Source organism: Sapajus apella, unplaced genomic scaffold (assembly GCF_009761245.1).
Source record: "Sapajus apella isolate SASKATOON/1434 unplaced genomic scaffold, GSC_monkey_1.0 scaffold173, whole genome shotgun sequence".
NCBI classification, from domain to species: domain Eukaryota; kingdom Metazoa; phylum Chordata; class Mammalia; order Primates; family Cebidae; genus Sapajus; species Sapajus apella.
This window is the reverse complement of record NW_022437113.1, coordinates 985,028-1,040,377: the sequence shown is the minus strand read 5'-3', so window position 1 is coordinate 1,040,377 and position 55,350 is coordinate 985,028. Positions and strand designations below refer to the sequence as shown.

The window sequence follows — 55,350 nt, the reverse complement described above, 5'->3', positions numbered from 1 at the left end:
GGAAGGGCAGGGCAGGGAAGGGCCGGGCAGGGAAGGGCAGGGCAGGGCAAGGTAGAAAGAAAGAGAAAGAAGGAAAGAAAGGTTGGAAGGAAGGAAGGGGTGAAAATGTTGATGAGGATGTGGAGAAATTTGAACCCTCATGCCTCGCTGGAGGGAGTGCGAAATGGTACAGCCGCCGTACGGAAAAGTTTGGCAGTTTCTCCGGAAGTTAAACATAGAATCACCATATGACCCTGTGATTCCACTCCTAGATATCAACGGAGAGAACTGAAAACAGGTGTTTACACCTAAACTTGTCACAAACGCTTAGCGCTGCCCTGTCCACAGAGACCAGAAAATGGAATGCACCCAAGTGTCCATCGATGGCCGAGTAGATAAATAAATAGTGACACAGCAACACAATGGACCGCTATTCAGCCTTCAAAAAGAATGGAGCCCTGATACGCGCAGTAACGAGGACGGATTTCAGAACCATCTGAGTTTCTCTCACCAAAGAACAGACAAAAAGGCCACATATTGTATGATTCCATTGATATGAAATGCCCAGAACAGGCGAATTCACAGAGCCAGGGAGCAGAGGACTCACTGCCAGGGGCTGGGGGAGGGAGGTGGGGAGTGACTGCTGATGGAATGAGGTTTGCTTTTTGTGGAGAGGAAACTGTTCTAGAATTAGGTATGAGTGATGGCTTCGCAACCTTGTGATTGCACAAAAACCACTGCATTGTACTTTTTTTTTTTTTTGACGGGGTCCCTCTCTGTCACCCAGGCTGGAGTGCAGTGGTGCAACCACGGTTCACTGCAGCCTCAATCTCCTGGGCTCAAGTGATCCTCCTGCCTTGGGCTCTGGAAACGGTGGGATTTCAAGCGTGAGTCACCACACCCAGTCTCAACTGTACACTTTTTTTTTTAATTACTTTTTTGTTGTTGTTGTTAAAGATGGGGTTTCACCTTGTTGGTCAGGCTGGTCTTGAACTCCCGACCTCAGGTGATCCACCCGTCTTGGCCTCCAAAGTGCTTGGATTACAGGCGTGAGCCACCACGCCCGGCCTACTTTTATCTTATTTATTTATTTATTTATTTTAAGACGGGGTTTGACCATGTTGGTCAGGCTGGTCTTGAACTCCCGACCTCAGGTGATCCGCCCACCTCGGCCTTCCAGAGTGCTGGGATTACAGGCGTGAGCCACCACGCCTGGCCTAACTGTACACCTTAAGAGGGTGACTTGTATGGTGTGTGAATGTATCTTTAAAAAGGAGGAATGGCCGGGCACAGTGGCTCACGCCTGTCATCCCGGCACTTTGGGAGGCTGAGGTGGGCGGATCGCCTGAGGTCAGGAGTTCGAGACCAGCCTGGTCAACCTGGTGAAACCTCATCCTTAGCAAAAATACAAAAATCAGCCATGCGTGGTGGCAGGTGCCTGCAGTCCTAGTTACTTGGGAGGCTGAGGTAGAAGAATCACTTGAACGCAGGAGGCGGAGGTTGCAGTGAGCCGAAATCACCACACTGCATTCTGCCTCCTGGGAGACACAGTGAGATCACATCAAAAAAAAAAGGCAGGAATAAAACTAAGCTCGGTGGCTTTTGCTGACAATCTCAGCACTTTGAGAGGCTGAGACAGGAGAATCACCTGAGCTCAGGAGTTCAAGACCAGCCTGCACAATATAGCAAGACTCCGCCTCTACTTTAAATTTTTTTTTAATTTTTTTTTTTTTTTTTGAGACAAAGTCTGGCCCTGTTACCCAGGCTGGAGTGCAGTGGCAAGATCTTGGCTCACAGTAACCTCTACCTTCTGGGTTCCAGCGATTCTCCTGCCTCAGCCTCCTGAGCAACTGAGATTATAGGCGTGTGCCACTGTGCCTGGATAAATTTGTATTTTTAGTAGAGACGGGGTTTCATCTTGTTGGTCAGGGTGGTCTCCATCTCCTGACCTTGTGATCTCCCTGCCTCAGCCTCCCAGAGTGTTGGGATTACAGGTGTGAGCCACCACGCCTGGCTTTTAATTCTTTTAAAAAAGAAAGAAATGAGTTAAAAAAGAGAAATAGAGGGCTGGGCGTGGTGGCTCAAGCCTGTAATCCCAGCACTTAGGGAGGCCGAGGCGGGTGGATCACGAGGTCAAGAGATCGAGACCATCCTGGTCAACATGGTGAAACCCTGTCTCTACTAAAAATACAAAACATTAGCTGGGCATGGTGGCGCGTGCCTGTAATCCCAGCTACTCAGGAGGCTGAGGCAGGAGAATTGCTTGAACCCAGGAGGCGGAGGTTGCGGTGAGCAGAGATCGCGCCATTGCACTCCAGCCTGGGTAACAAGAGCTAAACTCCATCTCAAAAAAAAAAAAAAGAGAAATAGAGAGAGAGAAATGGGCAAAGGACAGAGTTGGGAGAAGGGCCTTCCTGGGCAGAGGACCTGGGATCTGGAGCACAGATAATTAAGTATCAGGGGCCAGGCCAGGGGTACCCTGAGCCCAGGGGTCATCTCCTGCTACCCATGGTCCCCAGAAACCTCTGACCCCTCAGTCCCATGCTGGCTGAAGGGCAAAGGCAGAGACAACATCTCTTTCTGACCAAACCCAGAGGCTGCTGGAGAGACGGAGAAGGAAGGTGCTGGGAAGGTAAACTGAGGCAGCCTATCTCCCTGATGGAGACATGCTTCCCACCTATTGGTGGGAGCCATGGAGAACGGAAAAGATGGATCTGGAAAGACAGAGACAGAGGAGGGGAGGTGGGAAGAGGGGCAGGGGCTCTGAAGAGGCTGCCTGACCACACCCATTTTATGGACCAGAAAACTGAGGCCCCCAAGATGAATCACTTACTCCCAGCTGAACCGCAGCTGAACCGCAGCTGAAAGAAACTCTGCACATCTCACAAGTCAGGCCCTGACTCTCTGGCCCCAGGACCCCACAACCTAAGAATAAAACCCTAGCCCAGCCCACGGGTACAGTGGTTCATGCCTGTAATCCCAGCACCTTGAGAGGCCAGGACAGGAGGATCGCTTGAGTCTAGGAGTTTGAGACCAGCCTGGGCAATATGGTGAGACTGTCTCTGCAAATCATCGAATAAACTAAGCCGAGCGTGGTGGCACGTGCTGTGGTTCTGGCTACATAGGAGGCTAAGGAGGGAGAAACACTTGAGCCCGAGAGGTCCAGGCTGCAGCACACTGTGGTCACGCCACTGTACTCCAGCCTGGGCAACAGAGCCAGATCCCATTTCAAAGGAAGAAAAACAACTCTGGTCCATATGCCCCAAGTCCCAGGTGGGCTACAGCCTTGTTCCGCAACCCCCATCCATTCCCCACCAGCCACTTCAGGGCCTTTGCACTCCCTCTTCTGGCCCCTCTTCACCACCTTTGTCCTAGCATTGCCTCTTCCAGGAAGCCCTCCCAGACTCCCTACTTCTCACATCCCCATTCATCACTCTTATGGTTTCTCATAACTCTTTCCCCCTCTCAGCTAAGTGTCCCTCATGACCAGGCAGATCCTGACTTGTGCAAGAAAGGGACTGGCATACAGTAGGCACTAAATGCTGACTTTTTTTTTTCTTTTTGAGACAGGGTCTCACCTTGTCACCCAGACTGGAGTGCAGTGGCGCGATCTCAGCTCACTGCAGCCTTGACCTCCCCAGGCTCAGGTGATTCTTCCACCTCAGCCTCCCAAGTAGCTGGGACTACAGGCGTGTGCCACCAAACATGACTAATTTTTGTATTTTTAGTAGAGACGGGGTTTCACCATGTTGGCCAGGCTGGTCTCGAACTCCTGAGCTCAAGAAATCGGCCTGCCTCGGACTCCCAAAGTGCTGGGATTACAGGTGTGAGCCACTGCATCCGACCCTGACTTCTTAAATGAAACTGAGTTGTGAAATGGGGGCTAACATAGTTCTGATCCCAGGAGCTGCTGTGAGAAGCTGAGTCATGGCTGCTCTGCGGAGCCCTGGAGTAATGGTCGCATAGTAGTTGCTCAATAAATATCAGGCCAGGGCTCTGCTAAGCAAACTTGCTGAGCCCATTGAGATAAGGACTCCAAACCCCTTCCAGTTTTATAGAGGGGCAAGCAGAGGACCAAAGATAACCTCCTGTTGGTCATTTTCTAGGGGCAGAAGGACTCCAAGTGGCTTCATCAAAACAGGGAACTGAAGCCGGGAGCAGTGGCTCATACCTGTAATCCCAGCACTTTGGGAGTCCGAGGCGGGTGGATCACAAGGTCAAGAGATGGAGACCATCCCGATCAACATGGTGAAACCCCGTCTCTACTAAAAATACAAAAATTAGCCAGGCTTGGTGGCGCATGCCTGTCATCCCAGCTACTCAGGAGGCTGAGGCTGGAGAATCCATTGAACCTCGGGGGGCAGAGGTTGCAGTGAGCCGAGACTGCGTGCCACTGCACTCCAGCCTGGACTACAGAATGAGACTTAGTCTCAAAAAAAAAAAAAAAAAAAAGTAAAAAGGTACCAGATGTAAAATGTTGGGTTTCAGGCATGGCTGCATCCAGGAACTAATACTTTATCTCTGCTGCTGTCTTCCCTGCAGACTCCTCTAGCAGGCAGGCACCGCCGCACTGGGAAGGAAAGAGGCTCCCAGCTCCAGGCTTCCCTCTGTCCAGCTTCCCTCTGGCAAAAGTCCCAGCTAGTGCATGATAAACATTGCCTGTCTCCTACTTCTCGCACCCAAGGGACTCCTCATAGGCAGCCAGCTCTAGGGGCCACCAAACAAGGTCCTAGAACACTGGGTGGGCTCAGGACTGGATGGCCAGCAAGTGAGCACTTAGCTGCCTGGAATCCCTGGAGGCCAGGTCACTCTCATGAGGCCCCTTATCTGGCATCCCTTTCTCCCTGTCCACGTGGCCTCCTCCAAAGCCTGGGGCCCCGCCCTAAAAAATAGGGAGGAGAGGCCGGGTACTGGGACTCATGCCTGTAAACCCAGCACTTTGGGAGGTCGAGGCTGGTGGATCACTTGAGGTCAGGAGTTCGAGGCCAGCCTGGCCAACATGGTGACAGGCCATCTCTACTAAAAATACAAAAAAAAATTTAGCCGGGTATGGTGGTGAGCACCTGTAATCCCAGCTATTTGGGAGGCTGAGGCAGGAGAATCGCTTAAACCCGGGAGGCAGAGGTTGCAGTGAGCCGAGATCGCGCCACCGCACTCCAGCCTGGGCAACAAGAGCGAGACTCCATCTCAGTAAATAAATAAATTAATTAAATAAAATAGGGAGGATAAAGTCTCCAGAGAGGGGCATGCCTGCTGGAGGGAACCGCTTAAGCAGAGGCTGGAGGTGGCAGATCCGGAGCGGGGCGGTGGCTTTTGCAGAACTCTGAGCTGCCACCGTGTGGCCGGGGCGCCGGGGCCCAGGCCTCTGTTTCCCCATCTAGATGCATCGACGGGAAAACCAAGGCTCCCCACCCCCAGAGGGGCGGGGCCTGGGCCTCTTGCCTCCTGGCCCTATTGGCTGCCTGGGGTTTCTCCCCAAGAGGCCTCATCCTTTTTCGCCATAAAATTCAGTCGTTCTGGGCCTTAAGGCCCCTCCTCTGTCTGAAACCGGACAAGTCTGTTTAGCAAACGCGGTAGGAGGCGGGGCGGGCCGGGGAGACGCGAGCCGCTGCTGCCACCTGGTGGCCGTGGGGGGAATCTGCGACCACCTGCTAATCGCGGGGGCTGGGGTGGGGTTTCAGGAGCCCCCCGACACTCCGGCTCAGACCACAGTGGAGATCAGGGGGCGGCGGCTGCAGGATGCGGGGGAGGTGGGGTGGTGTGAGCAGCACGGGGGAGGACGCGGGGTGTGTAAGTGGGGCAAAGGTCCTGCTGTGAGTTGCTGGGTGGGAGGAGGAGGGAGCTCCCGTTTGGGAGGGCCAGGCTGCTCCTCTCCCCACGCCCTCCCTTCCTCTGCTCAGTCCTAACTTAGCAGGGTTCCGAGCTCTCATCTGGCTTCGTCTCCCCAGGATTAGGTGCTCCTGGGGGAGGCCCAGAGGAAGAGATTAATAAATACACGTGGAATGAATGAATGAATGAATTCCCAGGCTCCTATTTGGAGATTTTGAGCAGGACATTCAAGCCTCAACTGGAAAAAAGCACCTAAGAGGAGACTCATTTAGGATGATTTTGAACAGCTCTGTAAGCTCATTATCATCACCCCCATTTTATAGGGGGGTGGGGTTGGGATGGGAGGACCATCCTCTTCCCCACAATGTTTACAGCCCCTTCTCCCACATGCCTGGATCCTCCAAGCTTCAAGACCCTCAGTGCTGCAGGGAGCCCTTGAGTCCAGACTCCCCATCCAGTGCCCCCAGGATCCATCTCAGCCTGCTTTGCCCCCATTCCCAGTCTGTTCTACTCCAGAACAGGTCAATGGCATGGTCTGCTCCTGCCCCACGGATGCCAGGTCCAGCAGGGTGCAGCCGCTTCCATTTCACGGCAGCTTCTAGGGTTGCCCCCTCCCGGTGTGTGACGACAGGAGCAGGGAAGACAGGAGGCAGGCGCACTGGAGCCTGGAGGAGCTCTGGGTTATCTGGGTCCAAATTGGACTCCTGTGGGTGCTGCGCAGCCTCAGGCGAGTCACTCACCCTCTTGGAGCCTCAGGGATCACATCTGCGAAATAGAACCGCCATGGTTCCTTGCAAGAGGTGACTGTGGGGATTTGGTGGGAATCATGAGTGGATGGCATGGGCTGGGTATGCCATGAGCGCTTAATAACCAGTCGTCGTGATTGAGATAGTCGCTCTTCCTGTCTGTAAGACCAAGGGGACGTTCCCATTTCTCCCTCAGGCCTCCAGGCCCGGATCTCCCAGGAGCAATGGGTGTCTAGCTCCCACCTGGGCAGGGTTACACCTCTGACCATCCGGCTCACTGAGCCCCAGGAACTTGGCCTTACACCTGTCACCATCCTCCAAGGACAGCTCTGCATCCAGGGCCAGCTCAGGGGTACCCTCAGGTTGCTCTGTCTTCTCGAGAGCTTCAGTGCCCTCGCGTTTGTCCCAGGTCAGCTCCACCACCAAGGCCTCCTGCAAGGATGCCTCTTCCTGGAAGTCCATCGGGTTGATACACTGCCAAGTCTGCAGAGGGCCAGGGAGGGCCGAGGATGTGAGCAGACCTCTACTTCCCATTCACAGCAGGACGGAACGGACCAGGTCCCTGCTGGTCCATTCTCTAAAATCCTGGGACCTGGCCGGGGGCAGAGGCTCACATCTGTCATCCCAGCACTTTGGGAGGCTGAGGCATGTGTGGGATCACTTGAGGTCAGCAGTTTGAGACCAGCCTGGGGAACATGGCCAAACCACATCTCTGCTAAAAATACAAAATTAGCTGAGCTTGGTGGCGCACCTGTAGTCCCAGCTACTCGGGAGGCTGAGGCAGGAGAATCGCTTAAACCTGGGAGGCAGAGGTTGGCAGCGAGGGGAGATGGCACCACTGCACTCCAGCCTGGGCGACAAGCAAGACTCCATCTCAAAAAAAAAATATATATATATGTATCCTGAGACTGATTTGAGGCTTGACTCTTCCTCGGTGACCCCCACTCAGCACCTCTTCAGGGCACTCCCAGCTCTCTTTGGGAAATTTCCCTCCCTCTTTTCTTTTTTTTTTTTTTAGACAGAGTCTCACTCTGTCGCCAGGGTGGAGTGCAATGGCGCGATCTCGGCTCCCTGCAACCTCCGCCTCCCAGGCTCAAGCGATTCTCCTGCTTCAGCCTCCCGAGTACCTGGGATCACAGGCGTGGGCCACCATGCCCGGCTAGTTTTTGTATTTTTAGTAGAGACGGGGTTTCACCATCTTGGCCAGGATGGTCTCGATCTCTTGACCTCGCGATCCACCCGCCTCAGCCTCCCAAAGTGCTGGGATTGCAGGCGTGAGCCACCGCGCCCAGCTCCCCCGTCTTTTCCCAGATGGTGGGGCTGGCAGTGCAGGGACTCCACCTCAGCAACAGCAATGGTCATGTGACCCTGACCCCGCCGCCCATCAGACCCGTCCCTTCCTCTCTGGTTCCAGCCCTAGGCTCAGGGAAGGGCATGTGACCCACACAGGGCCAATCAGTGATGGCCCTGAGACTTTTGCTCCAGTTTATGGGAAGAAGGGACACCCTGCTTCCAATCAGAAAAGGCTCAGCCTGGCTGGGTGAGAACCCTAAAGGGGCAGCTCCGAGACAGACCCCAGTCGCTGGACTCAGCCGTATCTGAAGCCCACTCCCTTGGGATTTTTCCATCAGGTGTGCTTTATAATGAAGACACTGAGTTTTGTTTCTAGTGCCAGGAAATGGACCCCTGCTTGCCTGTCTTCAAAATGGGACGGGGTTTAGAGCACTGGTTTTGGAGTCCTTACCTCGATGGATTGGGGGAAATAAAATGAGCTAATTCGTGACCCTTGCGTAGAGTGTGCACCCAATAAAAAGACTAAGAACTAGAAAAGGAGTCCTTACCTCCTTCCCTCCAGTAAACTCAATGGCGGAGCTGGCACAGGGTGTGGGCAGGGGTGGGCACAGGTGCCGTGCGGCTCTGGGGAAGAAAGGGGGCCGGTCAGAGGAACTGTGCTTCTTTTTTTTTTTTAGAGGTGGAATCTTGCTCTGTTGCCCAGCCTGGAGTGCAGCGGTGAGATCTCAGGTCACTGCAACCTCTGCCTCCTAGGTTCAAGCAATTCCCCTGCCTCAGCCTCCCAAGTAGCTGGGATGACAAATGCCTGCCACCACCCCCGGCTAATTTTTGTACTTTTAGTAGAGACGGGTTTTGCCATGTTGGCCAGGCTGGTCTCCAACTCCCGGCCACCTCAGCCTCGCAAAGTGCCGGGATTACAGGTGTGAGCCACCACGCCTGGCTTGAAAGTAGCTTTCAATCAGACATGCCCAGTAGTGTCACAACCCCTTTCCATGGCAATGACCCAAAGACCCAAAAGTGACTACCTCTTCCCTAGAAATTCCTGAGGTCAGGAGTTCAAGGCCAGCCTGGCCAACATGGTGAAACCCTATCCCTAATAAAATACAAAAAAAAAAAAAAAAAAAAAAAGCCGGGTGTGTTGGCACACACCTGTAGTTCCAGCTACTGCAGGAGAATTGCTCGAACCCAGCAGGGGGAGGTTGCAGTGAGCCGAGATCCTGCCACTGCACTCTAGCCTGGGAGACAGAGTGAGACTCTCCCTCAAAAAAGAAAAAAAAAAAGAAATTTTGCATAAACTGTCCCCTTAATCTGCATCCAATGAAAAGTGAGTAAAAATCTGCCTACAAAACTGCTCTCAGGGGCTGCTCTCCGCCTCCAGGGAAGCCCTGCTCTGCAGAGGCAGTCACGGAGCTGTAACTGCTGCATCAATAAAGCTGTTTTCTTCTCCCTGTGGCTTGCCCTTGAATTCTTTCCTGGGCAAAGCCAAGAACCCAGTCAGCGGGTGAAGCCCCCCTTTGGGGCTCCCCTGCCCGGCATCATTACCATCGCTACGGTAACGGTGGGAGAAGCTGTCAGTTACCTGTTCAGGCCAAGGTAGCCGAGGACGCCCAGGAGAAGGATGCTCAGGAAGCTCCCCAGGGAGGCGAAGAAGATGAACCAATCAGAACCCTGCACTTCTGGGATGGGAGAGGGTAGGTTGGCAGAGGGGCACTTCCTGCCTCTTGCTCAGGGAGGGAGCTGGAGAGCCCGGTGTCTCCATGAACTGGCTGCTGACCCTGGCACAGTGTGCCATGGGCTTCTCAGTGGGTACCTCGGAACCCACCTGCCCGGTAGCTGTCAAGGAATAAAGTCCTGGCATGCAGGAAGTGTTCAAGACTCTAATTCCAGGCCGGTCACGGTGACTTGTGCCTGGAATCCCAGCACTTTGGGAGGCTGAGGCGGGCAGATCACCTGAGGTCAGGAGTTCCAGACCAGCCTGAACCAATATGGTGAAATCCAGGCTAATGCCCTTTTTGGCCTTAGCCCATCTGATCCCGGGTGAAAAAAAAAAAAAAAATTAAAAAAGAAAAAGTAACCTGTCCCTACTAAAAACACAAAAATCAGCCAGGCATGATGGATCATGCCTGTAATCCCAGCTACTCAGGAGGCTCAGACAAGAGAATTGCTTGAACCCGGGAGGCGGAGGCTGCAGTGAGCCGAGATCATGCCATTGCACTCCAGCCTGGGCAACAAGAGCAAGAATCTGTCTAAAAAAAAAAAAGGCTCTGTAATTCCAGGAGCCTGCCCACGGGGCACATGCGGCTGTCCCTGGACCCAGGCCTGCTGCCACACGCCAGCCCTGACCCTTTCGTTCTCTGGGATCTAGTTGGTTCTCTTGGAACTGAAAGGACACCGTGGCGTGAACAGGGATCATTTGATCTCTGAATCTCTTATGACCATGGACCCCAGACAACAGCACCTGTGTTGTCCTCCTCCTCCCCCTCCTCCCCCCCCTCCTCCCCCCCCTCCTCCGCCCCCTCCCCCCCCCCTCCCCCTCCTCCTCCCCCTCCTCCCCCTTCTCCCCCTCCCTCTCCTCTTCCTCTTCCTCCTTCTTCTCTCCCCTCTCCCTCCCCCCTCCTCCTCCTCCCCTCCTTCTCTTCTTCTTCTCTTCCTCTTCCTCTTCTTCTTCTTTCTTCTCTTTTTCTTCTATTTGTTTTTTGAGACAGAGTCTTGCTCTGTCGCCCAGGCCAGAGTGCAGTGGTTCGGTCACAGCTCACTGCATCCTTGAACTTCTGGGCTCAAGCCATCTTCCCACCTCAGCCTCCTGAGTAGCTGAGACTACAGGTGTGCGCCACCACACCCCGCTATTTTTTAAAATATTTTTTGTAGAGATGGAGTCTCACCATGTTGCCCAGGCTGGTCTTGAACTCCTGGGCTCAAGCAATCCTCCAGCCTCAGCCTCCCAAAGTGCTGGGACGACAGGCATGAGCCCCCTCGCTGGGCTTTGCCTGTGTCCTCCTTATTTTTGCATCGAGAGAGACATTCATTTACTTGTCGCTCAGTGAACAGATCCCTGTACCATTCTCCTCCTCAAGAGCCCCCAGATCCCTTGACACATCTACCCCCAACCCTGGGGCATCAGGCCAGGGAGGAGGAGCAGTTGTAGATGAGGGCGTGGCCAGAAGGAGGCAGAGAAGGCTGGCTGGAGGAGGGAGCTTTTGAGCTGAGTTTTGAAGGATGAATAGGAGTTTGACAGTGGGGAAAACAAGCATTCCAGGCAGGAGGGAGGGAAAGGCCTGCATGGGCAAGGCCCCGGGAGTGTAAGAGGAAGCTGTGAGAAGAGACAGTGGAGCAGGTGGAGCTGCTACTTTCTCCAGAGGGCAGTAGGGAGTCATGGGGGGAATGAGGGTGAGGGCAGGGCTGCTAAGATCATTAGGGGAAGCGCAGCGCAGTGCGTGCTGTGTGATAACTGGGCCCTGCCCCCTGCACTCACCGATGCTGAAGCGCTGGGGCTGGCTCCAGGCCCCCCTCAGCCACGCGGTGTCCGCTCGCACCTGCACCGTGTAGGCCACGCCAGCCCGCAGGCCGCGGAGGGTAACCTGGGTCTCTGTGGGCTGCACGGGCTGCTCTGCAGTGGAGGAGGCAGCCCTGAGTCCTGGGACCTGCATAGTCCTCAGAGGCCAGGCTGGGCTGCCACAGCCTGTGGGGGCGGGGCGCGGGTCCATGGGCATTTTGCTAAAATCTCTTCTCTCTTTTTTTTTTTTTGAGATGGAGCCTTGCTCTTGTTGCTCAGGCTGGAGTGCGGTGGCGCAATCTCGGCTCACTGCAACCTCCGCCTCCCGAGTTTAAGCTGTTCTCCTGCCTCGGCCTCCCTAGTAGCTGGGATTACAGGTGCAGGCCGCCACACCCAGCTAATTTTGTATCTTTCGTGCAGATGGGGTTTCACCTTGTTGGTCAGGCTGGTCTCGAACTCCCGACTTCAGGTGATCCGCCCACCTCAGCCTCCCAAAGCGCTGGGATCACAGGCGTGAGTCACCGCGACGACCAAAGTCTCTTCTCTTAATGCGCTCATTCATCTCAAGATTTTATTTTCTTTGAGACCCAGTCTCACCCTGTTGCCCAGGCTGGAGTGCAATGGCTCAACCTCGGCTCATTCCCAACTCCGCCTCCCAGGTTCAAGCAATTCTTGTGCCTCAGCCTCCACAGTAGCTGGGATTACAGGCACCCACCACCATGTCCGGCTAATGTTCGTATTTTTAATAGACATGGGGTTTCACCACGTTGGCCAGGCTGGTCTTGAACTCCTGGCCTCAAGTGATCCTCCCGCCTCGGCCTCCCAAAGTGCTGGGATTACAGGCGTGAGCCACCGTGCCTGACCGACTTCTTTGCTCTTTGGGCAGGTGGATCTGAGGTTGGAGGCGGGATTGGACTCTGGAGGTGGGTCTGGGATACAGGACGGAATTGAGGACTAGCTAAAACAGGTCCCGGGCTCTCCGTGAGACACAGCCACCAGTGTGCCACGTTGGTTTATCACTGCCATGGCAACACCCGGAAATTACCACCCCCGTCCATGGCAATGAACCCACAGCTCGGAAGGTACCACCCTCATCCTAGCTATTTCTGCATAAACCGCCCCTTCATTTGCATATAATTAAAAGCGGGTATAAATAGGACAAGGGGCAGGACTGCTGCTGCTGCTGCACATGGCCACTTCAGTGAGTTTCTGTCTAACACCACTGACTTGCCCGTGAACTCTTTCCCGGGCAAAGCCGAGAACCCTCCCAGCTAAAGCCCCTATCAGATATCAGATCCCCTCTCCACGCCTCGGTTTCCTCATCTGTGGAATGGACACAGTCATCCCTGCTTGATGGGAGTTGAGCTGCTGCTACATGTGAGAGACCGCCTCCCAAGGACAGACCCAACACATCACAAGCACTTGGCTGGTGCCCACCCAGCCGTCTCCAGGCTCTGCAAGGGGTGATCAAGACCCTCGAGTTCAGCTGGGCGTGGTGGCTCACGCCCGTAATCCCAGCACTTTGGGAAGCCAAAGTGGGTCACCTGAGGTCAAGAGTTCAAGACCAGCCTGGTCAACATGGTGAAACGCCATCTCTACTAAAAATACAACAATTAGCTGGGCATGGTGGTGGGTCCTGTAATCCCAGCTACTTGGGAGGCTGAGACAGGAGAATTGCTTGAACCCGGGAGGCAGAGGTTGCAGTAGCTGAGGTCGTGCCACTGTACTCCAGCCTGGGTGCCAGAGCCGGACTCTCTCTCAAAAAAAAGCACACACAAAACAAAACAAAAACAACCCAGCCCGGGCAATACAGCAAGCCCTCATTTCTACAGAAAACAGAACACTAACTGTGCATGGTGGTGTGCACCTGTGCTTCCAGCTATTAGGGAAGCTGAGGTGGAAGGATCGCTTGAGCCCAGGAGGTTGAGGCTGCAGTGAGCTATGATGGCATCACTGCAGTCCAGCCTGGCACAGAGCGAGTCCCTGTCTATAAATTTGGAATTAAAAAAAAGAAGACTCTCAAGTCCAATTCTCTTGTTTTAAGGGGAAGATAATCAAGGCCCAGAGAGGGTCGGTAAGGTGCCCAGGGTCACACAGCAAGGGGGATCTGAGGCCAGGATCCTCCCTTCCTCGCCCAGCCAGGCCTGCACTGCCTCACGTACCTGACACCTGGTTGCTGTCTTCATCTCGGCAGCGGATGACATACTGCTTCAGGACGCCGGGACAGGTGCTCAGCACGGATGGCTCCCAGTCCACAGACACCGAGTCCGAGCTGTGATTCTTCACCGAGACGTGGGGCGGCATCCCAGCCACTGAGGCTGCAACCAGTACCATTGTCACAGTCAGCGCCAAGGTGCCGGTGGAGGCTGGGCGCGGGGGCTCACGCCTGTCATCCCAGCACTTTGGGAGGCCGAGGCGGGCAGATCACTTAAGATCAGGAGTTTGAGGCCAGCATGGGCAACATGGTGAAACGCCATCTCTACTGAAAATACAAAAATTAGCTGGGCGTGGTGGTGGGCGCCTGTAATCCCAGCTACTTGGGAGGCAGAGGCAGGAGAATCACTTGAACCCAGGAGGCGGAGGTTGCAGTGAGCCGAGATCGCGCCATTGTACGCCAGCCTGGGTGACAGAGCTAGAGTCTGTCTCAAAAAAAAAAAAAAAAAAAAAAAAAGAGTACTGGTTGAGTACTTCCTGAATGCCCAGCCTCCCACTTGTCTAGAGAAGGGGGTAACACTGGCCACAGAGGCAGGTGGGCTGGGTTTGAATTCTGGTTCCACCATCCAGTCACTGTCACTTTCCTTCCCTGGGCTCAGTTTTCTTATCTATAAAATGGACCCTGCTGGCCGGGCGTGGTTGCTCACGCCTGTCATCCCAGCACTTTGGGAGGCTAAGTTGGGTAGATCACGAGGTCAAGAGTTCAAGACCAGCCTGCCGATGTGGTGAAAACCCGTCTCTACTAAAGATACAAAAAATTAGCCAGGCATGGTAGCGGGCTCCCGTAATCCCAGCTACTCGGGAGGCTGAGGCAGGAGAATCGTTTGAACCCGGCAGGCGGAGGTTGCAGTGAGCCGAGATCGCGCCATTGCATCCAGGCTCGGCGGGCGGGGCCCCCTCTCAAAAAAAAAAAAAAAAAAAAAAAAGTGGATAATGCTGTTTAGCCAGACAGTTGCCCATCCCTGTAATCCCAGCGCTGTGGGAGGTCGAGGCTGGTGGATCGCCAGGAGTTTAGGACCAGCCTGGGCAACATAGCGAGACCCTGTCTCTACAGAAAGAAAAACATTTGCCAACCATGGTGGCATGTGCCTGTAGCCCTAACTACTCAGGAGGCCAAGGTGGGAAGGCCACTTGTTACCAGGAGTTCGAGGCTGCAGTGAGCCACAATTGCACCACTGCATGCCAGCCTGGGCAACAGAGCAAGACTCTGTCTCCAAAAAAAGAAAACTATGAACAATCCCACTCAGAATGTCTTTGCCGCCCTGACTTCCACGTGTCCCGCCTGACGTGCAGTGGGTACCAGACGGCCAGGCGTGGTGCTCACGCCTGTCATCCCAGCACTTCGGGAGGCCGAGGTGGGAAGATTGCATTAGTCCACGAGTTTGAGACCGACTTGGGCAACACAGCGAGACCCTGTCTCTATTTCATTTTATTTATTTATTTTGAGATGAAGTCTCGCTCTGTCACCGAGGCTGGAGTGCAGTGGCGCGATCTCGGCTCACTGCAACCTCCGCCTCCTGGGTTCAAGCGATTCTTCTGCCTCAGCCTCCCTAGTAGCTGGGATTACAGGCTCCCGCCACTACACCCGGCTAATTTTTGTATTTTTAGTAGAGACGGGGTTTCGCCATGTTGGCCAGGTTGGTCTCAAACCCTTGACCTCAGGTGATTCACCCGCCTCGGCCTCCCAAAGTGCGGGGATGACAGGCGTAAGCCACCGTGCCCGGCCTTTATTTTTAAAAATTATTTAAAAAGAAAAAAAAGCGTAAACCTGTAGGTCTGGGCTACTTACCATTGCCTCCAAAGTGGTAGGCGGACAGAACTGTAGACCACAAGGTGAGCTTCTCTGGGCGCACAGAGGCCAAGACGGTAATGTAGTAACACTTTTCCTGCTCCATTGCCCCAAACTCTCGACTCCAGCTGTAGGTTGCTGGAAGAATAAAAAAAGGTCAAGCCATTCAGTAGATTGTGTTCCCATCTCTGCACCTTTGCATTGGCTGTGCCAGGAACCGCCCAGAAAACTCCTACTCATGCTTCAAAGCCCTTGCACCAATGTCCCCTCCTCCAGGATCTCTCCACTGTGCAACGCCCCTAACCCATCTCCATCCCCCTCTAACCCAGCCCTTAGTCCATGGAACCAGGGTTTGTTTTTTTTTTGGTTTTCTTTCGTTTTTTTTTTGAGACGGAGTCTTGCTCTGTCACCCAGGTTGGAGTGCACTGGGGCAATCTCAGCTCACTGCAACCTCCGCCTCCCGAGTAGCTGGGATTACAGGCACACGCCACCACGCCTGGCTAATTTTTATATTTTTAGTAGAGACAGGGTTTCTCCATGTTGGCCAGGCTGGTCTTGAACTCCTGACATCAGGTGATCTGCCCGCCTCAGCCTCCCAAAGTGCTGGGTTTACAGGTGTGAGCCACCGCGCCCAGTCAAAGGGCCAGGGGTTCTGTGTCCAGCTCTGTCTCCTCAGGCTGTGAATTTCTCAAGAAACAGCCTGACACTGAGGCTTCCAGGGACTCCGCCAGGCCCAGGGCAGGACGCAGGAGACTGAGAGGCCACTGGAGCCCCAGTCCCCCTTTCCCTAAAGACTCCTCATTAATTTGCCACCAGTATCTGTCGAACTGCCACCTTCCCTGGTGCGACTGAATGTTTAACCAACACCCTAGGATGTGAGATTCATTTTTTTTCTTTTATTTCCCCCCTTAATGACTTTCTTTTAACAGCAAGGACGTGAGATTCATTACCTGCAGGCATGAGACCTGCCCGGACCTGAGCCCAGATGCCAGCGGGAGTTACCAGACCCACATGGGTGAAAGGCTCCAAACCTCACCCTGTCCCTACCTCTGTGTGACCTCAAGTAAGCGGCAACACCTCTCTGGGCCTTAGACACCCGCTAGGTGCTTTCCTTGCAGGTCTGAACCCACCAGGAGCTAAAAGGGGGGGGCGCAGAGGCAGAGGTGGGCCCTGTACCCATTCCAGCCAGATCCGGGTCCTGCGGCGCAGTCAGGTTGCAGTTGGCAAGGCTCCCATGCTGGCCCACAGGCTGCCACTCGATGCAGTAGGTCGTGCTGTGAGCCCGGGCGGGCCAGTACAGGGTGGTCCCACTGGTTCCGACGCTGATGTTCAGAGCCCCTGGTTCTGGAAGGAGATGGGAGGGACCAATGGAGACAGTGGCCGCCCCTCTGCCTCCACAGCCTCTCTCTCACGGACTCGTCTATACTCTGACCCTGCAGGGCCAGGGGTGACTGTGTTTGGCTGTTTCCCTGCCCTGGAGGTTCCCTGGGGACCAGGCACAGAGTGGATGGCAGATGGTGTTTTTGTTTTTTCTTTCTTTTTTTTTTTTTTTTTTTCAGATGGAGTCTCGCTCTGTGGCCCAGGCTGGAGTGCAATGGCACGATCTCGGCTCACCGCAACCTCTGCCACCCAGGTTCAAGTGATTCTCCTGCCTCAGCCTCCTGAGTAACTGGGACTCCAGGCGCCTGCCACCACACCCAGCTAATTTTTTGTAGTTTTAGTAGAGACAGGGTTTCACTATCTCGGCCAGGCTGGTCTTGAACTCCTGACCTCATGATCCACCCTCCTCGGCCTCCCAAAGTGCTGGGATTACAGGCGTGAGCCACCACACCCAGCCTGTTTTTTTCCTTTTTCTTTGGAGATGGAGTCTTGCTCTGTCGCCCAGGCTAGAGCACAGTGGCACGATCTCAGCTCACTGCAACCCCCACCTCCCTGATTCCGACAATTCTCCTGCCTCAGCCTCCTGAGTAGCTGGGACTACAGGTTAATTATGTTTTTCTATTTTGGTGGAGACCGGGTTTCACTGTGTTGCCCAGGCTGGTCTTGAACTCCTGAACTCCAGTGATCCACCTGCCTTGGCTTCCTAAAGTTCTGGGATTACAGGTGTGAGCCACCACACCCAGTCAGCAGATGGTGTTTGAATGAGCTGAGTCCTCCTCCAGCCTAACTGCTGTCTCCCTGCCAGGATATTCACTGTGAGGCCTTCCTGTACTGCCATCACGCCCACCTGCAGCCTGGCGAGCGTCTCTGGCGGTGGCAGATACCTGGCCGCCCACCCGCTCGCCTTGCCTGGGCGGAGAGTGTGATGATCCAAGACCAGGCCCCCCTGGCCTGACCGGCCCCGCAGGTGGTCTCCTGCCAGACTCAGAAGCACGAGCACACGCCCACTCGGTCCCTGGGCAGATTTCTCCCACACCCTCTCGCCAGGGCGTCTGCACGAATGTTGGAGAGACGGGTACTGCTGGCAGTTCTGGGGATAGCAACCGCTGTTTGCTGAGTGCCCACTTCATGTGCCAAGCCAAGACTGAGAGCGTTTCGGGCACCACTTCACTATACTAGCGGACCAGGGTGGGGGCGGTGGCTCAAGCCTGTAATCCCAGCACTTTGGGAATCGGAGGCGGGTGGACGGCTTGAACCCAGGAGTTCCAGACCAGACTGGCCAACACAGGGAGACCCCTATCTCTACAAAAATAAAAATAAAAAATTAACCAGGTGTCGGGGTGCACGCCTGTAGTCCCAGCTACTCGGGAGGCTAAGGTGGGAGGATCTCTTGAGCCTGGGAGTTCAAGCCTGCAGTGAGCCATGATTGCACCACTGCACTCCAGTCTGCCAACAGACTGAGAACCTAGCTCAAAAATAGTAATAATAGTGGGCCGGGCGCGGTGGCTCACGCCTGTAACCCCAGCACTGTGGGAGGCCGAGGTGGGTGGATCACCTGAGGTCAGGAGTTTGAGACCAGCCTGGCCAACATGGTGAAACCCCGTCTCTACTAAAAATAGAAAAATTAGACCGGGTACGGTGGTGCACGCCTATAATCCCTACACTTTGGGAGGCCAAGGCAGATGAATCACTCGAGGTCAGGAGTTCGAGACCAGCCTGGCCAACATGGTGAAACCCCATCTTCACTAAAAATGCAACATTAGCCGGGCGTGGTGGCGCATGTAGTCCCAGCTTCTTGGGAGGGTGAGGCAGGAGAACTGCTCGAACCTGGGAGGTGGAGGTTGCAGTGAGCTGAGATCGTGCCACGGCACTCTAGCCTGACGGAGTGAGACTCCATCACAAGAAAGAAAGAAAAAAGACCTTAAATAAAGACACGGTTACCTCTAGCCTTTTTTTTTTTTTTTTGAGACAGAGTGTAGCTCTATCACCAGGTTGGAGTACAGGGGCGCGATCTCGGTTCCCTGCCATCTCTGCCTTCCTCGTTCAAGCCGTCTTCCCACCTCAGCCTCCCAAGTAGCTGGGACTACTGGTGTGCGCCACCATGTCTGGCTAATTCTTTTAAAAAGATTTTTAAGCTGGGCACGGTGACTCACGCCTGTAATCCCAGCACTTTGGGAGGCCAAGGTGGGCAGATCACGAGGTCAACAGATCGAGACCATCCTGGCCAACATGGTGAAACCCCGTCTCTATTAAAATACAAAAATTAGCTGGGCGTGGTGGCGCGTGTCTGTAGTCCCAGCTACTCGGGAGGCTGAGGCAGGAGAATTGCCTGAACCCAGGAGGCGGAGGATGCGGTGAGCCGAGATCGCGCCACTGCACTCCAGCCTGGTGCCTGGCGATAGAGCAAGACTCCCTCTCAAAAAAAAAAAAAAGGTTTTTAAGAGAGGGTCTCATTCTGTTAGCCAGGGTGAGTGCAGTGGCGCAGCTAGTTTTCTTTTGGTTTTGTTTTTTTTTTCAATATCGCATGCTATCCAGGCATGATGGCGCATGTCTATACTCCCAGCTATTCGGGAAGCTGAGGGAGAAAGATTGCCTGAGCCCAGAGGTTCAAGTCCAGCCTGGGTAACATAGCTAAGCAATGTCTCAAAAACAAACAAAACTGCATGATGGATCCTGATTACTGCTTTTTTTTTTTTTTTGAGACAGAGTTTCAACTTTTGTCCCCCAGGCTGAAGTGCAGTGGCATAGTCTCGGCTCACTGCAACCTACGGCTCCCGGGTTCAAGCGATTCTCCTGCCTCAGCCTCCTGAGTAGCTGGGACTACAGGCACGCGCCACCATGCCCAGCTAATTTTTGTATTTTTAGTAGAGACTGGGTTTCACCACGTTGGCCAGACTGGTCTTGAACTCCTGACCTTGGGTGAGCCTCCCACCTTGGCCTCCCAAAGTGCTGGGATCACAGGCGTGAGCCACTGTACCCGGCCCACTACTGAATTTTTGACACACCCCTAAAATTAGGCACTCTCTTAAAATTTCCCACCTCACTCATCTCATTCTGGTCTAGCTGAGGCTCAGAGTAGGTGCTCTGGGGGACCCTCATGCCGCCCCCCCCACCCAGAGGAGGCACCTGTGTGGGTGTCAGCAGGAATGTGCCACGTCTGGTTCAGGCCAGGACCAAATCGGTTCCAGGAGGTGACAGTCACGTTGTAGGCAGCACCCGAGAGATTGAGCGTTTTCCCCAGGTGCACGGTCCTGGTGGCCTTGGCCTTACACAGGCAGGACAGCATGTGGAGGCGCACACGGTAGGTGACCTCCGCGCCAGACGCCGGCCCTCGACAGCCTTCTGGAAGCTCCAGCTGGGTTGGCTGTCGTGGGTATGAAAGACAGCTCGTGGGGACCTCATCACACTCAGCATCCCACGGGCAGACAGCAGGACACAGCCTATGAGGACAGACTTGGCCAAAGGCCACAGCCAATAACATCCGTGAAAAATTAAAAAAAATAATACACCTCAGTGCTGGCAAAGCTGCTGTGAAACAGGCATTCACCGCCAGCACACATCTCGCTGGGAAGAGGGAGGAATTGACAAAACCTGCTGAGACTCAGGAAAACAAAAATGTTTCCGTCTTTTTTTTTTTTTTTTTTGGAGACGGAGTTTCACTCACGTTACCCAGGCTGGAGTGCAATGGCGTGATCTCGGCTCACTGCAACCTCCGCCTCCTGGGTTCAGGCAATTCTCCTGCCTCAGCCTCCTGAGTAGCTGGGATTACAGGCACGCGCCACCATGCCCAGCTAATTTTTTTGTAGTTTTAGTAGAGACGGGGTTTCACCGTTTTGACCAGGATGGTCTCGATCTCTTGACCTCGTGATCCACCCGCCTCGGCCTCCCAAAGTGCTGGGATTACAGGCGTGAGCCACCGCGCCCGGCCTAATGTTTCCGTCTTTTAACCCAGTTACCTCAAGCCAGAAAATTTTTCCTTAGAAAAGGAATTTGAGTTCAAGGAACATAAGAAGTAAAGGATTTTTGCTACAGCCTTACAGCAACGGCCAATTAGGGAGCTGGCTAAGATGATGTGGTACAGCCAACAAGTGGAATATTTGTCAGTTTTGTCTCAACAGAGATCATCCCTCTGTGACTCAGTTTCCCTCTCTGTAAAATGGGGCTAATCAGACTGCATTTAATGTGTTGTTTTGGGACTTAAAGCAATAATCTGCTACCCGGGCAGATGCATCACCATTATCTCCTTCTGGCTTTCTGGCTTCTGTGCAATTTCCCCACAGTCTGTTTCTCACACAGGGGCCAGAGAAAACCTGTGAACATCTGAGTCCAATTATGTCCCTCCCCTGCTCACACACATTCCATGGCTCCCTATTGCCTTCAGAATGAAACCCACAGTCTGCCCACTTCCTGCCGTCTCTACGTCTCGTCTCCCTCCGTCTCTCACTTGCTCATCCCCCTCCAGCCTTCTACCTCCTGCTCCCCATTCCAGGCCAGCCCACAGCCCTGTCACAGCCCCGTTACCTGCTCTTTGAGGGTCAGCCGCCTCCTGCCATCCCGGCCCAGCTGCTCCACCGAGAACCTCACCTGAGGTGGTGGGGGGTTTTCTGCATCAGAACAAAACCAACCACACAAATTGAAAGTAGAGAAAGAGACCAGACGTGGTGGCTCACGCCTGTCATCCAAGCACTTTGGAGGCCAAGGCGGGTGGATCACCTGAGGTCGGGAGTTCAAGACCAGCCTGACCAACATGGTGAAACCCTGTCTTTAAAAAAAAAAAAAAAAAGAAGAAGAAGAAAGAAGAAAAAGACTGATGGATGTTTTGTTTGTAAATAATGGATTCTCCACATTCACAAAGTGAAAATCCCTCGCTTCCCCAAATGCAGAAAAGAGAACTGGAGAAAGAAAAATTAACACCATTTGCGTCCCCGGGGATAACTGCCACCTGTAATTTCATGTTGCCTGCTTTTCTGGGAGAGGGTGGTGGTGCAGAGTTTCACTCTATCACCCAGGATAGAGTGCAGTTGTGCCATCCTGGCTCCCTGCAACCTCAGCCTCCTGGGTTCAAGCGATTCTCCTGCCTCAGCCTCCCAAGTAGCTCACACCACACCTAGGTGTAGTGCTAGGATTACAGGCATCAGCCACCGCGCCCAGCCCCCTTTTATTTTATATTTTAGAGATGGGGTCTCACTGTGTTGCCCAGGCTGGTCTAAAATCACTGGCCTAGAGTGATCCTCCTGCCTCAGCCTCCTGAGCAGCTGGAACTACAGGGGTGCACCACCACCTCCGGCCGTGGCCTTATTTCTAACGCCTGCCCCTGTCCCCATGGCCCGGATGGATCTTACTGGGGGGAATGCACACAGGGCTGCTCCACTTGCTCCACAGACTTCGCTGGTTCTCCCAGTGCCGTCGTCGGAGCTGGAATTCCTGGGCCACATTCATCTCCAGGGGGCAGAGGCAGGACTCTGGGGAGAGGCAGGTTGAACATCAGGCTGTAAGAATTGTCCGGCACTGGGCCGGGCACAGTGGCTCAGGCCTGTAATCCCAACACTTTGGGAGGCTGAGGCAGGTGGATCACGAGGTCAGGAGTTCAAGACCAGCCTGGTCAATGTAGTGAAACCCCGTCTCTACTAAAAATACAAAAATTAGCCGGGTGCGCTGGCAGCCTGTAATCCCGGCCACTTGGGAGGCTGAGGCAGGAGAATCGCTTGAGCTGGGGAGGCGGAGGTTGCGGTGAGCTGAGATCGCACCAGTGCACTCCGGCCTGGGCAACAAAAGTGAAACTCCACCTCAAAGAAAAAAAAAAGAATTGTCTAGGACTTGGTACCAGTCACTTAGCCATCATGCACTTATTGAACCCCAACTGTGTATAGAGCCACGTGCTGGGCCCCGGGGGCTCAGAAGGACAGGCCAGGCCCTGTCTTCTTATGGCTTTCGAGATCACCCACATCCATCCCTGCCCTGAATTCAAGTCCTGGCCATGGCCATCCCTGGGGTCATGACCTTGGCCAAAGGCTTCTCACCCTCTCCAAGGCTTTTTTTTTTTTTTTGAGACAGAGTTTCGCTCTTGCTGTCCAGGCTGGAGTGCAGTGGCGTGATCTCAGCTCACCACAACCTCCGCCTCCTGGGTTCAAGCCATTCTCCTGCCTCAGCCTCCCCAGTAGCTGGGATTACAGGCACCCACCATCACGCCAGGCTAATTTTGTATTTTTAGTAGAGACGGGATTTCTCCATGTTGGTCAGGCTGGTCTCGAACTCACGACCTCAGATGATCCGCCCGCCTCAGCCTCCCAAAGTGCTGGGATGACAGTGTGAGCCACTTGTTTCCCCACCTGCAAAATGGGAGTAATCCAATACTGAACTGTGGGGCAGGGCAAGAGGCACACAAATGGCCGGGCGCGGTGGCTCAAGCCTGTAATCCCAGCACTGTGGGAGGCCGAGGCGGGTGGATCACGAGGTCAAGAGATCGAGACCATCCTGGTCAACATGGTGAAACCCCATCTCTACTAAAACTACAAAAAATCAGCTGGGCATGGTGGCGCGTGCCTGTAATCCCAGCTACTCAGGAGGCTGAGGCAGGAGAATTGCTTGAACCCAGGAGGCGGAGGTTGCGGTGAGCCGAGATCGCGCCATTGCACTCCAGCCTGGGTAACAAGAGCGAAACTCCATCTCAAAAAAAAAAAAAAAAAAAAGAGGCACACAAATAACTCAGCATTGGGCCTGGCATACAGTAGGCGCTCAATTAATGCCAACTTGCTGCAGCTGCTGCTGTCATTGCTATTGTTATTCTCACCAGTATCGCCATCTTGAGGTCCGCAGTCACCCTAGAAGAAGAATGTATACACATATTGTTTTGCATTTTGGTGCTAAAAAATATTTACTGTTTTACAATTATTTATTTAAAATTATGTACTTATTTATCTGAGACAGGGTCTCACGCTGTCATCTAGGCTGGAGTGCAGTGGTGCAATCACAGCTCATTGAAGCCTCAGCCTCCCAGGGATCAGGTGATCCTCCCACCTCAGCCTCCCGGGTAGCTGGGACCACAGACGTGCACCATCACACTCAGCTAATTTTTGCATTTTTGGTAGAGACGGGGTTTCACCGTGTTGCTCACGCTGGTTTCAAACTCCTGGCCTCAAGTGATCCACTCCACCTTGGCCTCCCAAAGTGCTGGGATTACAGATGTGAGCCATCACACCTGGCCACGGTCTTTTTTTTTTTTAAATAATTTTTTTTGGGGGCCAGGCGTGGTGGCTCACGCCTATAATCCCAGCACTTTGGGAGGCCGAGGCGGGCGGATCACCTGAGGTTAGGAGTTCAAGACCAGCCTGGCCAACATGGTGAAACCCCGTCCTTGAAAAATAAAAATAAAAAAGTAAAAAATAAAAAAGTAAAAGAAAAAAAGTTTTTTAATTAAAAAAATAAGGCCAGGCATGGTGGCTCACGCCTATAATCCCAGCACTTTGGGTGGCCGAAGTGGGCAGATCATGAGGTCAGGAGATCTAGACCATCTTGGCTAATACGGTGAAACCCCATCTCTACTAAAAATACAAAAAGTATCTGGGTGTGGTGGCGTGTACCTGTAGTCCCAGCTACTCGGGAGGCTGAGGCAGGAGAATTGCTTGAACCTGGGAGGCAGAGGTTGCAGTGAGCTGAGATCGCGCCATTGCACTCCAGCCTGGGTGACAGAGTAAGACTCCATCTAGGAAAAAAAAAAAATCTCAGGGGCTAGCGTGGGGGCTGGTTGGGAGGAGAGACAGACGCAGAGATGGTGAGACTGATCTGGGGATGCAGGTGCCCTGGAGACGCCCGTGCCCACCATGGACTTGGGAAACAAACTCACCAACTTCCACGGGCTGCTGTGTGTCCGGTGCCGGAACTGCACCTCGGCACGAACCTGCTTGTCTGGGGTCTCCCACTCCAGACGCAGCTGCCCGGCCGACTTGGACACCCTGATGTCTCCCAGAGGAGGCTCGTATCTAACTGGAAGCAGAGGTGGGGATTGGCGACTGGCAGCCCACACGTATGAGAATTAATGGCCCTGAAAATCCACCCAGCCCAGGGTAAGCAACTGAGTCCCTAAATATGAACTGGGGGACACCCTGAGGGTCCCAGATAAGCCTGGAATTCTATGATTCAAAAAGTCAGGATTTGTACCCAAGCCACACACGGTGGCTCACTCTGTAATTCCAGTATTTTGGGAGGCCAAGGCAGGAAGTTTGCTTGAGCCCAGGAGTTCGAGACCAGCCTGGGCAACATAGCGAGACCCCTCTCCCCCTCAATGTCTACATAGAAATTAGCTTGGCCTGGTACTTGATGACTGGTTCCAGCTACTGGGGAGACTGAGGTGGGAGGACCACGTGATCCTAGGAGGTCAAGGCTGAAGTGAGCCCTAGTCGCACCATGCGCTCCAGTCTAGGAGACAGAGGGAGAGCTTGTCTCTAAAAACAAAAATAAGGCTGGGTGTGGTGGCTCACGCCTGTAATCCCAGCACTTTGGGAAGCCGAGGCAGGTGGACCACCTGAGGTCAGGAGTTCGAGACCAGCCTGGTCAACATGGTGAAAGCTTGTGTCTACTAAAAATACAAAAATTAGCCGGGCATGGTGGTGGATGCCTGTCATCCCAGCTACTTGGAAGGCTGAGGCAGGAGAATGGCTTGAACCTGGGAGGCGGAGGTTGCAGAGAGCCGAGGTCGTGCCACTGCACTCCAGCCTGGGTGACAGAGCGAGACTCCATGGCTGTGCAATGGCGTGATCCCAGCTCACTGCAACCTCTGCCCCCCAGGTTCAAGCCATTCTGCTGTCTCAGCCTCCCAGGTAGCTGGGATGACAGATGCACGCCACCATGCCAGGCTAATTTGGTATTTTTAGTAGAGACAGGGTTTCTCCATGTTGGTCAGTCTGGTCTTGAACTCCCAAGCTCAGGTGATCCACCCGCCTCAGCCTCCCAAAGTGCTGGGATTATAGGCGTGAGCCACCGCCCCCGGCCAATAAATAATTTTTTAATAAAGATTCATACACAGGATCCTGCTAGTGAAGATATTTTTTAAATATTAACACCGATTGTTGGCAGGGCTCTGATGGGACAGGCACTTTTGTAAATTGCTTGCCGGAGAATAATTGATTTTTTTTTAGAACTATTAGGGAAATCTTAGTTTTTAGATCAATTTCAAGGAAACTGACCTAAGGAGAGACATAAATTAGCATAAATTAGTCTTGCTGCACCGTGGTCATACCCTGCCTGATTCTTTTTCATATCATTATATTTTTTTTTTATAGAGACAGGATCTCCCTATGTTGCCCAGGCTGGAGTGCAGTGGCTATTCACAGGTGCGATCCCACGACTGATCAGCACGGGAGTTTTGACCTGCTCTGTTTCTGACCTGGGCCAGTTCACCCCTCCTTAGGCAACCTGGTGATCTCCCGCTCCCGGGAGGTCACCATATTGATGTTGAACTTAGTGCGGACACCCGATCGGCATAGCGCACTACAGCCCAGAACTCCTGGGCTCAAGCGATCCTCCCACTTCAGCCTCCCAAGTAGCTGGGACTACAGGCACGTGCCACTGTGCCCAGCTATATCATCGTATAAATTTAAGAGGTAAGATGGTTTGATATACATGTCCATAGTGAAATGATTACTATAGTAAGCAATTTAACATATCCATGGCCAGGCACAGTGACCCATGCCTGTACTCCCAGCACTTTGAGAGGCCAAGACAGGAGGATCTTTTGAGTCCAGGAGTTTGAGACCAGCCTGGCCAACATGACAAGACCTCATCTCTTTAAAAAAAAAAAAAAAATATATATATATATATACACACACACACACACATAATATATTATATATTCATCACCTTCCATAGTTACTTTATTGGTATGTGATAAGAACACCTAAAATCTATTCTTTTTTTTTTTTTTTTTTTTATGAGACAGAGTCTTGCTCTGTAGTCCAGGCTGGAGTGCAGTGGCTCGACCTTGGCTCACTGCAACCTCCACTCCACCAGGTTCAAGCAAATCTCCTGCCTCAGCCTCTTGAATAGCTGGGATTACAGACACCCACCACCATGCCTGGCTAATTTTTGTATTTTTAGTAGATGGGGTTTTGCCATGTTGGCCAGACTGGTCTCGAACTCCTGACCTCAGGTGATCCACTTGCCTTGGCCTCCCGAAGTGTTAGGATTACAGGTGTGAGCCACCACACCCAGCCCTAAAATCTATTCTTTTTGCAAATTTTCAATATACAATGCAATTTTTTTTTTTTTTTTTGAGGCAGAGTCTCACTCTGTTGCCCAGGCTGGAGTGCAGTGGCTCGATCTCGGCTCACTGCAACCTCTGCCTCCCGGGTTCAAGTGATTCTCCTGCCTCAGCCTCCTGAGTAGGTGGGATTACAGGCGCATGCCACCCCAACCGGCTAATTTTTTGTATTTTTAGTAGAGATGGGGTTTCACTGTGTTAACCAGGATAGTTTTGATCTCCTGACCTCGTGATCCACCCGCCTCGGCCTCCCAAAGTGCTGGGATTACAGGCGTGAGCCACCGCGCCTGGCCAAATACATGATGTTGAGTCATGAGAACGGATATTAAGAACCCAGTCAGGTCCTGGTGGCATTACGGATAGCAGACACCGGAAGCAACCTAAGTGCCCAGTAATAGGGGTTTAGTCGGGGGGCATTAAAAGACTGCTTTGTCACAGTAGTGTTTGTGTGACACTACATGAAGTGACAATGGCTAGTGGCCTCATAGTATCAAGTCCCTTGCCGGGGCCCAGAATCCCCTCCAGCTCCAGCTTCGCAGCCTGATGGCCTCTCTGAGTGAAAAAAGGACGGGGAGGAGAACGAGGTGCTGACCTGAGTTGTAGAGCTGCAGGGTCACATTAGTAGACTTCTCTGTCTGGTTCCTGGCCCGGGATTCCACCCAGAGTGTAACGGTGCAGAGCACAGGCACCCTGGCCTGGTCGGAGAAACGTAGCCGGGTGGCTGAGCCTGCGGCAAAGTAGCAACAGCGCCCAGAGCTAAGGCTGCAGCAGTAAAGAGGGTGTTAGTACCGAGTCTGGGGTCCTAGTGGACCCCACAGCCGACTTTTTTTTTAATTTTTTTTTTATCACATCCCAGCATCTTTTATTTTTATTTTTATTTTTATTTTATTTTTTTTTTGGAGATGGAGTCTCTTTCTGCCACTCAGGCTGGAGTGCAGTGGCCCGATCTCGGCTCACTGCAACCTCCACCTCCCGGGTTCAAGCAATTTTCCCATCTCAGCCTCCCTAGTAGCTGGGATTACAGGCTTACACCATCACATCTGGCTAAGTTTTCTATTTTTAGTAGAGACAGGGTCTCACCATGTTGGCCAGGCTGGTCTCTAATTCCTGGCCTCAAGTGATCCGCCCGCCTCAGCCTCCCAAAGTGCTGGGATTCCAGGCGTGAGCCACCACGCTCAGCATCCTTTTCTGCCCCTCATCTTTTTCTGCCACCTGTACACCTCCTCCCCTAGCCTAGGGTTCCTTGGAGATCAGTCTGGGACTGAAGGGGTTTGAGGGACCCCAGTATCTCCCAGCACGGACTGCGCCATGAGAGAAGAAATAAATGAAACGGCTGGGCGCGGTGGCTCACGCCTGGAATCCCAGCCCTTTGGGAGGCCAAGGCGGGCGGATCATTTGAGGCCAGGAGTTAGAGACCAGCCTGGCCAATATGGCGAGACACTGTTTCTACTAAAAATACAAAAATTAGCCAGCACAGTGGCGTGAGCCTGTATATCCAGCTACTCAGGAGGCTGAGGCAGGAGAATCACTTGAACCCAGAAGGCACAGGTTGCAGTGAGCTGAGATTGCACCACTGCACTCTAGCCTGGACAACAGCACAAGACTCCGTCTCAAAAAAAGAAAAAAATGAATGGATGGATGGGTGGATGGATAGATGGACGGATGGGTGGATGGGTGATGGGTGGATGGATGGATGGATGGATGGATAGGTGGATGGGTGATGGGTGAGTGGATGGATGGATGGATGGGTGGGTGGATGGATGGATGAATGATGGATGGATGGATGGGTGATGGGTGGATGGATGGATGAATGATGGATGGATGGATGGATGGGTGATGGGTGGATGGATGGATGGATGGCTCGCTGGATGGATGGATAGGTGGATGGGTGATGGGTGGATGTATGGATGGATGGATGAATGGATGAATGAATGGACAAGTGAAAGGGTGGAGAAGAAAGGAGGACTTGAAAGGCCCTCATGGTCACCCACCTGGGATGCCTACCCTCACTGAGCACCCCCCCAACAATCCTCGAACCCTCTCTTCTTAGATGAGAGATGGAAGTCTGGGAAGGAGGGATGAGCCAGCCAATATCACGAATCTGAAAGCAGGGGCACCAGGGCGGGCTGGAGCAAGAGTCGGGTGGTGGCTGAGGGTTTGGGAATGGAAGAGGGGTCCTCACCAGCACCTCAGGAAGTGGCTGACCCCAGCCGTGGGACCCTCATACTGCCAGGAGCACTCATAACCAGCGCTGGGTATCCGATAGCAGCTCAGGTTCCTGGGGCCGGAGGCTGAGCCTGGAAGAGATCCTGTCGGCTTCAGAACAGACCAGAGTCTGGAGGGGTCTTTGTTGCTAGGACAAATCTTGGTGATGCTTACATCTTTCAGCGTCACCTCGTCCTAAACCCTCCCTGCGTCCTTCCCACCTCATCTCCTGCCATCTCTTCCCTCAACCTATTCCAAATCCTAGGCTATGACCTTGGGAGGTCAGCTGAGCTCAGGGCTAGGTCCCTATGTCTAGAACTGTGTCTGCACGTAGTAGGTGCTCAGTAAATCACTATCAAACAAAATAATGAACAGTGTGTCTGGTCAGTGTCAGACCCTTTGCATGGTGCATTATGAGCATAAAGTTCCAACAGTAAGGCCGGGCACGGTGGCTCGCGCCTGGAACCCCAGCACCTTGGGAGGCTGAGGTGGGCGGATCACTTGAGGTCAGGAGTTCGAGATCAGCCTGACCAACATGGTGAAACCCCGTCTCTACTAAAAATACAAACATTAGCCGGACATGGTGGTGGGTGCCTGTAATCCCAGCTACTCGGGAGGCTGAGGCCGGAGAATGGCTTGAACCCAGAGAATGGCTTGAACCCAGGAGGCAGAGGTTGCCGTGAGCTGAGACCATACCACTGCACTCCAGCCTGGGCGGCAGAGCAAGACTCTGCCTCAAAAATAAATAAATAAAATAAATGTTCCAATAATTTATTGGGTTATGCTTATAACAGGTACTTTTCCCAATGTACTGACCAGTCCGAACAGACACAGACACCAGCCCTGAGACCATGCTAGGGAAGGGATGAGGTTCAGAGAGGCTGCTGGCTGCCCCAGGACACCCTGAACCTGGTGAGAATGGGCCAGCAGGGGGTGGGGTGGGGGCTCCCAACACTATAGTCGAGGCTGGGTCTGTGGCTGGGTGGAGAAGGCCGAGGGAGGGGCTGCTGTGGATGGGGTCAGGCAGAGCCCTGCATAATCCTCAGCGAACCACAAGGAGCTGCCCCGAACCTGAGTCTGCATCGGGATACGGCGGGTCTTGAAAACAGCATTCGCTGGTTCTGCAGGCAGCTGCAAAGGCAGTGAAGACATAATGACATCCCGGCCTTGCACTGTGTGGGGGGAAGGCTCGACCTGGGGGTCTACACCCAAGTGATCATCAGCCCTCTCCCCCACCGACCTTCCCACCTATGCACCCACCACCACTGCCCGTCCATCCATGTATTTATTCATCCATCCGCCATCTACCCATCCATCCATCCATCCATAAATTCATCCATTCACCCATCCATTCATCCATGTATTCATCCACCCCACCATCCACCCATCCACCCATCTACACATCCATTCATGTATTCATTAATCCATCCATCTGCTCATCCCACGTATTCCTCCATCCATCCATGAATTCATCCACCCATCCACCCATCTACCCATCCATCCATCCATCCATCCACCCATCTATCCATCCATCCATCCATCCATCCATCCATCCACCCATCTACCCATCCATCTATTCAACCATCCATGTATCCATTCATCCATCCACCCATCTATCTGTCCATCCATCCATCCCACCATTCACCCATTCATCCATCCATCCATGTATTCATTAATCTATCCATCCATCCATGAAGTCATCCACCTATCCATGTATTCATTAATCCACCCATCCATCTATGGGTTCATTCATGAATTCATCCATCCATCCATGCATTCATTCATCTATCATCCATTCACCCACCCATCTACTCACCAGTCTATCCATCCACACATCCATGTATTCATTCATCCATTCATTCATAGACGCACCCACCCATCCATTTATCTACCTACCGATATATCCATCCAGCCACACATTCATCCATCCATCCATTCGTCCATCCATTCATCCACCTGTGTATTTATTCATTCCTCCATCCATTCATTTATTCACCCATCCACCTGTCTATCCATTCATCCACCACCCACTAGTCCTCAGAGGTTGAGATGCATATTGGGGAGACACTGTCAGGAGGTCCCCCCAGCAAGAAAAAACAGTGGATCCACAGTCTGGAGGGCAGGGAGAAGTAGGGTGTGCCTGGATTGGCGTCAGTGTCTGAAGCCGGCATGGGGAGAGACAGTCGAGGCTGCATGGCAGGGAGGGGCCTGCCAGGGCTGGCCCAGGCAAGTACACTGGCCCAACAGCAGTCACGGCAATCATCAATAACCTTTCCCCAGGAGGCAGCGACCTCCCTCAGCCACCCCGTGCCCTTTGGGAGTGCCACTGTGTGCCAGGTGTGGAACTGGGTGACAGGGGGAGGGGGATGCCACTATGGATGGGGTCAGGAAGAGCATGACACCCCCATCGCCACAAGAAGGACCTGCCCTGAGACCCGCAGGCAGATCAGAAGCCTTGAGGGAGAAGGCGACACCCCAGGAAACAGCCCTAGGGGTCCGACCTTGGGGGAGGAAGGGCGCTTAACACACAGGGCTCTCCATCCTTCCATCACTCTGATGAAACAGAACCCCCCCCGACCCACCCCTGACAGCCTAAAGCCCATCTTCCTTCCCTCCCCCTGAACTGACCACTCACTGTCACATCGCCAAGCCACCTCGTGGGCTGCCCCCGGCCCCCTCCCCGCTGCTGGTCTCCAGCCATGCCTGGCCCTTGAAGACGCTGGGGCCTTGAGGTGTGGCCAGCCCTGCTGTGGGCACTCTACAGGCTCTCAGTGCATCTCCAGAGCCAGTGAAACAGTCAGCACCCCACTAATCCCCAATGTACAGAGAAGGAAAGTTTATATAATATCATTATTGTTGTTGAGATGGAGCCTTGCTCTGCCACGCAGGCTGGAGTGCAGTGGCGCGATCTCGGCTCACTGCAACCTCTGCCTCTCAGGTTCAAGTGATTCTCCTATACCTCAGCCTCCCGAGTAGCTGGGACTACACGTGTGCGCCACCACACCTGACTAATTTTTGTATTTTTAGTAGAGATGGGATTTCACCATGTTGGCCCAGCCTAGTCTTGATCTCTTGACCTTGTGATCTGCCTGCCTTGGGTACTGGGATTACAGGCGTGAGCCACAGCGCCCAGCCTCAAAAATTCTCTATTTGGTCAGGAAGCAGAGTTGGACCACAGCCCAACTTCATGACTGTCTGTCCAGTACTCTTTCCATCACCCGAGACAGCCTCCCATTTACATGGCCTCTGATGCTGGGGCCCCCTGCCTGGGCTGCCCCAGGAGAACTCCAAAGATCGCTCTGTTAGCTGCCACCTATGCTTCTCAACCGATGTCCGGGAATTAGGCTGCGGTCAGAGGATTTACCCCTATCTTATCCTAGCATGAACTGAGGCCCAGCCAGACAGTGCCCAAACCTAGCATGACAGCCTCTATGTGGGACACCCACCGATGCCCAGTGTAAGAGCCCACTAGTCCGGAGCTGAATCCCCCACCCCCCAGGCTCAAAGTTCTGGTCCCAGCCTCTTATTCCCCACCCCTTGCCCCAAGTACTCACCCCTGAGAGGCTCCTGGGGGCAGGTCCTGGCTGTGGAAGCCTCTCCTGTTGGTCAAGGAGAAGGGAGTGAGTCTTTGGGGATGGGCCATGCACTCCGCAGGGCATTCTCAGTGGTATGCCCAGGCCCTGGCACAGGGTGGCTGTCAAGGCATTCCGGGTGAATGGACAAGTGTGCTTCCTGAATAGCTGGGATTACAGGCATGAGTCACCATGCCCAGCTAATTTTTGCTTTTTTTTTTTTTTTTTTGAGACGGAGTTTCGCTCTTGTTACCCAGGCTGGAGTGCAATGGCGTGATCTCGGCTCACCACAACCTCTGCCTCCTGGGTTCAGGCAATTCTCCTGCCTCAGCCTCCTGAGTAGCTGGGATTACAGGCACACGCCACCATGCCCAGCTAATTTTTTGTATTTTTAGTAGAGACAGGGTTTCACCATGTTGACCAGGATGGTCTCGATCTCTTGACCTCGTGATCCACCTGCCTTGGCCTCCCAAAGTACTGGGATTACAGGCGTGAGCCACCACGCCCAGCCAATTTTTGCATTTTTAATAGACACAGGGTTTCACTATGTTGGCCAGGCTGGCCTTGAACTCCTGACCTCGAGTGATCCACCTGTCTTGGCCTCTCATAGTGCTGGATTTACAGGAGTGAGCCACTGCACTGGGCCTGAGATGATTTAAAGTATCTGGCAAGGCCAGGCGCGGTGGCTCACACCTGTAATCTCAGCACTTTGTGAGGCTGAGATAGGTGGATCATTTGACCCCAGGAGTTCGAGACCAGCCTGGGCAACACAGTGAGACCCTGTCTCCGCAAAAAGTACATGCCAAAAAAAAAAATTAAACAGGCATGGTGGTGTGCACCTGCAGTCCCGGCTACCCAAGGGGCTAACGCAGGAGGATCGATTGAGCCCAGGTGGTCAAGGCTGTGGTGAGCTATGATCAGACCACTGGATTCCAGCCTGGTGAAAGAGTGAGACCCTGTCTCAGTAAATAAATAAAGTATACAGAAGGATGCATGTAGGTTATATGCAAATACTTTACCATCAGGAACTTGAACATCCTTGGATTATCTGCAGAGGGTCCTGGAACCATTGCCCCATAGATACGGGGAGAGCTGACTGCATACACTATATTATGTATGTCTATCTCTTCTAAACTACATATATAAGATACTAGCCTATGTATACCTACTAGATACATACTTGCTTTTTATTCCTTCCTTGGTTTCTTTTCTCATTTAACTGGGAGAGGTGGAAAAGATTTAGTGAATTTCACAGAACAGAAAATCAAGACCTAGTGAATTTCACAGAGGAATCAAGACCTCGTGAATTTCACAGAAGAGAAAATCAAGACCAGAGGAAAGATATCCAAGTTTGATCCCAGAAGCCATGGCTGCCCATCTCCCGTGTGACAGCAGGAAAGACTGAGGCACAGAGAGATGAAACCAACCCACAGAGCAGGCCCACAGCTCCCCCCACACACATGCGCCTCCCCCCAGCAAGAGGAGCCGCCATGCCAGGGTGGGGGGACTCACCGCCCTGCTTGGACAGCAGGAGGAGGAGGAGGAGGAGCGGGACCCCCCAGGTCCCCAGCGGCCCCATCGGATCCACGTGGAGCCCCGAAGCTGCAGGGGAGCCTCTCTGCCACCAGCGAGGTTCAGCCGCCCGGTCCCCACTCCGGAACACATTTGAAGCTGAGCAAGGGAAAAAGATGAAAAAAAAAAAAAAAGAAAGAAAGAAAGAAAGAAAAAAGAATAAAAGTGTCACAGCCCATCCCTAGGGCGAGTCAAAGTGAAAGAGAAACCCAGGAAGTCAGCTTCGTGGTGGCGGTGATGGTAGCGGCCACAAACTCCTTTGGGGCAACTCGGGGTTCTAGGGGTTCTGTCCTGCTGACCCCAGATCTGACCGGAATGCCCAGGTGCCAGCCTCATGGGCTACCTGTGGTTCCATCCGCCTGGCCAGGTCCCTGGCGCTCTCTAGCCAAATTCTTTTTTTTTTTTTTTTTTTTAAATAAAGATGGGGTTTCACCATGATGGCCAGGCTGGTCTTGAACTCCTGACCTCAAGAAATCCTCTTGCCTCAGCCTCCCAAAGTGCTGGGGTTACAGGTGTAAGCTACCATGCATGGCTGCCAAATTCTTTTTTTTCTTCTTTTGAGACACGGTCTTGATCTGTGGCCCAGGGTGGAGTGCAGTGGCGTAATCACAGCTCACTGCAACATCAGCCTCCCTTGGTTCAGGCCATTCTCCTACCTCAGCCTCCCCAGGAACCAGGACTACAGGCATGCACCACCATGCCTAGCTAATTTTTACATTTTTTGTAGAGACAGGGTTTTGCCATGTTGCCCAGGCTGGTCTTGAACTCCTGGCTTCATATGATCTGTCCACCTTGGGATCACAGGCGTGAGCCACCTCACCTGGCCATCTGGCCAGCTTCTGAGACTGAGACTCAAGAGCTGAAGGACAGCAGTGTTCTTGGATGGCTTCCGTTTATCCTTCCAACAAATTCTACAAAGAACCTGCAGCGTGCTGGCCCCCCAAAATGCCCACCTCCCCATATCCCAAGCTCCAGCCTGGATCCTCATATCTTTTTTCCTTCAGATGCAACTTTAGGCCTGGCGCGGTGGCTAACACCTCTAATCCCAGCACTTTGGGAGGCTGAGGCGGGTGGATCACCTGAGGTCAGGAGCTTGAGACTAGTCTGACCAACATGGTGAAACGCTGTCTCTACTAAAAATACAAAAATTAGTCGGGCATGGTGGCATATGCCTGTAATCCCAGCTACTTGAGAGACTGAGGCAGGAGAATTGCTTAAACCTGGGAGGCGGAGGTTGCAGTGAGCCAAGATCATGCCATTACACTCCAGCCTGGGCAACAACAGCAAAACTCAGTCTCAAAAAAAAAAAAAAAAAAAAAAAAGATGCAACTTTAGGGCTGGATTCAGTGGCTCACACCTCTAACCCCAGCACTTTGAGAAGTCGAGGTGGGAGGATCACTTGAGCCCAGGACTTGAGGCTAGCCTGAGCAACATGGCAAGACCCCATCTCTAGAAAAAATAAAAAATTAGGCCTGGCGCAGTGGTCATGCCTGTCATCCCAGCACTTTGGGAGGCTGAGGCAGGTCGATCGCCTGAGGTCAGGAGTTCAAAACCAGCCTGGTCAACATGGTGAAACCCTGTCTCTACTAAAAGTACAAAAATTAGCTATGGGTATGGTGACACGCGCCTGTAATCCCAGCTACTCAAGGGGCTGAAGCAGGAGAATCGCCTGAACCTGGGAGGCGGAGGTTGCCGTGAGCCGAGAATGCACCACTGCGCTCCAGCCTGGGCGACAGAGCAAGACTCCGTCTCGAAATAAATAAATAGCTGGCCATGGTGTTGTGCATCCGTAGTCTCAGCTACTCAGGAGGCTGAGGATGGAGAATAGCTTGATCCCAGGGGGTTTGCGGCTGCAGTGAATCGTGATCGTGCCACTGACTCCAGCCTGGATGACAGAGCAAGACTCTGTCTCTTAAAAAAAAAAAAAATTAAGACATGCAACTTCGTTTTTCCCCATGTTTCATTTCTTAGCCTCTGAGTATTTCATTTTCTGCCCTTCCCTCCCCACTGTCGGCAAAGCCTCTAAATGTCAGTGGAGAAGATCTGATGCAAGCTACCTCGTGGATGAACCCTAATAAACATTGTGCTGGTCGGGCGCCGTGGCTCACACCTGTAATTCCAGCACACGGGGAGGCCAAGGTGGGCTGATCACCTGAGGTCAGGAGTTTGAGACCAGCCTGGCCAACATGGTGAAATCCCATCTCTACTAAAAGTACAAAAATTAGCCAGGCGTGGTGACATGTGCCTATAATCCCAGCACCCGGGAGGCTGAGGCAGGGAAAATTCCTTGGACCCGGGAGGCAGAGGTTGCAGTGAACAGAGATCTTGCCATTGCACTCCAGCCTGGGTGACCGAGTGAGACTCCATCTCAAAAAACAAAAACAAAAAAAACCCATCATGCTGGGTGGATGAAGATGGACAGGAAAGGCACATATTGTACGACTCCACTTATATAAAATACCCAAAATAGGAAAATGTACAGAGGCAGACAGCAGATGAGTGGTTGTCAGGGGCTGGGGGGGAGGCGGGAGTGAGAAGTGACTGCTGATGTATGCGGGGTTTCCTTTTGGGGTGATGCAAATGTTCTGGAACCAGGGAGAGGCGCTGGCTGCACAACACTGTGAATGTGCTAAATGTCACTGAATCGTCTGCTTTAAAATGATGAATTTCCGGCCGGGCATGGTGGCTCACTCCTGTAATCCCAGCACTTTGGGAGGCCGAGCCAGGCGGATCATCTGAGGTCAGGAGTTCGAGACCAGCCTGGCCAACATGGAGAAACCCCGTCTTTACTAAAAAAACAAAAATTAGCCAGGCGTGGTGGCAGGCACCTGTAATCCCAGCCACTCGGGAGGGGGAGGCAGAGGTTGCAATGAGCCGAGATCGCACCACTGCACTCCAGCCTGGGCAAGAGAGGGAGACCCTGTCTCAAAAAAAAAAAAAAAAAAAGATGATGAATTTTAGGTTATGCGAGGCGCATCAACTACAGAAAAAAGAAATATTCTCAGAGTCCTGGGCACTGAGGAGGGATACGGGGAGGGTCTCTCCTGGGGGTGAGCATCTGGGGAAACTGAGGCCCGAGCAGGCAGGGTCACGCCATGCATTTCAACCTCCTGGGAAGAGGCCTCTCCTCCAAGAAGCCTGGCCCCAAGGATCAGCTGGGCTGGGCAGGGTCAGGCGCCTGGCAGGCTATGAGGTCAGTGAGTTGGGGACAAAGACTCAGTGTCCTGGGCCTGGCACAGTGGAGACGGGGACCCTGTGACCCCATACAGAACAGCCTTCTCTGGCCCCAGGGCCCAGGCCAGGGTCAGCTGGGAGATGGATGTGTGAGGACTGGGGGAGGGGCAGAGACAGAGAGAGGGACAGAGATACAGAGACACGTAAAGATGGAGGAGGCCAGGCAGGGGGGCTCACGCCTGTAATTCGGCACTTTGGGAGGCCAAGGCAGGAGGATCGCTCTAGGCTAGGAGTTCAAAAGCAGCCTGGGCAACATGGTGAGACCCCCATCTCTACAAAACATTAAAAATTTGCGCCAGGTGCGGTGGCTCACGCCTGTAATCCCAGCACTTTGGGAGGCCGAGGCACGCGGATCATGAAGTCAGGAGTTCAAGACCAGCCTGGCCAACATGGGGAAACCCCGTCTCTACTAAAAATACAAAAATTAGCTGGGTGTGGTAGCGCACGCCTGTAATCCCAGCTACTCAGGAGGCTGAGGCAGGAGAATCGCTTGAACTCGGGAGGTGGAGGTTGCAGTGAGCCCAGATCTGGTCACTGCTCTCCAGCCTGGGCAACAGAGCAAGACTCGGTCTCCAAAAAAACAAAAAATTTGCTGGGCATGGTGGCAGATACCTGGAGTCCCAGCTACTTGGGAGGCCAAGGCGGAAGGATGGCTTAAGCCAGGGAGGTCGAGACTGCAGTGAGCTTTATGCACCACTGCACTCCAGCCTGGGCCACAGAGCAAGACCCTGTCTCAGAAAATAAAAGAGCTGGAGGAAACAGGGAGAGATTAGAGGAAAGTCGTGGCCCCCTGCTGACCATCCTGAGACCCCCTGACTCCACCAATTCCCGGAGAGCCCCTCACCTGCCCCATTTCACAGATGGGAAAACTGAGCCCAGAGACACTCAAACCACCTGAGGCCCCAGCTGGAGGTGAAGAGATGGATTCAAACCGCCTCTCATGGAGCAGAGTTTGGCCCCTCCCAGAGTGGAGACCGTGCGTCAGGGCTTCCCCCACCCCCATCAAAGTCGGCCCCCGGAGGCCTCATCTTCCCCATCTACAAAATGGGCTGCTGTGAGTATGAAGGAGGGCTTGGCTCGCAGTGAGAGCTGCCTACCCTCTGGCTGGTGTGATTAGTCATTGTTGTTTTTCCACAGTGGCCTCTGTCTGGCAGCTGCTGGAAGACCTTGGTGGGAAGGGAGATACAGGGCCCAGGAGGTGAAAAGCTGGACACAGATGCCCCTAGCCCCTTGGGATCAGAGACAGATGGAGACTGGGTGCCCTGAAGTAAAGCAGGGAGGGCTGCCTGGAGGAGGGACATTTGAGCTAGAATTTATAGAATCAAAGGGCATCTCCGGCAGAGGCCACAGCAGACGCAAAAGTCCAGAGAAGGGCTTTGGCAACCACCAAGATGGACACAGTGGGTCTGGGGTTCTGTGGGGCAATGGGCTGTGGGGCAATGGGCTGGGCCCTTGATGGGCTTTGTCCGAGGGCAGTAGGGAGCCATAGCAGGTGTGTGAGCTGGAGGGGTACCCCAGACAAAGGTGAGGTGGTATTTCTCCCCTTATCAGTTACAACCTGATGCTCCCTCTGAAGTTTGCCACGTCCCACCTTCCCCTTGCCACATCTTAGCACGCCCACCTCCTTCCCTTCCTCTCCAGGCTTACCAGGAGGCCCTGTGGTTCCCTGACAGCCCCGCCCAGCTGCCCCAGAAGCGCATCTGAGATAAGCTCCCAGGGCTGCCCCACTTTCAGATGCCCCACAGACTGGGGGGAGGGCAAAGCAGGAAGGATCAAGTCACAGGGGCCCCCAGAAAACATGATGGGAGGAACCACAGCACTTCCTCACCTCCTCAGCTTCCGCCTTCTCAGGGAGAGAGACCTTCAGCCCAAGGAGGGCTGAGCTCCATGTGGCCAAGAGACCCTAACGCCACGGAGGATCATCTAAAGAGGGTGTTGAAGGACGCATAGGAGTTAGCCAGGAGAAAATCCATTTGTTCCTTTAACAAACTCAGTTATAGGCATCATCCATCAATGGGAACGATTTTCATCATTCAACCAGGACTTTCTAATGCCTCTTGGGGATCGTTTGAAGATGTTTAATTTTTTTTTTTTTTTTTTTTGAGACAGGGTCTCACTCTGTTACTCAGGCTGGAGTGCAGTGACATAATATAGCTCACTCCAGCCTCAACCTCCCAAGTTCGAGCTATCCTCCCACCTCAGCCTCTGATATAGCTGAGACACAGGCTTGTGCCACTATGCCCTGCTTTTTCTTTTTTTCACTTTTTTTTTTTTTTTTTTTTTTTTTAGACGGGGTTTCGCTCTTGTTACCCAGGCTGGAGTGCAATGGCGCAATCTCGGCTCGGCGCAATCTCGGCTCACCGCAACCTCCGCGTCCTGGGTTCAGGCAATTCTCCTGCCTCAGCCTCCTGAGTAGCTGGGATTACAGGCATGTGCCACCATGCCCAGCTGATTTTTTGTATTTTTAGTAGAGACGGGGTTTCAGCATGTTGACCAGGATGGTCTCGATCTCTTGACCTCGTGATCCACCCACCTCGGCCTCCCAAAGTACTGGGATTACAGGCATGAGCCACCGTGCCCGGCCTTTTTTTCACTTTTGAGACAGAGTCTTGCTCTGTCACCCAGGCTGGAGTGCAGCGGTGTGATTTCAGCTCACTATAACCTCCACCTCCTGGGCTCAAACGATTCTCCTGCCTCAGCCTCCTGAGTAGCTGGGATTACAGGCATGCATCACCACGACCAGCTAATTTTTATGTTTGTAGTAGAGATGGGGTTTCACCATGTTGGCCAGGCTGGTCTCAAACTCCTAATCTCAAGCGATCTGCCTGCCTCGGCCTCCCAAAGAGTTGGGATTACCGGCATGAGCCACTACGCCTGGCCATCCAGCTAGTTTTTTCTTTTTTAATTTTTGGTAGAAATGTGATCTCACAGCCGGGCACGGTAGCTCACACCTGTAATTCCAGCACTTTAGGAGGACAAGGTGGGCGGGTCACCTGAGGTCAGCAGTTCGAGACCAGCCTGGCCAGCATGATGAAACCCCATCTCTACTAAAAATACAAAAATTAACCAAGTGTGGTGGCTCATGCCTGTAATCCCAGGTACTCAGGAGGCTGAGGCGGGAGAATCGCTTGAACCCCACAGGTGGAGGTTGCAGTGAGCTGAGATTGCACCACTGCCCTCCAGCCTGGGTGACAAGAGCAAAACTCCACCCCCAAAAGAAAAGAAAAGAAAAAAATGTTTTCTCACTCTGTTTGAGTGAGACCTAGTTTGAGACCTAGGCTGGTCTCAAACTCCTGGTCTCAAGTGATCCTGCGACCTCAGCCTCCCAAACTGCTGGGATTACAGGCATGAGCCACCACTCCCGGCCAGATGAGAGGCTGTTTTAAAGAAGGCACAAAAGGTTACCAAGAAAAAAATTCATTCAACCACCACACTTCCCGATGTCCCTTATAGACATGTGAGCAGGGTTTTGTTGGGTGTGTAGAAGCTCACAAGAATAAAATGTATTGTTCATTCAATACAAGGTTCTTTGATGCTTCTCAAAGAGAATTCGAAGTGGATCTTGAAGACTGTATAGGTGTTGATCCTAGAAAAACTGCATTAATTCAATCACTCATTCATTCATTCAGTCATTCAGCCAATCCATAAGGACTCCTTCTTGCCCATGGAGGGATCATTTGGGAGGCGGTTCTGTGTAATAGTTCCCCAGATGGAGCAGGGGCATCTGAGACCTCTCTGGTGGCTCTCTGTCCAGCAGGTTCTCCTATGCACAACCCAACCCTGGTTCAGGGAACCTCTCTTTCGCCAGGATTTCATTCAAAGTCCCAGGGAGGGCTGTAATAGGCTGAGCTTGGGTCACATGTCCACCTGGAACCAATCAGAGGCTGAGGTGGATAAAAGACTCTGGGTCACATGTCCACCCCAGGCTGAAGTGAAGGCGTACTTTGAGGCAGAGCTGCCTAGAGTCAGAACAGTTGGGCACTGCAGGACATGAGCTTCTCATTACTTGGGGTGAGCAAGCTACAGCCTGAAGTTCACTTACTGTAGGATTGCCAGATAAAACACAGGACTTCCCCACCCACTTGGCTTCTGCCTTCTCAGAGACCTTCATCCCGAGGAGAGGGGAGCTTCCCTCCATGCCCCTGAAGGGTCATCTAAAGAAGGTGTTGAAGAATGCATAGGAGTGTGTCAGGAGAAAAATCTATTCATTCATTTAACAAACTCATAGTCATCATTCATTAAATAACATTTTAATTAAATTCCCAGTTAAATTGGAATTTCAGACAACCAACACATTGGTTTGTGTTTTGTTTTGTTTCGTTTGAGACAGAGTCTTGTTCTGTCACCCAGGCTGAAGTGCAGTGGCACAATCTCAGCTCACTGCAACCTCCATCTCCCAGGTTCAAGTGATTCTCCTGCTTCAGCCTCCTGAGTAGCTGGGATTACAGGTGCGCACCGCCACGCCTGACTAATTTTTGTAGTTTTAGGAGAGACGGGGTTTCACCATGTTGCCCGGGCTGGTCTCAAACGCCTGACCTCAGAGGATCCACCCTCCTCAGCCTCCCAAAGTGCTGGGATTACAGACATGAGCCACCACACCCAGCCAACACATTGTTTTTTAATATAACTATGTTCTCAAGCACTGCAGAGGGCATACTTACACTGAAAAAAATTCACTGTGTATGGAAATTTAAATTTAACTGGGTGTTTGCTCTGGAAAACAGCCTGGTTGTTTCTTACAAATTTAAAACATAGAGTTGCCGGGCATGGTGGCTCACGCCTGTAATCCCACCACTTTGGGAGACTGAGGTAGATGGATCACTTGAAGGTCACGAGTTCGAGACCAACCTGGCCAACGTGGTGAAACCCTGTCTCCACTAAAAATACAAAAATCAGCTGGGAGCGGTGGTGGGCGCCTGTAATCCCAGCTACTCAGGAGGCTGTATGAGAAAAGCGAGTTTTCCCTGGCATCCTGTATTTTTATTTGCTCAATCTGGCCATCATAACTTGGTGCCATTCTGCAGTACCTCACGGACAATCAGGCCCAGTGACCCTTCCTAGGTTCCCCTCAAGCCTGAAAACATACTCCAGGGTCCAAACTGAACAGTGGGGCGGCCAAAGAGAACTGTGGCTGCAGAGAAAGCGCCAGTCCCAGGGAATGAAAAACTGCAGGTGCTGAGCCAGGCGCGGTGGCTCATGCCTGTAATCCCAGCACTTTGGGAGGCTGACGCAGGAGTGTCACTTGAGGCCAGGAGTTTGAGACCAGTGCGGGACATGGCGGTACTCCATCTCTACAGGAAAACACAAAAATTAGCCAGGCACGGTGGCATGCACCTGTGGTCCCATCTACTCCAGGAGCTCTGGTATGGGGCCTGAAGTGGGAGGATCACTTGAGCCTGGGAGGTGGAGGCTACAGTGAGCTGAGCGCACCACTGCACTCCAGCCTGGGTGACAGAGTGAGACCCTGTCTCAAGAAAAAAAAAAATTTTTTTTTAATGTGGGTGCTGTTTTGGGACTTCGGGCTTTTCTCAGCCTCAGTTTCCCCTTCTGCAAAATGGAGTGGAACAATTATCTTCAAATATCTGTGAGAGTTGGTGCTTATGAGACACTTAGGGCAGAAAGGCAATCGTCCTCAACAAAGAAACTGACAACTGCAGTGGCTGTTTTTATAATAAAGTTTTATTGGCACCAGGGCCAAGATTAAAGGGAGACAAATGAGGCTGATGGTGCATGGACAAAGGTCTGATCATGTCTTAAGAGTTTTAGTGTTTTGTTCCAGCACTTTGGGAGGCCAAGGTGAGCGGATTACCTGAGGTCAGGAGCTCAAGACCCTCCTGGCCCACATGGTGAGACCTCCATCTCTACAAAAAATCCAAAAAAAATACAAAATATTAGCCTGGTGTGGTGGTGGGCACCTGTAGTCCCAGCTACTAGGGAGGCTGAGGCACAAGAATAGCTCAAACCGGGAGGCGGGGATTGCGGAGATCATACCACTGCACTGTAGCCTGGGTGACGTAGCAAGACTCATCTCAAAAATTGAGAAAAAAAAAAAAAACTTTTGAGGCTGGGCGAGGTGGCTCATGCCTATAATCTGTAATCCCAGCACTTTAGGAGGCTGAGGTGGGCAGATTTCTTAAGGTCGGGAGTTTGAGGCCAGCCTGGTCAGCATGGTGAAACCCCATCTCTACTGAAAATATAAAAATTAACCAGGCATGATGGTGTGTGCCTGTAATCCCAGCTACTCGGGAGGCTGAGGCAGGAGAATCACTTGAACCCAGGAGGCGAAGGTCGCAGTGAGCTGAGATTATACCACTGCACTCCACCGTGGGCGACAAGAACGAAACTCTGTCTCAAAAAAAAAAAAAAAAGTTTTGGTGTTTTGGCCATACTTGGTGGCTCACACCTGTAATCCCAACACTTTGGAAGGCCTAGGAGGAAGGGTCATTTGAGGCCAGGAGTTCAAGGCCAGCCTGGGTAACATAGTGAGATCCCCCCATTTCTAAAAATAAAAAATAAAAGTTTTGATGTTTTGATCATAAATGTTTTCATTATTTCTGAGGTTTTTAAAATATTATTTCTCTTGATGGCTGAGTTTTTTGGGACCTCCTCAACTTTTGCACAGGAGTGAGATCCTCACTCCCCTCACCCTAGAACCAGTTCTGCTGTGTGTGCTGGGCACATTTGTTGTTGTTGTTGTTTTGTGTGTGTGGTTTTTTTGTTTGTTTGTTTTGAGACAGAGTCTCGCTCTGTTGCTCAGGCTGCAGTGCAGCCCAGCGATCCTGGCTCACTGTAACCTCCGTCTTCCAGGTTCAAGCGATTATCCTGTCTCAGCCTCCTGAGTAGCTGGGATTACAAGTGTGCGCCACCACTCCCGGCTAAATTTTTTTTTTTTTTTTTTTTTTTTTAAGTAGAGACGGGGTTTCACCTTGTTGCCCAGACTGGTCTCGAACTCCTAACCTCAAGTGATCTGCCCACCTCGGCCTCCCAAAGTGCTGGGATTACAGGCGTGAGCCACTGCGCCCGGCCAATGAGCTGGGCACACTGATTAACCTCTCTGAGCCTCAGTTTCTTCATCTGCAAAATGGGGCTGAATGATGCTCCCTTACTTCTGAGAGGATTCGTGCAAAATATTTACTTCGGCGCTCCGCAGGAGGGGCGGGGCCAGCTGGCCCAATGGGGGCGGGCCCTTGTGGTCTGGCTCCCCAAGAGGGGCGGGGCCAGGCCGCGTCAGCTGACCAGTCTGGCCAATGGCACCCGGCGGCGGGGCCTGGCAGGCCGGGGCGGGGCCGGGGGCGGGCCTGGCGGCGAGGACTCCGGGGCCATGGACGAGTCGAGCCTCCTGCGGCGCCGCGGGCTCCAGGTGAGGCCCCTGCGCGGGCGGGCAGGCGGCAGAGGGCGCGGCCAAGTGGACGCGCCCCGAAAGGTGCCGGGGCGGGGGCTGGGCCTTCGCTGGCTGTGGGGAAACTGAGGCAGAGGGCGGGGAACGCTCAGATCACTTCTCTTTGACCACCAGCTTCTCAAAGTGCTTTTCTCCTGGTGGGAAAGGGGGAAGGTGTCCCCCTTGGACACCTAGGGAAACTGAGGCTGCAAGAGATTGCGTGGGAGGAAGAGGCTGAGGGCTCTGCCCCTCCCCACCAGCTGTTCTAATCATAATGCTGGCAACAGCAGCCAGAGAGCTCACCATATGTTCATGGTTGTTTTAATCCTATTATTAGTGATGCATTAATATTAGTTCATATGTATTAATACTTCCTCGGGTCGTAGCTGTCCCACAGTACCCCCTCAGCTCACCCCTACGACAACCTGGGGGGTTGGGGCTGTCAGGCGCCCATCTGTCAGAATAAGGAAACTGAGGCTGTAGTCCCAGCAAGCCATTCTCCAGAGGTCGCCCAGCTGGGATTCCATCCTGCACTCTTAACCAGCTCTCCTGGGGCACAAGGTGCTGCCAACTAGCAGTGTGTCCTGGGGGGAGGGCGCCCTTGCTTCTCCGGGCCTCAGTTTTCCAACGGGCCATAGGGTCCTCTTTTTACCGAGTTAGTGTTTGGGGGAGGCTGTGTCACCAGGAGGTTGGGACACAGGCGTCGGGGACAGCAGAAGCCTAAGTTTGAAGCCACACGGGGCTACAGGACCCCGGACAGCCACCCTTCGACTTCTCTGGGCTTCAGTTTCCCCATCATAAGAAATGAAAAGTGGGAATTAAGATTTGGCCATTCCCCTCTGGGACTTAGTGACCAAGTTCTCAGGTAGGGAACCTGGGATTCAGCATTTCCCCAATGAACACTTATGGAGCGCCTGCTGTGTGCCCGGCTCTGGAGAGGCAGCAGAGTGTTCTGCAACCTCTGAAGCCGCCCTCCTAGAAACCCCAACCTGTTGGGAGCAGCGGTGACCCCACGGAGTGGTCAGCTGTGATAAGGGACTCAGAAGAAGAGAAGGAGGCGCCTGACCCAGGCGTTGCTGGGAACCCTGGGGTAGAGGAGGCAGCCAAGGGTGACGGGGCATTGCAGCGGGCGCGGTATTTAGGGAAATGAAAAAGGTTGACAGAAGCTGGAACCTAGGGAGGACTGTGCAGGTGCGATGGGGGTCGGGGACTGAGGTTAGCTCCGGGCGGGTTGAGGGAGTGAGGGGGATGGGGCAGGCGGGTCTCCAGCCTGGAGCCGCACGGGAGCCCATCACCTGCGGGACTGCAAACTCAGCAGGCGGTGGGAAGCCAAGTCGCAGGGTGGTCAGGAAAGGCAGGGGCTGAGCTGCAGATCAGAGACACCTCGTCTCTGGCGGGGGTGGGGCAGAACTGGAGGCGCTAAGGCCAGAGGCGAGAGTGGGGGACTTGGGCGGAGAGGAGGGGGCGGGGCAGGATTGGCGAGCAGCGTGGTGTTGGGGGGGGCAGCCCCGCCTCCAGCCCCAGTTAGATGCCAACCCGCCCGCGGCCTCTTAAAATAGAGAAACCGCCTCCGGGTAGGCGAATGGGGGTGCTGCTGACGTCAGGAAGTGGGGCCGGTTCCATCAGGGGGGTCAAACATTTCCTGATGATGAATTCTATGTTACAAAAAGGGAAACTGAGGTTCAGAGAAGCATAGCCACGGTCCGGGTCTCCCAGAGTGTAGGTGACAGAATCAGGCAGGATTTGAACCCAGACAGTTCCGGCTTCCTCTCCAGACCAACCGAGCGCAGGCGTCCATCCACGGAGGTGGAGGGGTGAGCACGGATTGCCCGAATGAATTAAGGCATTCCGGGCAGGGGCCACAGTGTAGGCAAAGGCCCAGAGGCATGTAGCCTTCCCTCCCTATTACATGGGGAGACTAGACTTGAACCTAGTTTTTAGCACTAGAGGCTGATGGCCGGGACTTACTGCTTCCAGGGCCTTCGGTGCTGATTTTGAAAAGGTTAGACTTTCCCCCCAGGGAAATAGGGAGCTATGGAAGGTGCTAGAGCAGGAGAGGACATGCCATATTGAGAGGCTGGAAAGACTCCTCTGGAGGGGTGGGATGGGGGGGTTAGGTAGAAAAGGGCAGGAAGCCAGGAAGGAGCATAGAATGAAAGTCTTAAGTGTACTAGGCATGGTGGCTCATGTAGTCCCAGCAACTCAGGAGGTTGAGGCAGAAAAATATATATTTTTTTCTTTTTTTTTTGAGAAGGAGTCTTGCTCTGGCACGCAGGCTGGAGTGCAGTGGTGCAATCTTGGCTCACTGCAACCTCCGCCTCCCGGGTTCAAGTAATTCTCCCTGCCTCAGCCTCCCAGGTATCTGGGATTACAGGCATGCGCCACCATGCCCGGCTAATTTTTGTATTTTTAGTAGAGATGGGGTTTCACCATGTTGGCCAGGCTGGTCTCAAAGTCCTGACTTCAGGTGATCCGCCCACCTCGGCCTCCCAAAGTGCTGGAATTACAGGTGTGAGCCACGGTGCCCAGCCAAGAAGAATCTCTTGAGTGCAGGAGTTTGAGGCTGCAGTGAGCCATGATCGTGAGACCCTATCTCAAAAATAAAAATAAACATCCCGGGCCGGGCGCGGTGGCTCAAGCCTGTAATCCCAGCACTTTGGGAGGCTGAGGCGGGTGGATCACGAGGTCAAGAGATCGAGACCATCCTGGTCAACATGGTGAAACCCTGTCTCTACTAAAAATACAAAAAATTAGCTGGGCATGGTGGCGTGTGCCTGTAGTCCCAGCTACTCAGGAGGCTGAGGCAGGAGAATTGCCTGAACCCGGGAGGCGGAGGTTGCGGTGAGCCGAGATCGCGCCATTGCACTCCAGCCTGGGTAACAAGAGCGAAACTCCGTCTCAAAAAAAAAAATAAATAAATAAATAAAATAAACATCCCGTGGGAGAAAATTAAAATAATAATAAAATAACAGTAAGGTGGTAATAACCGTTCATATTAACAGGCTAAGCCCTCTCATGCGTTCAATTCTCCAACAGCCCGAGTACTCAGTGCTATTGATAGTCAGTTCCATTTTTCAGAGGAAGAAACTGAGGCCCAAAGAGGGCAGTACCCGCCAGGAAGTCAGAGAGCTGGAATTCTGACCAATCTGGCACCTGAAGGAGTTTTCCTCGTCAGCCCCAGTTTTGGGTCTCCTTTGACTGGAAACTTGGTTAGTGGTCCAGGAGCACCCCAGCCAATCAGGGGGCAGCCTGCTGGTGAAAGCCAATCAGATTTCCTGGAGGCCAAAGGCCAAAGAGTCCATTCATAAACGGGGCTGACTAGTCAATCCAGACTGACAGCCCCGGGCGGCCTCTCCCGGGGTGACAACGTGAGGCTTGCCGGTGTCTGTGTGCAGGAGAGGTCTGAAAAAGGATCCGGCCTGGCCCGCGGGCCGCCAGTTTGTGACCGCCCTGGGTCCAGGGAGGAGATGGAGACCTTTCCAGTTAGGGTCAAACTCAGCCTCGTGCCTAGCGTGTGCAGGCACTGGGTAACATGAGCAGTTATTAATACTCCTATTAGCTTTTTTCTTTTTTTTTTTTTGAGAGGGAGTTTCACTCTTGTTACCCAGGCTGGAGTGCAATGGCGCGATCTCGGCTCACCGCAACCTCCGCCTCCCGGGTTCAGGCAATTCTCCTGCCTCAGCCTCCTGAGTAGCTGGGATTACAGGCACGTGCCACCATGCCCAGCTAATGTTTTGTAGTTTTAGTAGAGACGGGGTTTCACCATGTTGATCAGGATGGTCTCGATCTCTTGACCTCGTGATCCACCCGCCTCGGCCTCCCAAAGTGCTGGGATTACAGGCGTGAGCCACCGCGCCCGGCCCTCTTTCTTTTTTTATTAGAGACAGGGTTTCACCATGTTGGCCAGGCTGGTCTTGAACTCCTGACCACAGGTGATGCACCCGCCTCAGCCTCCCAAAGTGCTGGGATTACAGGCGTGAGCCACCGCGCCCGGCCTACTATTATCTTTTAGCGTTCATCATCTCCCACTTGGACCTTTGCTTTACACATGGCCGCATTTCAAAACGTCAGATCCCACAAGAGAGCATCCCCCGGCAGAGAAGGGGACTAGAGCCTGTACCTGGACTTTGGCTCTGCCGCTGCTGGGGTGGCTTCCCTAGGTTCGGTCCTCAAAGGAGATCCTGCTTTCTCATGGCCAGCTTCCACTTATTTTCCTCCTCCTCCTCTTCCAGGAAGCCCTCGGGCTGGTGCGATGTGGTCCATGCTGACTTTCCTCCCATTCCACTCTAGGGACACCGAGCTTCCCATGAGGCTTGGCGCGCCCAGCAGGCTGAGTCCCACCTCCCCTTGCACGTGCTGTTTGCTGGGCATGGACTGGTGTTTTCTGTGTTCCTGCTGGCTTTGTCTGACACCACCTACTCCAGGAAGCCCCTTAGCTCTCCTCTCTGTGTGCCTCCAAACTCTTCTCTCCCTTAGAGTCCCATTTTTTTTTTTTTTTTTTTTTTTTTAAGAGACGGGGTTTCACTATGTTGTCCAGACTGGTCTCAAACTCCTGACCTCGTGATCCGCCCACCTCGGCTTCCCAAAGTGCTGGGATTACAGGTGTGAGCCACCGCGCCCCACCTTTTTAAGACAGAATCTTGCCCTGTCGCCCAGGCTGGAGTGCAGTGGTGCGATCTGGGCTCACTTCAGCCTCCATCACTCCGGTTACAGCGATTCTCCTGCCTCAGCCTCCTGAATAGCTGGATTACAGGCTCGCACCACCACTGCCAACTGATTTTTGTTTTTGTTTTGTTTTGTTTTAGTAGAGATGGTGTTTCATCATGTTGGCCAAGATGGCCTTGAACTCTTGATCTTAAGTGATCCTCCTGCCTTAGCCTCCCAAAGTGCTGGGATGGCAGGCTGGAGCCACGGCACTCGGCCGGTTTGGGTTTCCCTTAACCCCTCCCTTATGGGGGTGCTCGTGCTGCGCTCTGCCTTCTGCAAAGTGGGATTTCCTCAAGGTGGGGCTAAAGGAAAGCTCGTGGGAGAGGCAGCATCCCCCAGCCTGCAAGCACAGACGGGGATACCATAAATATTACCTTTAAAGGGCAGCTCCAGGGGGTCGGGGCCTCCCCAACCTCCACTCATCTGGGTGGAACCACTCCCTGGAGAACAGCAGGCGCAGAGGGGGGCTGTGGGCGGAAGCAGATGGTGTGGGGGCGAAGGGTCCGGGAGTGATGCCAGAAGAGTTCCAAGTGGTCCAGCTTCCCCAGGAGCCTTTGCAGGGAGCTGCTGACTTTGTCTCACCTCTCTCTGCCGCTTAAAAAAAAATAAAACATCTTCAGACTGGGCGCAGTGGCTCACGCCTCTAATCCAGCATTTTGGGAGGCTGAGGTGGGAGGATTGCTTGAGGTCAGGAGGTCAAGACCAGCCTGGCCAACATGGTGGAACCCACTCTCTACTAAAAATACAAAAACACCCGCGTGGTGGCGGGCACTTGTAATCCTAGCCATTTGGGAGGCTGAGGCAGGAGAATCGCTTACACCCGGGAGGTGGAGGTTGCAGTGAGCCAAGATTGCGCCATTGCACTCCAGCCTGGGCAACAGAACAAGACTTCGTCTCAAGGAAACAAAACCAAAAAATCTTCACATCTTTTTGTTTTTTGGAAGCAGCTTTCAACTGGTGGTTATTATTCACCTCTTGATCGCCGTCTTGACCCCCATCCGTGGAGGTCTCCCTCAGCGCCCGGCCCTGAGCTTGCTGCTCATGGGTTCCTCCAGGGACCTTATGCCACTGGACCATTTTCCAAACGAGGAAACTGAGGCACAGAGGGCTTTAGTCACTTGTCGGGGTCACACAGAGCAGGAGTGGGGAGTCAGACTGGGAGCCTAGAACTGTCAGAGTTTTGGAAGGAAATGGATGGAATGGGGATGGGGTGCAAGTAGGACCCCCCCCCACCAGGGTTCAAATCCCTCCCTGTTTCACGTGGGGTAGTGGAGGAAGTGCTATAAGATCCCACAACTGGCCGGGCACAGTGGCTCATGCCTATAATCCCGGCACTTTGGGAGGCCGAGGCAGGCGGATCACTTGAGGTCAGGAGTTCAAGACCAGCCTGGGCAACATAGTGAAACCTCATCTTTACCAAAAATTTAAAAAATTAGCCGGGTGTGGTGGCACATACCTATACTCCCAGCTGCTCGGGAGGTGGCGGTTGCAGTGAGCCAAAATCATGCCACTCCACTCCAGTCTGGGTGACAGAGCGAGACTCTGTCTCAAAAAAAGAAAAAAAATTCTCCCAACTATTGGAAGGGGCAGAAGGAGACCCTCATGGCCATAGTGATGGTGGTGATCGTTTCTTCACCATAACTGCTTGAACTAAAAGTAGCGATCTGTCTGTCCTTGGAGATATTCAAGCAGTCAGGGAGAGCTGGTAGTAGCAGGTCCTTCTCCTCCCATTCTGACAGTTCTGTTTTCTGAGCGCAGAGCAGCTGAAGCCAGGCCTGGGGTGATGCCACACCCCGGCGACCCTTCCCCGCCTCTCCCGGAGACCTTGCCCTCCCAGCTGGGTCATCCGTCAGCCCAGCAGCTTCCGGCCCCCTCCAATTGGCTGTGGGGGCCGATGGCGTCACTGGTTGCCATGGCGAACACCCGGATCAGGACGTGGGCAGCCTGGAGCCCACCAAAGCAAAAATAGTCGTGTGTCCCCAGCGTGGTCACCCTGATGTGTGTGTAGGGAGGGTGTCCTGAGACCCAGTTTCCTGGTCTCCTCACTCCACCAAGAGACGTGGGCAGCCGGCTTTCCTCTGCGCCTAAGTTTCTCTGCCAGTGAAACAGCCTCTGCCCGCGGTTCGTAGTAGGCAGCTCAGTAAATGCAAGGACATTTACCAAGTGTTATAGGCCCTTGCTGAGCTCAACAGTAGTACAACAGCACACAACAGCAGGAATAGTAATGGCTGATCATGATTAACCCCGAACCCTCCCGATGTCATCTCCAGATTACAGATGGGAAACTGAGGCACGGGGCCAGGAAGACACAGAACTGGACCCAGATCTGGGTGTCCCCAGGTTCTGAACTTGTGCCCCATGCCATTTTGAGAATTAAAATACCCTCTTGATTGGCCAGGCTCGGCGGCTCACACCTGTAATCCCAGCACTTTGGGGGCTAAAGCAGGTGGATCACTTGAGGTTAGGAGTTCGAGACCAGTCTGGGCAACATGGTGAAGCCTCATCTCTACTAAATGTACAAAAATTAGACGGGCATGCTAGTGCACACGTGTAACCCCAGCTACTCGGGAGGCTGAGTCAGGAGAATCGCTTGAACCCGGGAGGCAGAGGTTTCAGTGAGCCAAGATTGTACCACTGCACTCCAGCCTGGGCGACAGAGCAAGACTCCATCTCACACACACAGACACAGACACACACACACACACACACACACACACACACACACACACACACAATCTTGGTTGTCCGGGCATGGTAGCTCACACCTGTAATCTGAGCATTTTGGGAGGCCAAGGCGGGTGGATCACCTGAGGTCAGGAGTTTGAGACCAGCCTGGGCAACATGGCAAAACCCTGTTTCTACTAAAAATACAAAAATTAGCCAGGCATGTTGGCATGTGCCTGTAATCTCAGCTACTCGAGAGGCTGAGGCAGGAGAATTACTTGAACCCAGGAGATAGAGGTTGCTGTGAGCCAACATTGCGTCATTCCACTCCAGCCTGGGCAAAAGAGCAGAACTCCGTCTCAAGAAAAAAAAATTAGCCAGGTGTGGTGACACCTGTCGTCTCAGCTACTTGGAAGACTGAGACAGAAGAATAGCTTGAACCCGGGAGACAGAGGTTGCAGTGAGCCGAGATCGCACCACTATACTCCAGCCTGGGTGAGACTCTGTCTCAATAAAAAAACCTTCTTGGGTAGGCTATGTCTGAGGATGGACTGTGGGGTCACAGTGGAACACAAGCTCAGGACTCTATCCTGCATGCGGTGAGGGTACCCAAAATTGATACGGGTTGGCTTGCTGAGCTCTAAAAGGGTCCATCCATCAGCCGTCCTCCCCGTGCCCCCACGGGTGCCCAGGTCCCAAAGCTGCATAGACTCTGCAGCGGGTGAGGAGACCCAGGAGGAGAGGGACCGAGACGTGACAGGGAGAGGACAACTCAGGAATCTCTGCTTTCTCAACAGATGATTAGCTTTTAGCCACTACTGACAGGCTTCTTCATAAATACAACTGATTTGTAATTTTAAATAAGATTATTATTATTTTTTTAGAGATGAGGCCTTGCTCTGTCACCCAGGCTAGAGTGCAATGGTGTCACCATAGTTCACTTACCTCCAACTCCTGGGCTCAAGCAATCATCTCACCTCAGTCTCCCGAGCAGCTGGGATTACAGGCATGCACCCCCATGGTGAAACCCTGTCTCTACTAAAAATACAAAAAGTTGGCCGGGCGCGGTGGCTCATGCCTGTAATTCCAGCACTTTGGGAGGCTGAGGCGGGCAGATCATGAGGTCAAGAGATCGAGACCATCCTGGCCAACACAGTGAAACCTTGTTTCTACTAAAAATACAAAAATTAGCTAGGCTTGGTGGTGCGCGCCTGTAGTCCCAGCTACTGGGAAGGCTGAGGCAGGAGAATTGCTTGAACCCGGAAGGTGGAGGTTGCAGCGAGCCGAGATTGTGCCACTGCACTCCAGCCTGGCAACAGAGTGAAACTCTGTCTAAACAAACACACAAACAAACAAAAATTAGGTGTGGGGGCGCCCACCACCACCCGGCTAATTTTTGTATTTTTTGTAGAGACGGGGTGTCACCATGTTGGCCTGGCTGGTCTCGAACTCCTGACCTCAAGTTATCCACCTACCTCGGTCTCCCACAGTGTTGGGATTACAGGCGTGAGCCACGACTCCTGGCCTTATTTTTGAGACAGGATCTCACTCTGTCACCCAGGCTGGGGTTCAGTGGTTCGATCTTGGCTCACTACAACCTCTGCCTCCTGAGCTCAAGCAATCCTCCCACCTCAGCCCCCCCAGGTAGCTGGGAGTACAGGCTCGAGCCACCATGCCCGGCTACATTTTTTGTTGTATTTTTTGTAGAGACAGGTTTTTACCATGTTACCCAGGCTAGTGTCAAACTCCTAAACTCAAGTAATCCATCCGCCTTGGCCTCCCACAGTGCCGGAATTACAGGCATGAGCCACGGCACCCGGCCTAGTCTGGAAATTTTGTAAAATTTTTTTTGGAGAGATGGAGTCTCGCTGTGTTGCCCAGTCGAGCTGAAACTTCCAGCCTCAAGCCACCCTCCCGCTTTGGCCTCCCAAAATACTGAGATCACAGGTGTGAACCACCGGTGGCACCCAGCTAAAATAATTTTTAATGCAGGTGTGGTAGGATCTGGGTGGGGAATTAGACTGAATCTGGAGGGCCTCTAGGAAGAAGGGGTGTTGACTTCAGACCCGGAGTATGCGCCGCAGTTAATTACGGCTGGCAGGGAGAGAAGGCCGTTTCGAGAGAGCGCACAGCAAGTGCAAAGGCCCTGAGGCAGGGCTCAGCCCAGTGTGTAGAGTGAGTGGAAGGACGCATTGGTTGGGGCAGGGGATTGGAGGTTGTGGGGGTGTGTCAAGGGCCAGGGGTTCTGAGGGCTTGTCTCGCTGAGATTGATCCCCATTTCTGTCTCATTGCAGAAGGAGCTGAGCCTGCCACGCCGGGGACGTGGGTGAGTTCACCTGGGGCTGGCGGGCTGGGTGGGGCCTGGTGGTCCTGGCAGTGGAAGAAGTGGGTATTTCAGTGACAGCTGGTGAATCGCGACTGTATTGAATAATTACAGCGACGCGCTTCACGTTCATTCCTGTCGTCGTCTTTGCAAAGCGCTTTGCAAGCACCTGGTCCGCCTCTCGCCACGCCCTGGGAGGCCATACGTTTGCAAATGAGGAACCTGAGGTGCAAGGGGTTTTCATCACCAGCTTAAGGGCGCTCAGCTGGGAAGGGAAGAAACTTGTCTGGAATCCAGGGTCCAGATGTTGAAATTCAACTGAAGTGTATTGAAACTGACTGGGATGCCTCCCATCATGGGGAGCTCACTTCCTTTTGGGGAACACCAATAGAAAATCTTCTCAGCTGGGCGTGGTGGCTCACGCCCGTAATCCCAACACTTTGGGAGGCTGAGGCAGGCAGATCGCTTGGGGCCAGGAGTTTGAAACCAGCCTGGCCAACATAAATAAAACCAGCCTGTCTCTACTAAAAATACAAAAAACTTAGCCAGAAGTGGTGGTGCGTGCCTGTAATCCCAGTTACTCAGGAGGCTGAGGCAGGAGATTCACTTGAACCCTGGAGGCGGAGGTTGGAATGAGCCGAGCCCGAGCTCCCGATATTTCACTTTAACGTAAGCAACAGAGTGAGACTCTGTCTCAAAAAAAAAAAAAAAAAAAAA

General features: G+C 53.1%; 1 protein-coding gene across 5 annotated transcripts; it reads right to left on the bottom strand.

The window, feature by feature from the left end:
- Window positions 1-5,994: 5,994 nt before the first annotated feature.
- On the bottom strand, window positions 5,995-34,528 carry IL12RB1 (interleukin 12 receptor subunit beta 1). Of its 5 annotated transcripts, XM_032267814.1 has the most exons (17): window positions 34,268-34,528; window positions 32,738-32,782; window positions 30,255-30,314; window positions 29,161-29,275; window positions 27,571-27,740; window positions 24,567-24,706; window positions 23,514-23,544; window positions 22,066-22,185; window positions 21,245-21,327; window positions 19,850-20,087; window positions 16,520-16,687; window positions 15,344-15,481; window positions 13,503-13,658; window positions 11,320-11,454; window positions 9,427-9,523; window positions 8,396-8,471; window positions 5,995-7,037 (listed from the first exon to the last, which is right to left on the bottom strand). In XM_032267814.1, exons 1-17 carry the CDS (start codon window positions 34,332-34,334, stop codon window positions 6,747-6,749), a joined length of 2,130 nt encoding a protein of 709 aa, XP_032123705.1. In that variant the 5' UTR covers window positions 34,335-34,528; the 3' UTR covers window positions 5,995-6,746. The 5 variants fall into 5 exon arrangements, with proteins under 5 accessions (XP_032123705.1, XP_032123709.1, XP_032123707.1 ...); XM_032267818.1 differs by lacking the exon at window positions 9,427-9,523; XM_032267816.1 differs by lacking the exon at window positions 11,320-11,454.
- Between the last annotated feature and the right edge of the window lie 20,822 nt (window positions 34,529-55,350).

Excerpts from the sequence above, each read along its gene's own strand:
- IL12RB1 (XM_032267814.1), bottom strand. The coding sequence starts at position 34,334 with ATGGGGCCGCTGGGGACCTGGGGGGTCCCGCTCCTCCTCCTCCTCCTC. Across the intron at positions 29,276-30,254 it reads GTATCCCGATGCAGACTCAG|GCTCAGCCTCCGGCCCCAGG; the intron begins GTTCGGGGCAGC and ends GATCTCTTCCAG. Across the intron at positions 16,688-19,849 it reads TCCTGCTGACACCCACACAG|AACCAGGGGCTCTGAACATC; the intron begins GTGCCTCCTCTG and ends ATCTCCTTCCAG.